Source organism: Somniosus microcephalus, chromosome 26 (genome assembly GCF_052327205.1).
Source record: "Somniosus microcephalus isolate GS21.2 chromosome 26, FLI_Smic_1.0, whole genome shotgun sequence".
NCBI classification, from domain to species: domain Eukaryota; kingdom Metazoa; phylum Chordata; class Chondrichthyes; order Squaliformes; family Somniosidae; genus Somniosus; species Somniosus microcephalus.
This window is the reverse complement of record NC_141012.1, coordinates 1,748,183-1,807,145: the sequence shown is the minus strand read 5'-3', so window position 1 is coordinate 1,807,145 and position 58,963 is coordinate 1,748,183. Positions and strand designations below refer to the sequence as shown.

Here is a 58,963-nt window from a genome sequence, read left to right as displayed (position 1 = left end):
CCTTGTGCTGACAGCAGCCTGCTGTTAATGTTGTTCTCATACCCGGGTAGGACTCGGAGCAGATTCATGTGCATCTATTGAACAGCACAAAAATAAAAGCTTTACACACCGTACTGCATTCCATGTCCCCTACCTTCCAGGCACTCGCTGTATTACTTGTGCACTCTATTCTCCCAGTGACTCTGTACATATCTTAGTAGTGACTGAATTATACAGAGCACAAGATTCCCAGTTTGTGTATCTCAGCCCTGGAGCAGGGTGTGGGGCCCTACCTGGGCGAGGGAAGGGGATCAATCAGTTTAGATTCCTACCGCTGATTGCTCGCCTCTATCCCTCCCTGGAAAGTGCACGTATCGTATGGATGTTGGGTGCAACACCTTTCCACAGTCGAATAACCGGCTGACACTCCCCGAAAGAATGGACATTGGGTGAGCTGGCATCTGTAGAACCGTTACCCAGGAGAGGAGAGAGAAACATAATCTACATTGTGATTCTCTGTCCACAGACACAATAGAGATGGGCAGTAAATCCGGCCTTGCCAACGTCACCCGAAACCTCAGAACAGATAAAACAGCAGAGGTCACCAGGTCAGAATGGATTATAAACATCAACTTACATTTATACAGCGGCTTTAACATAGTAAAACATCCCAAGGTGCTTCACAGGAGCGATTATCAAACAAAAATTGACCGAGCCCCATAAGGAGATATTAGGGCATGTGGCCAAAAACTTGGTCAGAGGTCGGTTTTAAGGAGCCTCTTAAAAGGAGAAAAGAGAGGTGGAGAGGTTTAGGGAGTTCCAGAGCTTGGGGCCCAGGCAACTTAAGGCACGGCCGCCAATGGTGGAGCGATTAAAATCGGGGGATACGCAAGAGGCCAGAATTGGAGGAGCGCAGAGATCTCCGAGGGTTGTAGGGCTGGAGGAGTTAGAGATAGGGAGGGGGCGAGGCCACAGAGAGATTTGAAAACAAAGATAAGTTTTAAAATTGAGGCGTTTGCACTTGAATGAATCAATACTAACTGCTTCCACCGTCTCCCGAGGGAGCCTGTTCCGTAGATTGACCACTCGCTCACTGAAATAGTGTTTCCGCAGATTAGTTTTGAATTTACCCTCCAACAACACCAACGTGTATTTATATAGCACCTTTAACATAGTAAAACTTCCCAAGGTGCTGCACAGGAGTATTTTAAAACAAAAAATTTGACACCGATCCACATAAGGATAAATTAGGGCAGGTGACCAAAAGCTTGGTCAAAGAGGTAGGTTTTAAGGAGCGTCTTAAAGGAGGAAAGAGAGGTGGCGAGGCGGAGAGGTTTAGGGAGGGAATTCCAGAGCTTAGGGCCCAGGCAGCTGAAGGCACGGCCACCAAAGGTTGAGCGATTATAATCAGGGATCCTCAAGAGGGCAGAATTAGAGGAGCGCAGATACTCAGGGGGTTGTGGGGCTGGAGGAGGTTACAGAGATAGGAAGGGGCGAGGCCATGGAGGGATTTGAACACAAGGATGAGAATTTTGAAATCAAGGCGCTGCTTAACCGGGAGCCAATGTAGGTCAGCAAGCACAGGGGTGATGGGCGAACGGGACTTGGTGCAAGTTAGGACACGGGCAGCCGAGTTCTGGATGACCTCAAGTTTACGTAGGGTGGAATGTGGGAGGCCAGCCAGGAGTGCGTTGGAATAGTCAAGTCTAGAGGTAACAAAGGCATGGATGAGGATTTCAGCAGCAGATGAGCTGAGGCGGGGCGGAGACGGGCGATGTTACGGAGGTGGAAGTAGGCGGTCTTTGTTATGCTGCAGAAATTTGGTCGGAAGCTCATTTCAGGGTCAAATATGACACCAAGGTTGCGAACAGTGTGGTTCAGCCTCAGACAGATGTTGGGGAGAGGGATGGAGTCAGCGGCTAGGGAACGGAGTTTGTGGCGGGGACCGAAAACAATGGCTTCGGTTTTCCCAATATTTAATTGGATAAAATGTTTGCTCATCCAGAACTGTATGTCGGACAAGCAGTCTGACAATTTAGACACCGTGGAGGGGTTGAGAGAAGTGGTAGTGAGGTAGAGCTGGGCGTCGTCAGCGTACATGTGCAAACTGACGCTGTGTTTTCGGATGATGTCGCCAAGGGGCAACATGTAGATGAGAAATAGGAGGGGCCAAGGATAGATCCTTGGGGGACACCAGAGGTAACGATGGGGGAGCGGGAAGAGAAGCCGATGCAGGTGATTCTCTGGTTACGATTAGATAGATAAGAATGGAACCAGGCGAGTGCAGTCCCACCCTTCAAGTACAGGCTGTTAAAAGAGAAGTTACAAAAAGGAAACAGAATTTCAAAAATCAATTCTTTACTTATGCTGTTTATTCTGACATTACTGCAAGGGCAAGAGGCGTAATACCAGACACTGACACTCCACAACCCACTGTGCCAGACCATATGGTCTACAGCATCCAGGACACAGCAGGAAAAAATTCACATCATAAAACATTACCTTGGTGCAAGGCTGTCCTAGACTAGCAGTTTTATTTGTTATTCCTTTTGGAAAGCCCTTTGCCATTAGTTAAAAAATAAACTTTATTACATAACGGTGTTCTAGGAACTCTTGTTTGATGACAGGGGATTCCGGCCCTGGAGTCATACTCAACAGTATTTCTGCCTCGGATTCACAGAGCACTTTGGGTTACTGTGTTTAAGAACGGAGACCTGTTTTAATAAGGCTTTCACACACAATCCTACACATGGTACATGGGCAATGCCAGTGTATGTGTGAATTGTGGATACCAACAACGGGAATATCTGTGTCGATATCGACCCTATTCCTGGCTGCGTTTAGAATATTTCCTTTGCTCAAATCTGAGACAAACGGATCCAACTGTTGTACTGGGTCAATCTTTCAGCTCAAAATCCATCACAAGTTCGACCCCACAGGACAATCACTGAAGGATCAAATCATGCAAAGGTCAGGCACATTTTAATAAAGAAAACATGCAAACATGTGCCAGAGGATGAAATCCCATGGAATCAGATGGAACGCTAGACCGGGGATTGGGGGGTGGAAATCCCACGGGATCGGGTGGAACGCTGGACCGGGGATTGGGGGGTGGAAATCCCACGGGATCGGGTGGAACGCTGGACCGGGGATTGGAAATCCCACGGGATCGGGTGGAACGCTGGACCGGGGATATGGGGGGGGGGGGGGGGGGGTGCAAATCCCATGGGATCGGGTGGAACACTGGTTTTACACCTGTCCAATATTACTCTGCATTGACTTCAATCGAGTGTTAAATCGGGCAGGGTGTTAAACCAGCGTCGCTTCCGATCCCGTCAGTTTCCCAGCGGGTGGATTAGGTTAAAATTGCCCTGTTTATCTTCGTATCAGACAACTTCCTATTCAATACAGAAACGGACCGTTACCACCGGACCCAACAGTCCCGTTAAGCTGCACACCTGCGCTGCGGCCTGGAGCTCCCGCTCACCGGCCTTTACATGGGAGAAACCGTGCAGCCAAAGGGACGAGCAAAAGAAAATCAGAGGGAACATTGACCGGACCCCCAGAGATTCCTTCAAACTGAACTCAGCAGCAGAGATGCAGGAGTCATCATCACAACTCCATTCGTGTCTGCTCCAGCTGGAGCCAGTATCTTACTCGTGGGTCTCGTGAAGTGTTAACACTGTTGTCCTGCAGAGTGGAACTGGTTGTTATCCAGTCCTGGGTTAGTGCATCTCAGGCATTCCTCGATTTGACCTGACTCTCTTTACTAAGCATGCTGCACTTTCACACACCATAATTAAATGGAACTGAGAAATGAGTTTGTGTGTTGATTAGGTTTACTTTTTAAAGTTTTAAAGTTTAAATTAAAAGTCTCAGCCCACTGTGCTACTGAACTACAGCATTACTGGTAAACAGAATATACTGTGCTATTACAGAAGCAGAGTGTGAACACGCCATGATTTACAATCATTCACTACTGAGGAGAGATGCCACTTGCTTTACCTTCTAACTCCAGAAAGACACCTGATGATTAAGGACATTGTGACCGAGCAGCTCAAATTCCACTTTCATTACGTGGGATACCTGGATTTTTAAACATGTTTTGGGGATCATATTCTGAAATTCCACCTGTTTCCCGACTCCTGCCTCCCCCCCCCCACCCACCATGTAAAATTAACAATGCCCTTATTGCAGCTGGGTGCTGTCTGCAACAACTCACACCCCAACGACTAACTTCAGATTCTCCGCTGACCTACTTTTAAAAAGCTTTGCCACACCTTATTTGTAAGAATATAATTTATATAATCCAGCAAGCCTCTGAATCAGAAACACTGGCATTAAGGAACTGATTTTGACTTGTACATTTTCAGACAGTATCCCTTGTGATTGGCTAACAGAACATTCGGTAGAATATGTTTACAGTAACATGTGTCTGCTGCACATGGACAGTGCAGGCGCAAGTAATAAAGAAATACTTTATACAGCACTTTTCACAACCTCAGGATGTCCCAAAGCGCTTCACAGCCAATGAAGTACTTTTGAAGTGTAGTCACTGTTGTAATGTAGGAAACGCGGCAACCAATTTGCGCACAGCAAGCTCCCACAAACAGCAGTGAGATATTGACCAGATAATCTGTTTGAGTGATGTTTGTTGAGGGATAAATATTGACCAGGACACCGGGGAGAATTCCCCTGCTCCTCTTCAAAATAGTGCAGTGGAATCTTTTACGTCCACCCGAGAGAGCAGACAGGGCCACAGTTGAACAGATCATCTGAAAGACGGCACCTCTGACAGTGCAGCACTCCCTCAGTAGTGCAGCACTCCCTCAGTACTGCAATGGGAGTGTCAACCTAGATTACGGGCTCAAGTCTCTGAGTGTGACTTGAACCCATGACCTTCTGACTCAGAGGTGAGAGAGCTACCCACCGAGTCACAGCTGATGCATAATTCAGAATGCCCCAAAATCTGAGTGGGTAAAGGCACCATAATGTTTGGTACCGAGGAAGGAGGTTGCAGTGTCTATCCCCGGTCTATGCCGAGTTAGCCAGAGCTACATTAGGAGCAGTACAATTGGCCTCACTAGCCCTTGACTGTGGAGGGTGCGGAGCAGCTGGGAAATCAGTGAAAGTTTCTGCTCCCGAGCACTGTCCAGTAACCTGTTAGGGAGTCCAAGTGCATGGATATCAAGCGAGGACAAAAATCAAGTTCAGCTGCAATGCCATCCATAGCCAAATAGCTAATAGATTGTACTATATGAATGATCTTCAGAAAAGGGTTTTGTTGAGATCAAAAGTCTCTCCATACATTTACAGGGTTAAAACATTCAGCAAAAGCTTCTACTTTAAAAAAAAATACAGCTGAAGTCTAATTTAATTTGCCAATTTCTCAGTCAGTCTGGAGTTTAGTGCGAGCAGGGCCAGACATTAGCTGCCCTCTGGGGCTGCCTCGCCTCCCACACTCTGCGTTGCTGGGCCTGACTCTTTGTGGGGGGGTCTCACAAACTTCCTCAATCATACAGGCAACTTTAAAGGCACGGCACGTGTGCACCGAGAGAGCCACAATCTGCAGGGCAGCTGAACCTGCGTCACAGGGATCGCTGGAATGTGTGCAGAGAAAGGGGAAAATTCAATGCTTCTCTTGTGCAGTATTTCCATTTAAAGGTCTTGTTGCTGCACCAACACCAGCAACGAGCACAATATGGGGCTGTCTGAAGAACAGCAAGAGCAACAGGAATCAATATTGGGCCAGGGAAGCTCAGGAAGTACTCCTCTCTACCCACCCTCATCCGGGGGAGGGGGGAGAAAACGTTAACATTGGTCCCATAGGAATTTCACTAACTGCGGTGGGTTAGAACAGAGAGGAAAAGGGACTAAACTCCCAAACAGGTGGTGCTGGAGTACCACAGTGAAGGGAATCTGGGAATGGTTTGATTCCAGATCCACTCGCTCCTGTTCATTCAAAGTGGTTTTTAGCTCAAAAAAAAATTCAACTTATTCAGTAATACAAATGAAATAAAACAGCACAAGAGGCTTTGTTTAAAAACATGATTTCAATTTGAATTAAGACAATTCAAAATAAGCAACTTCGAATTGTACCCTTCAGATAAGCTGTTCTATGTTACAGCCGCTAGTTTGGTTAAAACGCCCTGTCCTCAGCACGGAGCGAGACACGAAGATGAGGATTATACGCCAGATCGTATACTGGAGCGCTCTCCAAATGTCACAGGATACCAGCTGTTTGATGAAGTTCAGTGAATGTAAGAACACACTGTGTTTAGAAGGCAGTTTAGAAGCAGCTCAGAGTAGAATAAAATGGGGAACGTTTTACATTAGCTACGGGTAAGGGATACTGTCTGTTATCTTTGGTTACTGTGTATTTATAACATTATGAACAGCTAAATAACGACATAATGTTCACTGATGTTCAGTTTAAAAACTGCATTATCTTGCATCATTCAGCTGCCTAGCAACAGTCAGGATCTCCTTGGCGCCTTTGCTAAGCAGTAGATTGGCCAAGTCCATCCCTAGTTTTTCAGCTGCTGCCTGGGAACGGTGCGGAATTCTCTTTGCCGTGATCCCAACATGCTGAGCATCATCATCGCTGCATTCTTCACCCTGAGAGGGAGACAAACATCAGCCATTTTACTCTAACTAGCTTCACGGCTTGCAATTTCTCCACAACATTTTTAGAACTGAATTCGAGTCACAGTCACGAGCAGGATAAAACTGCAGTAACATTAAATTGACAAAACCAGTTTAAGTGCCAGTGAGGTTCAGTTGGTGGCACTCTCCCCCTCGGAGCCACAGGTTCAGGCCCTACTCCAGGACTTGAGCCCATATCCCAGACCGGCACTCCAGTGCTGCACTGGTGAAGATGCCACCTTTTGGATGAGAAGTTAAACCGAGGTTCCGTTGACCTGTCCAGACGGCGGGTCCAAGTGACCTGACCAACATTTCTCTTTCAACCGACATCACCAAAAACAGATTACCTGCTCACCCAGCTCTGCTGATTGTGGGACCTTGCGGTGTACAAATGGCAGCCATGCCTACACACAAAATAACACTGACTGTTCTTCACAATAATTGGAAAGTGCTTTGTGACATCCTGAGGACGTGATAAGGTGCTACATAAATGCAAGAGATGGGTATGTAGGACCTGGAAATGTCACACTGGGGCAGTAGGTGGCCCTCCTGTGGGGTTAAGGCACCTTTCCAGAGCAGTAAAGAGCCAGATTTACATTGCACCTAATCCCTATTATACAGAACGTGACAGTGCTTAATGCAACATTGCATGGGAGCTTATCCTGCATCTAACCCATGCTAAGCCTAACCTGGGAATGCTAGATACCAATACTGGAGGCAAAAAGCATAGTCATCCATTCTCCAACACTGACAGTCACTGGGACGCTGCTGCATATATTCCCCCTTTAAAGGGAACCTTAGTTGAGGCGAGCAGCAGAGGTGGGAAGCACCTACCTTGGGACAATCTGTGAATTAGTTGTTTTTTTTTTTTTTTTTTTAAAACATGCATCATTGATGGTGCTATTGTAGGGTTTCCCCATTCAGCTGCTGAGCTGAGCAGTGGGACTTGAGGATCCCTCAGAGTGCACATCAGCCCAACTCCGCCTCAGTGATCGCACCTTTTACAGCAGGTCTGCTTTCCCCTTTCAGCACTCAGTTTGCTGAAATACCTCACGTCAGCTGCAGTAGGACATTCGATCTCATCCGTTCAGAAGACCAGCCCCACGGCCCTGCCCAGAGAAACAGCCACTGCAACAGGTAGAGAGGGCTCCACTGGAGGACTGCCCAACCCATCGTACTGCCCGAGCTCAGATCAGCTAACTCAAAGACCGTCTGCAGTACGGCTCATCTCCACCCCAGGCAACGAGCGAACCACCCGGAGAAATCGTGGGCACCCCTGGGGACTCTGGCACATTCCTAGATGTCAAAAGAAAGAAAAGACTCGTTTTCCCCAGCGCCTTTCACCACCTCAGGACGTCTCAAAGCGCTTTACAGCCAATGAAATGCTTTTGAAGTATAGTCACTGTTGCAATGTAGCGAAAAGCTGCAGCCAATTTGCACACAGCAAGCTCCCACAAACAATGAAATAAATGACCAGATAATCTGTTTTTAGGATAAATATTGGCCCCAGGAATCCGGGGACAACTCCCCTTTCCTTCGAAATAGTGCCATGGGGTCGTTTACATCCATCCGAGAGCGCAGAAGGGGCCTTGGTTTAACGTCTCATCTGAAAGACAGCACCTCCGACAGTGCGGCGTTCCCTCAGTACTGTCCCTCCGACAGTGCGGCGCTCCCTCAGTACTGCCCCTCCGACAGCGCGGCGCTCCCTCAGTACTGCCCCTCCGACAGTGCGGCGCTCCCTCAGTACCGCCCCTCCGACAGTGCGGCGCTCCCTCAGTACTGCCCCTCCGACAGTGCGGCGCTCCCTCAGTACCGCCCCTCCGACAGTGCGGCGCTCCCTCAGTACCGCCCCTCCGACAGTGCGGCGCTCCCTCAGTACCGCCCCTCCGACAGTGCGGCGCTCCCTCAGTACCGCCCCTCCGACAGTGCGGCGCTCCCTCAGTACCGCCCCTCCGACAGTGCGGCGCTCCCTCAGTACCGCCCCTCCGACAGTGCGGCGCTCCCTCAGTACCGCCCCTCCGACAGTGCGGCGCTCCCTCAGTACCGCCCCTCCGACAGTGCGGCGCTCCCTCAGTACCGCCCCTCCGACAGTGCGGCGCTCCCTCAGTACCGCCCCTCCGACACTCCCTCAGTACCGCCCCTCCGACAGTGCGGCGCTCCCTCAGTACTGCCCCTCCGACAGTGCGGCGCTCCCTCAGTACTGCCCCTCCGACAGTGCGGCGCTCCCTCAGTACTGCCCCTCCGACAGTGCGGCGCTCCCTCAGTACTGCCCCTCCGACAGTGCGGCGCTCCCTCAGTACTGCCCCTCCGACAGTGCGGCGCTCCCTCAGTACTGCCCCTCCGACAGTGCTGTGCTCCCTCAGTTCCGCACTCGAGTGTCGGCCTGGATTGTGGGTGTACCTCTGTTTGAGTAGATACGCTTGTTTGCATTGTATCTTTCAAGCTGTCGGATCCATCGAGACTGTACACAGCCCCTGTGAGGTAGAGCTGCAATTGAAAGATTCAGAGAATTAAAATATAGATTTGGAAAAGCAAAAATGCAAAAAGAGGTGAGAAACACACGATAAGCAGCGTCACCTGATTTCCATTAATGACAGTGTGTACGGCAACAGGTACACTGCAGCCTCCCTCCTGCAGAAAACATGCAACAAAGAGCCAGTTAGTTTCTTTACACCTCCTCATCTCACAACGGAGACTAGACCAAGCATCACGGGGGAGTGAGAACAAACACAGAATCCTGAACTGTTCCCAGCTTCAATCCCCACTCCGTACTGTCAGCTGATGTCAGAAGGGAAAACAGCATCAATGCACCGGGGGCAGAGTGGGGAAACCAGCCAGGCGTCCGATCGCTACGCCGTAACTCCCACTAGAATGTGAATGGACACATGAGGATAGGATCGGGTTCGACTGTAATGTCCCCTCAGTGGCCAATACCTGTGGGCATGGGAGTGTCGGGTTCTGTTACTGGACTCGTAACCCAGGGGACGGGAGGTCAAATCCCACTAGGGCAGTTTGAGAATTGGAATTTGTTTTAAAAATCTGGAAATAAAAAGCTGGCATCAGTAAAAGTGACCATGGAGCTGTCCGATTGTCCTAAAAAGGTCCTTGAGAGCTTGAGCTTGGAGACAGAGTTGGGTAAATCGCAAACGGAGTGGATCGCTAGCAGAGTGGAGGAATTTGGTGAGCGCAGGAATTCGGTAGCGAGGAGGAAGGCGGGTGAGACGTCTAACTGAAAAGGAGGAGTGGAGCCACAGAACCCAAGGTCTCTAAGTTAATAACGAGAGCAGACCTGCGGGAGAGCGAGAGGAGCGGCCGCAGGTATAGGTAGGCCCGAGAGCACAGAGCCCGAAGGGAGCGCGAGCATCATGGAGCGAGGTAAGTGACATCAGCACAAGGGAAGGAGCTGATTGGTGAGTAGCTGGTCCCCTGGAATGCACATCCTGTGCCATGTGGGCACTCCAGGACGCTTCCCGTGCCCTGGGCAACCACGTGTGCAGGAAGTGTCATCGGCTAGAGGAGCTCGAGCTCCGGGTTTCGGAGCTTGAGCAACAGCTGGTGTCACTGCGGTGCATCCGTGAGGCTGAGAGCTTCATGGATAGCACGTTTCAGGAGCTGGTCACTCCGCAGTGCAAGAGTGTGCAGGCGGAGAGGGAATGGGTGACTGTCAGGCAGACAAGGAGGACCAGGCAGGTAGTGCAGGAGTCCCCAGAGTGCATCTCACTCTTTAACCAGTATTTAGGATTGAATACTGGTGAGGGTGAAGGTTCCTCTGGGGAGTTCAGCCAGAGCCAAGTCCACGGCACTACGGGTGGCTCAGCTGTACAGGGGGGGAAGGAGGAAGAGTGGGAAAGCAATAGTGGTAGGAGATTCGATAGTTAGGGGAACAGACAGGCGTTTCTGCGGCCACAGACGTGACTCCAGGATGGTATGTTGCCTCCTTGGTGCCAGGGTCAAGGATGTCACTGAGCAGATGCAGAGCATTCTAAGGGAGGAGGGTGAACAGCCAGAGGTCATGGTCCTTATCAGTACCAACAATTTAGGTAGAAAGAGGGATGAGGTCCTGCAGGCAGATTTAAGGGAGCTAGGAAAGAGATTAAAAAGCAGGACCTCAAAGGTAGCAATCTCTGAATTAAAGGGGAAGAATTTCTGAAGTCAGTTCAGGAGAACTTTCTTGATCAGTATGTTTCCGACTCAACGAGGAAGGAGGCATTGCTGGATCTGGTTCTGGCGAATGAGGTAGGTCAAGTGGAGCAAGTGTCAGTAGGGGAACATTTAGGGAACAGTGATCACAGTATTACAAGGTTTAGATTAGCTATGGAAAAGGACAGGCAGCAATCTAGAGTAAAAAAACTTAATTGGAGGGAGGCCAATTTCAATGGGTTCAAAATGGATCTGGCCCGGGTAAATTGGAATCAAAGATTGGCAGGCAAAACTGTAATTGAACAATGGGCTGCCTTTAAAGAGGAAATGACTCGGGTACAGGCGAGGTACATTCCCACGAGGGGGAAAGGTAGGGCAACCAAAGCCAGAGCTCCCTGGATGATGAAAGAGATAGAGAGTAAGATGAAGCAGAAAAGGGGGCATATGACAGATGTCAGGTTGAGAATACAAGCGAGAACCACGCTGAATATGGAAAGTTCAGAGGGGAAGTGAAAAAGGAAATAAGAGGGGCAAAGAGAGAGTATGAGAATAGATTGGCACCTAACATAAAAAGGAATCTAAAAGTCTTCTATAGGCATATAAATAGTAAATGGGTAGTAAGAGGAGGGGTGGGGCCGATTAGGGACCAAAATGGAGACCTACACATAGAGGCAGAGGGCATGGCTGAGGTACTAAATGAGTTCTTTGCATCTGTCTTTACTAAGGAAGAACATAAGAAATAGGAGCAGGAGTCGGCCATTCGGCCCTTCGAGCCTGCTCCGCCATTCAATGAGATCATGGTTGATCTTCTGCCTCAACTCCATTCACCGGCCCTATCGCCATATCCCTTGATGCCCTTACTAGTCAGAAATCTATCGACTTCTGTTTTGAATATACCCAATGACTGAGCCTCCACAGCCCTCTGGGGTAGAGAATTCCAAAGATTCACCACCCTCTGAGAAGAAATTTCTTCTTATCTCAGTCCTGAATGGCCTACCCTTTATCCTGAGGCTGTGACCCCTGGTTCTAGACTCCCCAGCCAAGGGAAACATTCTCTCAGCATCCATCCTATCAAGCCCTGTAATAATTTTGTATGCTTCAATGAGATCCCCTCTCATTCTTCTGAATTCAAGAGAATACAGGCCTAGTTTACTCAATCTCTTCTCATATGACAGTCCCGCCATCCCAGGGATCAATCTCGTGAACCTTCGTTGCACTCCCTCTATGGCAAGTATATCCTTCCTTAGGTAAGGAGACAAAAATTGTACACAGTACTCCAGATGTGGTCTCACCAAGGCCCTATATAATTGGAGTGAGACTTCTTTACTCCTGTACTCAAATCCTCTTGTAATGAAGGCCAGCATACCATTTACCTTCCTAATGGCTTGCTGCACCTGCACATTCACTTTCAGTGACTCATGTACAAGGACACCCAGGTCCCTTTGAGCATCTGCATTCCCCAATCTTTCACCATTTAGGAAATACTCTTCCTTCCTGTTTTTTCTACCAAAGTGGATAACTTCACATTTATCCACATTATATTCCATCTGCCATGTTCTTGCCCACTCACTGAGCCTGTCGAGCTCCCCTTGAAGCCTCTTCACATCCTCTTCACAACTGACAATGCCACCTAGCTTTGTATCATCAGCAAATTTGGAAATGTTACATTTAGTCCCCTCATCCAAATCATTGATATAGATTGTGAACAGCTGGGGCTCAAGCACCGATCCTTGCGGTACCCCACTAGTCACAGCCTGCCATCCTGAAAAAGACCCGTTTATCCCTACTCTTTGTTTTCTGTCTGAAGAAGATGCTGCCATAGTCATAGTGAACAAGGAGACAGTTGAGATGCTGGATGGGATAAAAATTGATAAAGAGGAGGTACTAGAAAGGCTGGCTGTACTTAACGTAGATAAGTCAGCAGGACCTGATGGGATGCATCCTAGGGCGCTGAAGGAAGTAAAGGTGGAAATTGCAGAGGTACTGGCCATAATCTTCCAATCCTCCTTAGATACAGAGCTGGTGCCAGAGGACTGAAGAATTGCAAATGTTACACCCTTGTTCAATAAAGGGTGTAAGGATAAATCCAGCAACTATAGGCCAGTCAGTTTAACCTCGGTAGTGGGGAAGCTTTTAGAAACAATAATCCGGGACAAAATTAACAGTCACTTGAACAAGTGTGGTTTAATTAAAGAAAACCAGCATGGATTTGTTAAAGGCAAATCGTGTTTAACTAACTTGATTGAGTTTTTTGATGAGGTAACAGAGAGGGTTGATGAGGGCAATGCAGTTGATGTGGTGTACATGGACTTCCAAAAGGCATTTGATAAAGTGCCACATAATAGGCTTGCCAGCAAAATTGAAGCCCATGGAATAAAAGTGACAGTGGCAGCATGGATATGGAATTGGCTAAGTGACAGGAAACAGAGAGTAGTGGTGAACGGTTGTTTATCAGACTGGGAGAATGTACAGAGTGGGGTTCCCCAGGGATCGGTACTAGGATCACTGCTTTTCTTGGTATATATTAATGAATTTGCAGATTTACACAAAACTTGGAAGTCTAGTGAACAGCAAGGAGGATAGTGACGGACTACAAGAGGAAATATACAGGATGATAGAATGGGTGGACACATGGCAGATGAAATTTAACACACAAAAGTGTGAAGTGATACATTTTGGTAGGAAAAATGGAGAGGCAATATAAACTGAAGGGTACAATTCTAAAGGGGGTGCATGAAGAGAGAGACCTGGGGGTATATGTTGAAGGTGGCAGGGCAGGTTGAGAAAGCAGTTAAAAAAGCATACGGAATACTGGGCTTCATAACAGAGGCATGGAGTACAAAAGCAAGGAAGTTATGATGAACCTTTATAAAACATTGGTTCGGCCTCAACTGGAGTATTGTGTCCAATTCTGGGCACCGCACTTTAGGAAGGATGTGAAGGCCTTGGAGAGGGTGCAGAAAAGATTTACTAGAATGGTTCCAGGGATGAGGGACTTCAGTTACGTGAATAGACTGGAGAAGCTGGAGTTGTTCTCCTTGGAGCAGAGAAGGTTGAGAGGAGATTTGATAGAGATGTTCAAAATCATGAAGGGTCTAGACAGAGTAGATAGAGAGAAACTGTTCCCATTGGTGGAAGGGTCGAGAACCAGAGGACACAGATTTAAGGTGATTGGCAGAAGAACCAAAGGCGACATGAGGGCTCTGGAATTCACGGGCTGAAAGGGTGGTGGAGGCGGACTCAATCATAGCTTTCAAAAGGGAATTGGAGAAGTACCTGAAGGAAAGAAATTTGCAGGGCTTTGGGGAAAGGGCGGGGGAGTGGGACTAGCTGAAGTGCTCTTAGAGAGCCGGCATGGGCTCAATGGCCTCCTCCTGTGCTGTAACCATTCTAGGATTCTAAAACTCATCTGGTTCACTAATGTCCTTTAAGGAAGGGAATCTGCCATCCTTACCCAGTCTGGCCTATATATGACTCTAGTCCCACATCAATGTGGTTGACTCTTAACTAAAGTAGCCTAGCAAGCCACTCAGTTATATCAAACCACTACAAAAAGTACCACACGGACTGCAGCAGTTCAAGAAGGCAGCACGCCACCAGTGACGACCACATGTGTATGGAGAGTCAAAGGATACAGCAAGAACGGCACCACAGACTCGCAAAGCAAACAGAAATGCTGGAAACGCACAGGGGCAGGTTAGCATTTTGGGTACAAGGGCCAGGTTATGCTAACCTGCCTTTCTCTTTCAGACGCTGACTGACCTCCTGCGTGTTTCCAGCATTTTGTGATTGGATGTCCGACTGCCAGCAGCCACCTCACGCACGGCCAAATGGACAGTGCAACGCTGCAGGTTTCTAAGCTGGAAGCTGCCAAGAACCAGCTGATAACTGGAGTACGGCGGCAGAGTTCAATTTATTTTAAACTGTACCAGGTGCTTCATGAAGGAACGCTCAGTGATGCAGCGCAGGACTGTTTCCGTGTCGTTGAGAGTAGATACCATGTCCAGGACATCAGAGTCATTCATTCTCACTTCTACACCCAGGGCACCCTGGAACCAAATAGCAACACATCATTTAACAACGGTAGAAAACGCCTTGCACGCAGTATGGGTAAATGGACTGCAATTGTCTATATTTACCAAACATCCACCACCGTTCAGTAATCAAGGAAGTGAAGCGCTCACAATGATCAAAAAACACTCGCACTCTGCTTTCCGTCTTATTTTACCAAACACACAAAAGGTTAAAGTTCATAAACATACACCATGTGAATACGAGTATTGTGATCACAGGCCCGACAACAGCGCCTACAAAATTTTTAATGGTTTCCGAACAATTTCTAGAAATGTAGAGAAAATGCTGGAAATAAACGGGTCAGTCTGCTTCTGCTGCAGATTCTTTATCTCAAGTTCAAATTCGGCTGTTCCAATTTCTGCTAAAGACACAACTCCTGAACATGAACCTGTTTTTTCTCTTCCCAGATGCTGGTGCCCCTGCTGTGCATGTTCAGCATTGTATTTGGAACTCCAATTGGCCACAGGTAGGATGCGCGAGTTTGTATCATGACTGCAGTGCGTGTTGGTAGGGCAAAAATCACCAGATTTCACAAACACTAATTGTACAGCAGTGCTGTATAATTCACACTTACCTGGCCCACAGCGTACATACAATCTTCAGGCTCCAGAATCTATGAGGAAAAAAAATCAATTTTACTGCCACTTTGTGCAAATAGCATTCTGACAACCCGAGTATCTGATTTCCCTGCGTGTGTGTGTGTGTGTGTGTGTGTGTGTGTGTGTGTGTGTGTGTGTGTGTGTGAACAGAAGGAAAATGGGCAGCATTCCGCTTTGGAAAATAAAACAACGACAACAGAAACCTCTCATGGCTGCCTCTCCAAACTGCAAGCATCGTTCCAGCATTAGGGCTGATCAGGACAAAGGAATCAGGCATTAATCTTTGCTCTGTCAATGGGAAATAGAAAGGACCAGCAATCTGAGAATGGAAACTGCCCTTGCATAGTGTAGGTGTGTGTGGACAGAACTGGCCGCTCATTAAGGCCACTCAGCCCATCACAGGTCACCTACCCAGAACGAAAACCTACAATTTCTCCATTGCAGAATCCAGCTGTTTCTCAAATGATTTCACCGCTCTCCCCAGAGTCCAGATTACAGCTCAATCTCGCTGCGTGGAGATAATCCGGACATTTCAGCAGATAGTGCCCCTTGTTCACAGTACGATGACGTGATGTTTGGGTTTGCCCTGTTGATATTGCTTACTATCTTATACTTTGTATTAGCGTGTTTCAGTATGGTGGGTTACTCTGGCTCCAAGGGAGACGGACTAATGCGTTACTGAGCGAACATCATCCACTGTGCTTCAGAGAGATCTGCTGGTTTGGAAGCAGGAAAGAAGAAGGGAGACGACCCTCCGCCTGATCACAAGCTTTTCTCAGCAGCATAGTCCCTTGGGTTATGAAAACACACAACAGGTTAGTAAAAGCCATACCTGGCTGATGCGATTCTCCCAGCCCATTCTCCGCAGACCTGCTGCTGCCAGTACAATGGCGCTGTAATCATCTTTCTCGTCCAGCTTTTTTAACCTCGTGTTCAAATTGCCTCGCTGCGATCAAAATTGTTAAAGAAACAGACGGGCACCAATAATAAAAGCACACTCGACACTCCTGGCAATATTCAATCAGCACCAGACACAGCTCCCAACACCCCTTCAAAGCCCAGCTTTCACACACCGCCACCTTCATCAAACTCCAGCTGACACTATCAGCCCACAAAAGGTGGAGAGTTTGCTTCAGGAAACAACTCACCTTCACAGTAGCGATGAAGAGCAGCACAGTCCTAGTAACATGCCCACAGGAGCCCAGGCTAAACATGGTTTAGTGTCAAGCAAATCCAACAGAAAACAGTACAGTAAACTCTTTGGTATCCGCACCAATGGGACCAGGATGGTTCCAGTTGATTAAAAATTCAGGATAAGGAAGAAGGGACATGGAGTGACAATGGCCCAAGCTATGAGAATCCCGCAGCACAGCCAGAAATGCTGGAGCCCCGTAACACAGCCAGAAATGCTGGAGCCCCGTAACACAGCCAGAAGTGCTGGAGCCCCGTAACACAGCCAGAAGCACTGGAGCCCCGTAACACAGCCAGAAGTGCTGGAGCCCCGTAACACAGCCAGAAGTGCTGGAGCCCCGTAACACAGCCAGAAGCGCTGGAGCCCCGTAACACAGCCAGAAGCGCTGGAGCACCGTAACACAGCCAGAAGCGCTGGAGCACCGTAACACAGCCAGAAGTGCTGGAGCCCCGTAACACAGGTACAGGGGACCCGGTTACACAACCAGAGGTGCAGGAGCCATGGCAACACGGCAAAAGGTACGAGATCCCCGGTTACACAGCCGCAATTATACAGTATACGGAAGCCTCAAAATCTACTCCTGAATTTTGCCGGTTATTAGAGAATTCCGGATAATTAGGTGCCGTTTAAACAAGAGTTTCCTGTACCTCTTAATTTTCAAAGACTTAGGGGATTTTTTTCTGCTAATCAAGGTCACTGGCTATCCTAGAAGCACTTCCAGTGTAGGTACAGAATTACAGAGGATTTTATACTGTGGGCATGCTCACTGTGCCGAGACTGCCCTAAACTCATAGGCTGGGCTCAAAGCAGAGCTTCCGGTGCGAACCCATTGTATCTCATCAACCCCAAACAACATTTATGCGTTCTGGCAGAGTCGGGCTAATTTTGCCACATTTTGAAGACTGAATATTGTACAAAGAATTAATAGGATTTAAAAATTAACTTAGGAATTACCGAGTTAGTTATTGATGTAGGATCCTGGTCAGGCCGTAAGAGTGCTGTGCACAGTTCTGGTCTACATATTATTAAAAATGACATAGAAGCACTGCAGAAAATGCTAAAAACATCGACAAGGGTGGTACCAGAACTGAGAGATTACAACCATCAGGAAAGACTGAACAGGTTGGGGATTTTTTCTTCAGGAAAGAGAAGACTTAAAGGTGACCTGATAGAGGTCTTTAAAATTAGCAATGGGTTGGGCAGGGTAGATGTGGAGAGAATGTTTCCACTTGTGGGAGAATCCAAAACTAGGGGCCATCAATACAAGATAGTTACTAATAAATCCAATAGGGAAATGAGGAGAAATTTCTTTACTCAGAGAGTGGTTAGAATGTGGAACTCGCTACCATCGGGAGTGATTGAGGCAAATAGGGTGTTTTCAAAAGGAAACTAGACAAGTACATGAGAGTAAAGGGAATAGAAAGATAGGCTGAAAGACTGAGATGAGGCAGATGGAATGGGAGGAGACTCGTGTGGAGAATAAACACCAGTCCAGACTAGATGGGCCGAATGTCCTGATTCTGTGCTGTATATTCTGTAGTTTGATGTAATAATTCCTTAATATCCTAGTCTAAACATTTCAAAAAGAAAAATTTCAAAGGGTTTGTGGATAGACAGAGGAATAGGACTAAGTGGAGAGCTTTCAGAGAGCTGGCACAGGCACGATGGGCCGAATGGTTTTGTGATTCTGTGTACGTGGTTTTGAGCAGCAATAAAAGGATACAATATCCTTGAATTCCAGGTGAGGAAATCTCCTTTTGAGCTGCGCTGCTCGTCGTAAAGAACTAGTTCCCACTATGCTGTAGACAAGAGAGAGATGAAAACATCGCACAGAACAAGCCTCCCTCGACTCAAAGTAATCTTGTACAACAATCCAACACGAGAGCTTGTTTCCCTTCCTATCCTGAAAGCCCTGACGCTACACAGTAAAGCGTGCGCCTGTATCATTGCCTCACCTCCGCTCCGCCAGTGTACCCAGGGATTTCCCTGCATGGCTCGGGTGCAGAACGACAGCATCAAAAGGAATCTCGCGCCTGTAACAAGACAACAGTGGTCATCAATCAGAGCTCACCTCTGCATACTGTCTGCAGTTTATTTGCAATGAAAACCAGTAATTTCACTGCTTGTGGAGAGTTCCCAGTCAGGGCTCACTGTTTACATTGAAGGGGGCAGTGAAAATGGAACAATATGCCCACACAGAATTGTGGCTGGGGGGGGCGGGGAAGACGATTAAATGTAAAATAGTGTACAGGTGCCCACACAGCTTTTGCATCATTCCATTAGCTGTATAAACTGCAGGAGATGGAACATCCTTCCCAATTTCCTTGAGATTTAGACACAGAGTAAAGCTCCCTCTACACTGTCCCATCAAACACGCCCAGGGCAGGAACAGCACGGGTTAGATACAGAGGAAAGCTCCCTCTACACTGTCCCATCAAACACTCCCAGGGCAGGTACAGCATGGGTTAGATACAGAGTAAAGCTCAGCTGGAATGTAGGTACATGCTTCGTTGAGGAATTTGAACCACGCTGAACCTTCATTGAGATTCTCGACCTGAAAACACTCACTTGCATATGGCTCCAATTGTAAACCCAGGGGGGAGTGTGGTTGGCAGGTCCTTCAGAGAGTGAACTACCAGGTCAACCCTGCATCAGAGGAACAGGATGTGAGATGCCAGCAGAAAGAATCCACAGTGTAGCAGATAACGTTACAGAATAAAGACATTTACAACAAAGAATACACTCCATTACCTAGGCCAATAGGACAACACACCACCAAGGTTGAAAAACAGAGAACATAAGAAATAGGAGCAGGAGTCGGCCATTCGGCCCCTCGAGCCTGCTCCGCCATTCGGCCCCTCGAGCCTGCTCCGCCATTCGGCCCCTCGAGCCTGCTCCGCCATTCGGCCCCTCACGCCTGCTCCGCCATTCGGCCCCTCAAGTCTGCTCTGCCATTCAATAAGATCATGGCTGATCTGATCTTGGCCTCAACTCCACTTTTCTGCCTGTTCCCCATAACCCTCGACTCTCCTGTAGCTCAAATATCTGTCTATCGCAGCCTTGAATATATTCAATGACTCCGCCGCCACAGATCTCTAGGGTAGAGAATTCCAAAGATTCACGACCCTCAGAAGAAATTCCTCCTCATCTCCGTCTTAAATGGGCGACCCACTTATTCTGAAACTATACCCCCTAGTTCTAGATTCCCCCACGAGGGGAAACATCCTCTCAGCATCCACCCTGTTCAGCCCCCTCAGAATCTTATATGTTTCAATAAGATCACCTCTCATTCTTCTAAACTCCAGTGAGTATAGGCCCAACCTGCTCAACCTTTCCTCATAAGACAGCCCCTTCATCCCAGGAATCAACCTAGTGAACCTTCTCTGAACTGTCTCCAATGCAAATATATCCCTCCTTAAATAAGACGACCAAAACTGTACGCAGTACTCCAGGTGTGGTCTCACCAACGCCCCGTACAGTTGTAGCAAGACTTCCCTACATTTATACTCCATCCCCCTTTGTAATAAAGGCCAACATTCCATTTGCCTTCCTAATTACTTGCTGCACCTGCATGTTAACTTTTTGTGTTTGATGTACGAGGACCCCCAGATCCCTCTGTACCGCAGCATTCTGTAGTCTCTCTCCATTTAAATACTATTTTGCTTTTCTATTCTTCCTAACAAAGTGGATAACCTCACATTTTCCCACATTATATTCCATCTGCCAAATGTTTTCCCACTCACTGAACCTGTCTATATCCCATTGCAGACTCTGTGTCCTCCTCACAACTTACTTTCCCACCTATCTTTGTATCGTCAGCAAATTTGGCTACAGTACACTCGGTCCCTTCACCCAAGTCATTAATATAGATTGTAAATAGTTGAGGCCCCAGCACGGAGCCCTGTGGCACCCCACTAGTTACAGTTTGCCAACCTGAAAATGACCCATTTATCCCGACGCTCTGCTTTCTGTTAGTTAGCCAATCCTCTATCCATGCTAATATATTACCCCTAACCCCATGAGCTCTTATCTTGCGCAGTAACCTTTTATGTGTCACCTTATCGAATGACTTTTCGAAATCCTAACACACTACATCTACTGTTTATTCTTTATCCACCCTGCTCGTTACATCATCAAAGAACTCTAATAAATGTCAAACACGATTTCCCCTTCATAAAACCATACTGACTCTGCTTGATTGTATTATGATTCTCTAAATGTCCTGCTATTACTCCCTTAATAATGGATTCCAGCATTTTCCCCAATGACAGATGTTAGGCTAACTGGCCGATAGTTTCCGGCTTTCTGTCTCCCTCCTTTCTTGAAAAGGGGAGTTACATTTGCGGTTTTCTAATCCACTGGGACCTTTCCAGAATCCAGGGAATTTTGGAAGATTACAGCCAAAGCATCCACTATCTCTGCAGCCACTTCTTTTAAGACCCTAGGATGAAGGTCATCAGGTCCAGGGGACTTGTCAGCCTTTAGTCCCATTAGTTTGCCTAGTACTTTTCCTCTAATGTTAGTGGTTGTTTTAAGTTCCTCCCTCCCTTTTGCCCCTTGATTTTCCACTATTATTGGGTTGCTTTTAGTGTCTTCTACCGTGAAGGCAAATACAAAAGATTTGTTCAAAGTCTCTGCCGTTTCCTTGTTTCCCATTATTAATTCCCCAGTCTCATCCTCTAAGGGACCAACGTTTACTTTAGCTACTCTCTTCCTTTTTATATACTTGCAGAAGCTCTTACTGTCTGTTTTTACATTCCTTGCTAGTTTACACTTGTTGTGTACTTTGAATGTGTATTAGAATTGTCCCACATGGGATACCGTAGTGGTGATTTGCAATGCACCATGGGAAATGTAGTGCATTGAGTGAAGAAGCACATTGTAAATAAAATGGCCGTTAACTAAACTCTCCACCCCGAAGTCCTTCTTAATTGTTATATAGGTAAGGGTATAAAACCCCTTGAGACACAACAAAACTGGCGACGAGGACGACGGACTTGCGCATCACTTTGCGCTGGAATCGGCGATGTTTAAAGTAAGAAGTTCCTGTCTTTTCTTAATGGCGCGCCCGCAGTTTAGTGCTGATGCAATCGCCTCGTAAAGGTGGCGGTTCGTGTGTTACACAAATAAGAAGGGGGAGAGTAACGATACAGTGAAACGAAGTGGAGGAAAAGGACTGTAAAAATTTTTTTTTTTTTTTTTTTTTTTTTTTTAAAAAGTGGAGGAAAAGGACTGCAAAGATAAAAAAAAAAAAAAAAAATGGCTATGCGTTTGGACCATTTGATGAAACGGCAGAGCAATGGAGTGCTTAGACAGAGTGTTTCGGATTTTTCGTGACTGCAAATGGCATTAAAGATGACGTGAAAGTGGTGACGTTCCTCAGTGTGATCGGAGCAAAAACATTTGGCTTGTTACGGAGTTTAAGAACATAAGAAATAGGAGCAGGAGTAGGCCAATTGGCCCCTCGAGCCTGCTCCGCCATTCAATAAGATCATGGCTGATCTGATCCTAACCGCCAATCTACTATCACAGAACCATCTCCTGAATCTAACAGAATTAGACACATGAAATAGGAGCAGGATCAGGCTACACGGCCCCTGGGCCCACTCCGCTACCCACAGGGCCATGTCCAATCCGAACCTAGACTCATGTCCAAATTCCTGCCCGCTCCCCGTAGCCCTTAATTCCCTTTACTTCTAGGAAACTGTCTATTTCTGTTTTAAATTTATGTAATGATGTAGCTTCTACAGCTTTTTGGGGCAGCATATTCCATGGACCTACCACCCTGAGTGAAGTAGTTCCTCCTCATCTCAGTTTTGAAAGAGCAGCCCCTTATTCGAAGACTATGCCCCCTAGTTCTAGTTTCACCCATCATCGGGAACATCCTCCCCGCATCCACCCGATCCAACCCCTTCACAATCTTATATGTTTCAATAAGATCGCCTCTCATTCTTCTGAACTCCAATGAGTAGAGTCCCAATCTACTCAACCTCTCCTCATATGTCCATCCCCTCATCCCCGGGATTAACCGAGTGAACCTTCTTTGTACTGACTCGAGAGCAAGTATGTCCTTTCTTAAGTATGGACACCAAAACTGTATGCAGTATTCCAGGTGCGGTCTCACCAATACCTTGTACAACTGAAGCAATACCTCCCTATTTTTATATTCTATCCCCCTAGCAATGAAAGCCAACATTCCATTGGCCTAGTTAATCACTTGCTGCACCTGCATACTAACCTTTTGAGTTTCGTGCACCAAGACCCCCAGATCCCTTTGTATTTCAGTACTTTCCAGTTTCTTGCCATTAAGATAATAACTTGCTCTACGATTTTTCCTGCCAAAGTGCATAACCTCACACTTTCCAGTATTGTATTCCATCTGCCAAATCTCTGCCCACTTACTTAGCCTGTCTATGTCCCCTTGCAGGTTTTTTATGTCCTCCTCACTCACTACTTTCCCTCCCATCTTTGTATCATCTGCAAACTTTGATATGTTACACTCGGTCCCCTCCTCCAAATCGTTAATATAGATTGTAAAGAGTTGGGGACCCAGCACTGACCCCTGCGGAACACCACTAGTTACGGATTGCCAGTCTGAGAATGAACCATTTATCCCAACTCTCTGCCTTCTGTTAGATAGCCAATCCTCTATCCATGCCAGAATATTACCCCCAATCCCGTGATTTTTTATCTTAAGTAATAATCTTTTGTGTGGCACCTTGTCAAATGCCTTTTGGAAGTCTAAATACACTACGTCCACTGGTTCCCCTTTATCCACCCTATATGTTACTTCCTCAAAGAGCTCCAGCAAATTTGTCAAACATGACTTCCCCTTCATAAAACCATGCTGACTTTGTCCTATTAAATTATGATTATCCAAATGTCCTGTTACTGTCTCCTTAATAATGGACTCCAAAATTTTACCTACCACAGATGTTAGGCTAACCGGTCTATAGTTTCCAGCCTTCTGTCTACTGCCCTTTTTAAATAAGGGTGTTACATTAGCAGTTTTCCAGTCTGCCGGGACCTTTGCTGAGTCCAGGGAGTTTTGGAAAATTACCAATGCATCCACAATCCCTACCGCCACTTCCCTCAAGGCCCTAGGATGTAAGCCATCAGGTCCAGGTGATTTATCCGCCTAGAGTCCCATTATTTTACCGAGTACCACTTCCTTAGTGATTTTGATCGTGTTTAGCTCCTCCCCCCCTATAGCCCCCTGTTTGTCCAGTGTTGGGATATTCTTAGTGTCCTCTACTGTAAAGACGGATACAAAATATTCATTCAGTGTTTTTGCCATCTCCATATTTCCCACCATTAATTTCCCGGTCTCATCCTCTAAGGGACCAACATTTACTTTAGCCACCCTTTTTCTTTTTATATAACTATAAAAACTCTTACCATCTGTTTTTATATTTTTTGCTAATTTACTTTCATAATCTATCTTCCCTTTCTTAAATCAATCTTTTTGTTATTTTTTGCTGTCTTTTAAAGTTTTCCCAATCCTCTATCCTCCCACTAGATTTGGCTACCTTATATGCCCTTGTTTTTAGTCGAATATTATCCTTAATTTCTTTACTTAGCCACGGATGGCTGTCTTTTCTTTTACACCCTTTTCTTCTCAGTGGAATATATTTTTTTTGGAAGTTGTAAAATAACTCATGTATCGTCTTACCCTTTAATCTATTTTCCCAATCCACTCTACTCAATTCCGCTCTCATACCTTCATAGTCTCCTTTATTCAAGCTTAGCACGCTTGTTTGAGATCCAACCTTCTCACCCTCTAATTGAATATGGAATTCAACCATGTTATGGTCACTCATTCCAAGGGGATCCTTTACTAGGACATTTTTAATTAATCCTGTCTCGTTACACAGGACCAGATCTAAGGTTGCTTGCCCCCTGGTCGGTTCAGTTACATACTGCTCAAGAAACCCATCCCTAATACACTCAATGAACTCATCCTCAAGGCAGCCCTGCCCAATTTGATTTGTCCAATTAATATGATCGTTAAAATCCCCCATAATTATAGATGTTCCCTTATTACAAGCCTCAACTATTTCCTGATTGATACTCCGTCCAACAGAGTTGCAACTGTTCGGAGGCCTATAGACTACGCCCACTAGTGTTTTTTCCCCCTTATTATTCCTTAACTCCACCCAAACTGTTTCATTATCCTGATCTTTTGACCCAATATCATTTCTCTGTATTACAGTGATTCCTTCCTTTATTAACATAGCCACCCCACCTCCCCTTCCTTCCTGCCTGATCGTTAAATAACCTGGTATGTTTAATTCCCAGGCATTGTCACCCTGCAGCCATGTTTCTGTAATGGCCACAAGATCATACCCATATGTAGTTATTTGTGCCATTAACTCGTCTACTTTGTTACGAATGCTACGTGCATTCAGATAGAGAACTTTCAAATATGTTTTGTGACACTTAGTTCCTGCTTTTGCACCCGGATAAGCCCGGCGCTAAGACATATGATCAGATTGTGGAAGTTTTGGAAACACATTTCGCACCCAAGCCGCTGCTGATTGCCGAGAGGTTCAGGTTTCACAAACGAAACCAAGGGGAGGGTGAGTCCATAGCCGAATATGTTGCAGTGCTAAAGAAGCTAACTGAGCATTGTGAGTTTGGTGAAACTCTAAATGACACTGTCCGTGATAGGTTTGTGTGTGGATTAAGATGTGAAGCAACACAGAAGCGCTTGCTCACGACTGACAAACTGACGCTTAAATCAGCAGTGGCGCTCGCTGTGTCTATGGAGTTAGCAGCTAAAGATGCACAGCTGTTGGGGGCTGCAACAAGAGTGCACAGGGTAGCAGCTACACCGGATAAGCACGCAAGGGGCGCCAGAGTGTTACAGATGTGGAAGGTCAGGTCATCAGCCATCTGACTGCTGGTGTAAAGACCTGACCTGTCGGAAATGTGAAAAGAAAGGACACATTGAACGTGTGTGTAAAGGGCAAAGCAAACAATCCTACACAGAGACACACAAAAACAAACAAGGAAACACATCCAACTGGCGTTCTAAAAAGAAAAACCTACACATGGTGAAACAAGAACAGGAAGACAGTGACACAGACTCTGATGGGGAGCTGAATCTCCATGTGTTAACGGTGAATGGAGGCTCATCAGGCTATGGAGTCACTCCACTACTAGAGGGAATGCCGTTCAAAATGGAGCTGGATACGGGGGCCGCTGTCTCCTTGATTTCAGAGAAGCTATTCAAAGAAAAACTGAACCACCTATCACTGACGCCGGCCAAGCTCATCTTAAAGACCTACACTGGGGAAACAGTCCCAATGCTGGGTAAGACAGAGGTCAAGGTGGAGCTTAATGGACAAACCGTGATGCTGCCAGTTTACGTGGTCAAGGGTGACTATCCATCCCTGATGGGCAGGCCATGGTTGGAGAAAATTCATCTGGATTGGAAAAAAGTGAATGCGGTGTCAGTCGAAGAGGCGGGGCTAACGGCAATGTTGACAAAGCATGCGGCTGTCTTTGGCGGAGAATTGGGGAGTATGAAGGGGATTACGGTCAAACTCGAGGTGAAGCCTGACAGCCAGCCATGATTCCTGAAGGCCAGGAACGTTCCCTGCACCCTCAGACCAAAGGTGGAGGCTGACCTGGAGCGTCTGGTCAAGATAGGGGTCCTGGTGCCGGTTTCGCACAGTGAGTGGGCCACGCCCGTGGTACCAGTGATGAAGAGTGACGGCGCAGTTCGCTTATGTGGAGATTTCAAAGTAACAGTGAATCCTGTGCTCTCAGCTGAACAGTACCCCCTCCCCATCATTGAAGATCTTTTCGCGGGTCTAGCAGGCGGTCAGAAGTTTAGCAAGATTGATCTATGCCAAGCCTACTTACAGATGCATGTAGAAGAGGACTCACAGAAGTACCTCACCATCACCACCCACAAGGGCCTCTACAGGTACTGCCGCCTACCCTTTGGTATAACGTCAGCACCAGCATTGTTTCAGTGGGCTATGGACCAGATCTTAAGCGGCATTCCAGGGGTACAATGTTATCTCGACAATATCCTTGTCACAGGAAAGGACGACAACGAGCATCTGCAGAACCTGACGAAGACACTGGGAAGACTTGAAGAATATGGCTTACACGTTCGCAAGGACAAATGCGAATTTTTCAAGCCATCAGTGGAGTACCTAGGCCATGTCATCGACGCGGACGGCCTACACACAGCACCGTCGAAAGTGAAAGCCATTGCCGACGCTCCTGCACCTACAAATGTCGGCCAGCTGCGGTCATTCTTAGGTCTCCTGAACTATTACGGAAAGTTTATTCCACAGCTGGCATCACTGTTGAAGCCATTACATGAGTTGCTGTGTCAGGGCAAGGCCTGGGCATGGACGAAGGAGTGCGAAGCTGCATTCCAGAAAGCCAAAGCAGCTTTGACTGACCCCAGAGTGTTGACGCACTTTGACCCGTCGTTGCAGATTCAGCTGGCCTGTGACGCGTCGCCTTATGGCGTCGGCACGGTCGTGTCCCACATATTTCCCTCAGGCGAAGAGAAGCCGATTGCATTCGCGTCAAGGTCCCTGAGCAAGGCGGAGGTGAAATACCCGCAAATCGAAAAAGAGGCTTTGGGCATCATCTTTGGAATCAAAAAGTTCCATCACTACTTGTTCGGAAGGAAATTCACCTTGCTGATGGATCATCGTCTTCTTGACATCGATCTTTGGTCCACACACAGGAATACCCTCCCTGGCAGCGTGCAGGATGCAGCGCTGGGCGCTGATGTTAAGCGCTCACAATTACAACATCAAATACCGGAGGTCAGCAGCACATGGCAATGCGGACAGATTGTCAAGACTTCCGCTGCCTGTGCCCTCTGAAGGCTGCGAGCAGAAGATTTTCTACTTTGACATGGTGAGCAATGCCCCTGTCACGGCCCAGCAGGTCAAGAATGAGGCCAGAGTGGAGCCTACGCTATCCAAGGTGCTGGATCGGGTGATGCGAGGAGACGGATCACGGGTGTCAGACACACCACCTGAGCTCCTACCTTACCTGTCAAGAGGGAAGGAGTTGTCTGTCACATCAGGATGCCTCCTTTGGGGCATGCGAGTGATCATACCACCAAAGCTGCGGAAAGATGTCCTCAACGAGCTGCACTCAGGACATTGTGGTATTGTCCGGATGAAGGAGCTGGCACGAAGCTACTTCTGGTGGCCCGGTCTCGATCATGAAATTGAAGTTGAAGCGAAATCATGCCCATTATGCGAGACAACCAGGGATACGCCAAGAGCAGCGCCACTGCATCCATGGGAATGGCCGGCGACACCGTGGCAACGGATCCATCTGGACTTCGCGGGACCAGTGGAAGGAACGATGTTCCTGGTCGCAGTGGACTCCCATTCCAAATGGCCGGAGGTTGCAGTAATGTCCACTACCACTACGGAGAAAACCATCGAGACTCAGAGATGTTCGGGCGATTTGGTCTGCCGGAGCAGATCATAACCGACAATGTAACACAGTTCACATCCCAGGATATGGAGGAGTTCCTCAAGAGCAATGGAATCCAGCACACGTTCTCCGCGCCTTATCATCCATCCACGAATGGATTGGCGGAGAGATTTGTCAGAACACTGAAACACGCGTTGAAAGCGGCAAGAAGTGATGCTCCTCCAAAGCAGCGCCTGAATGCTTTCTTGCTGAAATACCGAAACACGCCTCATGCTACGACTGGAGCATCTCCTGCTTACCTACTCATGGGAAGGCAGCTACGGACACGCCTTGACCTGCTGAGGCCAACGTCCACAGAAGCAGTGGTGCACGCCAATCAGCAGACGAGCTCAGAGGTCCAAAGAACGACACCTTGCGGTGGGGGGCAAAGTCCTCGCGCGTAACTACACCACCCCGGAGCGGTGGGTCCCGGCTACGGTCATTCAAAAGACGGGCCCCGTTTCATACCGAGTCCGCACCGGAGACGACCGAACATGGAGACGGCACGTAGACCAGTTACTGCCAAGACAGTCGCCACAGGTAACCCAAGAAACAGAGGATCAAGGACCTGCTGGGGGCTCCAGCAGGAACTGGTCGTCCGACCCTGAGACGGTGGCACCATCCACTCTTGTGCCATCGAGGGAGGAAGCCATGCCTGCAGGGTCACGGGAGAGCCAGCCAGAGCCTGCTCCTGAGACCGTTACCCCCAAAGAGAAAGGCAGCCTCCAGAGCGCCTTAGTTACAGTTAGTGCTAACCGGTGTGCATGGGGCAGAATAATCCCCAGGGTTAGCGGAATGTAGAGGCAGTCTACCCTCTCTTCCAAAGTTATAGTCATTTTCAGTTATTCTGTTTTGTGGACATTCTATTTTAAGGGGGAGGAAATATGTTGTGTATTTTGAATGTGAATTAGAATTGTCCCACATGGGATACTGTAGTGGTGATTTGCAATGCGCTATGGGAAATGTAGTGTATTGAGTGAAGAAGCACATTGTAAATAAAATGGTCATTAACTAAACTCTCCACCCCGGAGTCCTTCTTAATTGTTATATAGGTAAGAGTATAAAACCCCTTGAGACACAACAACACTCTCAATCTATTTTCTCCCTTTTTTTTTAAGTCATCCTTTGCAAGTTTCTAAAAATTTCCCAATCTTCTGGCCTACCGCTAATCTTCGCAACATTGTGTGCCTTTTCTTTCAATTTGATACCATCCTTAACTTCCTTTGTTAGCCACGGATGGTTAATCCTTCTCGTAGAGTCTTTCTTTCTCACTGGAATATATCTTTGTTGAAAGTTATGAAATATCTCCTTAAATGTCTGCCACTGCTTATCTACCGTCTTACCTTTCAATCTATTTTCCCAGTTCACTTTAGCCAACTCGGTCTTCATATTCTTGTAATTGCCTTTATTTAAGTTTAAGACACTAGTTTCAGACCCAAGCTTCTCACCCTCAAACTGAATGTGAAATTCTAGCATGTTATGATCACTCTTCCCCAGAGGATCCTTTACTATGAGATCATTAATTAATCCGGTCTTATTACACATTACCACATCTAAAAAAGCCTGTTCCTTAGCTGGTCCCACAACGTATTGTTCTAAGAAACTGTCCTGAATACACACTATGAACTCATCCTCAAGGCTACCTTTGCCAATTTGATTTGTCCAATCTATATGAAGATTAAAATCACCCACGATTATTGCAGTACCTTTCTTACAAGCTCCCATTATTTCTTGATTTATACTCTGTCCTAGTGTAGCTACTGTTAGGGGGCCTATAGACTACTCCCACCAGTGACTTCTTTCCCTTATTATTTCTCATCTCCACCCAAACTTGATTCTACATCTTGATCTTCCGAACCAGTATCATTTCTCACTACTGTACTGATCTCATCCTTTATTAACAGAGCTACCCCATCTCCTTTTCCTTTCTGCCTATCCTTCCGAAATGTCAAATACCCCTGAATATTCAGTTCCCAGCCTTGGTCACCTTGCAACCACATCTCTGTAATGGCTATGAGATCATACCCATTTATTTCTACTTGTGCTATTAATTCATCTATCTTGTTACGAATGCCGCGTGCATTCAGATAAAGAGCCTTTAATTTGGTCTTTTTACCATTTTTCCCTCCTCTGACCCTATTAGCTGGTGCACTCTTAAGGCTGTACACTCTGCCCCTTCCTGTCACACTCTGGTTATCATTACCCCTATCGCTACCCTGCACTATTGCCTTCTCCTTTCTCTTTAACTTTCTAAATTTACCCTCACCCTCCCCTATTTAGTTTGAAGCCCTATCTACAGCCATAGTTATTCGATTTGCCAGGACACTGGTCCCAGCATGGTTCAAGTGACGCCTGTCCCAACAGAACAGCTCCCTCTTTCCCTAGTACTGGTGCCAGTGCCCCATGAATCGAAACCCATTTCTCCCACACCAATCTTTGAACCACGCATTCATCTCTCTGATCTTATTAACCCTATGCCCATTTGTTCCCGGCTGAGGTAGTAATCCAGAGATTACCACCTTTGTGGTTCTGCTTTTTAATTTAGCCCCTAGCTGCTCATACTCCCTCAGCAGAACCTCTTTCCAAGTCCTACCTATGTCGTTGCTACCTACTTGGACCACGAAAACTGGATCCTTCCCCTCCCACTCCAGGTTCCTCTCCAGCCCCGAGGAGACGTCCTTAACCCTGGCACCGGGCAGGCAACAGCCATCGGGACTCAAGCTCTCGGCTGCAGAGAACAGTATCTATCCTCCTAACTATACTGTCCCCTACCACTACTACATTGCTTCTTACTCCCCCAACTTGAATGACCCCCTGTACCATGGCGCTGTGGTCAGTTTGCTCATCCTCCCTGCGGTCCCTGCTCTCATCCACACAGGCTGCAAGAACCTCATACCTGTTGGACAAGTGCAAGGGCTGAGGCACCTCCAATGCTACCTCCTGGATCCCCATACCTGTCTCAGAAGACAAAGTAAGTCAGGAGATATCTTCCTGCCCACTACAGAGATTGAGCACATAATCCAGGCCGACACCCCAGTGCAGTACCGAGGGAGCGCTGCACTGTTAGAGGAGCAGTACTGAGGGAGCGCTGCACTGTCGGAGGAGCAGTACTGAGGGAGCGCTGCACTGTCGGAGGAGCAGTACTGAGGGAGCGCTGCACTGTCGGAGGTGCAGTACTGAGGGAGCAATGCGCTGTCGGAGGTGCAATACTGAGGGAGCAATGCACTGTTGGAGGGGCTGTGTGGGAGCAAAAGTTCGTATTACCCGAGTACCTCGCTATTCTTTCTGCGGATTCTGTGAGACCAGCACATGCTGGGTTAAAAGTTAAAACAGCTTTCTGCTGAACCTGGGTTGCAAGAGGATTTTGGGGAAGATGTCTTCAGGGGAAAGATGTGTAAGAGTCATTCAACCATATTTGAATGTCAACTTGATAACTCTGTCTCCGGAAGGGAAGGTTAATTGCGGCAATAAAACAATTAGAAGAGTTGAGAGCCTGGATGTTTAGTTTATGTAGTTATTCTGTGGCATTTGGACATACCTTGATTTATTGATAGTATGCATGGCATGTAGTAATCAAAATGGAAAATTAGTATAAGAAATGTAAGGGTACAAGGTTTAATAGCAAACACTGGAATTGGAGCATGCGTGTCTCAAAAGCAGCTAGCTCACACTGGAATCATGGAAAGTGTGTGTCTCAGCAGCACTCACACTGGTTTGTGTAGTATGAGGTTTCAATAAAGACCTGATCCTGCATTACTACAACTGTGTGTGTTGTGTGTGTCTGTGTCTGTGTGTGTATAATCTGACGTTTAAAGCAACAAAACGAATAAGAACAAGAAAGCAGACCAACAGGCTGTCTGAGGGAGTGCGGCGCTGCTGAGCGCCGCGCTGCCGGAGGGGCGGCGCCGCGGGAGCGCCGGGGCGGCGCCGAGGGAGCGCCGCGGCCGCCGGAGGGGCGGCGCCGAGGGAGCGCCGCGGCCGCCGGAGGGGCGGCGCCGAGGGAGCGCCGCGGCCGCCGGAGGGGCGGCGCCGAGGGAGCGCCGCGGCCGCCGGAGGGGCGGCGCCGAGGGAGCGCCGCGGCCGCCGCCGAGGGAGCGCCGCGGCCGCCGCCGAGGGAGCGCCGCGGCCGCCGGAGGGGCGGCGCCGAGGGAGCGCCGCGGCCGCCGGAGGGGCGGCGCCGAGGGAGCGCCGCGGCCGCCGGAGGGGCGGCGCCGAGGGAGCGCCGCGGCCGCCGGAGGGGCGGCGCCGAGGGAGCGCCGCGGCCGCCGGAGGGGCGGCGCCGAGGGAGCGCCGCGGCCGCCGGAGGGGCGGCGCCGAGGGAGCGCCGCGGCCGCCGGAGGGGCGGCGCCGAGGGAGCGCCGCGGCCGCCGGAGGGGCGGCGCCGAGGGAGCGCCGCGGCCGCCGGAGGGGCGGCGCCGAGGGAGCGCCGCGGCCGCCGGAGGGGCGGCGCCGAGGGAGCGCCGCGGCCGCCGGAGGGGCGGCGCCGAGGGAGCGCCGCGGCCGCCGGAGGGGCGGCGCCGAGGGAGCGCCGCGGCCGCCGGAGGGGCGGCGCCGAGGGAGCGCCGCGGCCGCCGGAGGGGCGGCGCCGAGGGAGCGCCGCGGCCGCCGGAGGGGCGGCGCCGAGGGAGCGCCGCGGCCGCCGGAGGGGCGGCGCCGAGGGAGCGCCGCGCTGCCGGAGGGGCGGCGCCGAGGGAGCGCCTCGCTGCCGGAGGGGCGGCGCCGAGGGAGCGCCGCGCTGCCGGAGGGGCGGCGCCGAGGGAGCGCCGCGCTGCCGGAGGGGCGGCGCCGAGGGAGCGCCGCGCTGCCGGAGGGGCGGCGCCGAGGGAGCGCCTCGCTGCCGGAGGGGCGGCGCCGAGGGAGCGCCGCGCTGCCGGAGGGGCGGCGCCGAGGGAGCGCCGCGCTGCCGGAGGGGCGGCGCCGAGGGAGCGCCGCGCTGCCGGAGGGGCGGCGCCGAGGGAGCGCCGCGCTGCCGGAGGGGCGGCGCCGAGGGAGCGCCGCGCTGTCGGAGGGGCTGTACCGAGGGAGCGCTGCACTGTTGGAGGTGGCATATTTCAGATAAGACGATAAACCGAGACCACGTCTGCCCTCTCAGGAAGACATAAAAGATCCAATGTGTTATTTTGAAGAGCAGGGGTGTTTTCCCCTGTGTCCTGGCCAATATTTATCCCTCAATCAACATCACTAAACAGATTATCTGGTCATTATCACATTGCTGTTTGTGGGATCCTGTTGCGTGCAAATTGGTTGGCACGTTTCCTGCATTACAACAGTGACCACACTTCAAAAAGTACTTCATTGACTGTAAAACGCTTTGGGATGTCCCGAGGTCGTGAAAGGTGTTATATCTTCCCTTTCTCTTATTCCTTATTGACACTGGGGAAAACTCCCCTGCTGCTCTTCAAAATAATGCCATGGGATATTTTACATCCACCCGAGAGCACTCGCTCAGTCCTGCACTGGACTGTCAGCCTATATTTTGTGCTCAAGTCTCTCTGGTGGGTGGGATTTGAACCCACAAACTTCTGACTCAGGGGCACGCGTGCTGAGCCATGGTTGACACATTTATAATAGCTGACAAACAATCATATTAATTAATGTGAAGAGGAGTTTTTTTTAAAAAGATGGCTATTTCAACGGTAAGTTAGAGTTGACTGAATGACAGGTAGACAGACACCCTGGAATTCTTACTCGTTCTTCTCTAATGCAGTTTCCAGCTCCTTCGTGAACAGACTCTTCTCACCAATCTAACAGACAGAAATTAAACCGGGGTTAAGTGTCAGTGGCTTCAACCTGGGGCAAGTGTTTCCTCACGCACCCCCTCCCCACCCTCACCACAGAGCAGGGACAGCTGGTGCAGACAGCTGGTGAAACTGTCGGAGAGGCCACAATAGTCACACCCAACCCTACCACCATTAGCTACTGTGAGCAGCAATGGAATGGGGCTGCTTTAAAACAATAGGCAGATATTTTACATCTTTGGTATGGAGGTGAGCTCATTTCAAAATCTTTTACTCTACCCACATTTTTTGGGTTAATTTTTAAGGAATATTCATCTTAAGAAATGGAAAAATATCCCATTTGTACGAAAGGCTGATATTTAGTAGACGAGAATCATACACATATAAATTCAAGTGTAGCCATTGACCAAGTAATATTACCCATAATTACTCCTGGGTAACTAAAAAGCTAAGACTTGTTCAGAATGCAGCTGCAAGAACAGTCAAAAGTAGCTTTGACTAAGTTTTGATAACAAACAGTCACAGACTGCGAGTGAAGGTTAAATTGCTAAAAAAACATATGATGCTAAGTAGAAATTACAATTCGCTTACCAAAACTAATTGCAACAATATTTGAAGGATAATTAGTATAAGGACATAAAATGAGAGAGATCATGGAAGTTAAGTTATTTATCTGGTAGATTAAAGTGAGATAGTCCGGATACCTCACGACCACTGAAACAGCGTTGATATGGGCCCTTGGTATAAAGGCCTTGTACCAGGGAGGCAGGAAATGAAAGATATGGTAAATTCTAATGGGGTGAAAAACTATAAACAAGATAACAAGACAGCGGAATAGGGTTGATGGAAAAATACTGGAAAGGCGGGATAGAAACAAAGAAGATAGGAGGAGTAGGCCATTCGGCCCTTCGAGCCTACTCCGCCATTCAACGAGATCATGGCTGATCATCCAAACCCTAGCACCCGGTCCCTACACTGACATCCAAACCCTAGCACCCGGTCCCTACACTGACAGCCATCCCACCCAAGCCCTATCCCCGTAACCCCACGTATTTAATCCCCCCTAACACTAAGGGCCAATTTTTTTTTTTAATCATGGCCAATCAACCTAACCCGCACATCTTTGGACTGTGGGAGGAAACCGGAGCACCCGGAGAAAACCCACGCAAACACGGGGAGAATGTGCAAACTCCACACAGACAGTCACCCGAGGCCGGATTTGAACCCGGGTCCCTGGCGCTGTGAGGCAACAGTGCTAACCACTATGCTACCTTAGTCTGAGTGACAATGGTATTTTGACCATTAGAACCAATTAAAGAAGGTGATTTTGTTAAAGACCATATATGGACACTGACCAAATGAACTGTTGATAAGAAAAGGGTTAAAACCTCAATACTCAAAGAACAGCTTCACACAGACTTACTGCAAGAACAAAGGAACAGACTTAAAATGATGTCAGCTGTGTCCGAGAGGTTCCAGAGACCGAGGGCTGCGAGCTACTCGTTAAAACTGTCGCCTAATATTAAGTATATTACGCTGTAAGCTTAATAAATCTTGATCTATTGCTCAAACATACAGGCCGCTGCCTATTGGTGTCTTGTCCAAGAACTCAGATCATTAAGATCTTACACATTACACTATCAAGCATTACTACACCAGAGACAGCACAGGGTTAGATACAGAGTGACGCTCCCTCTACACTGTCCCATCAAACACTCCCAGGGCAGGTACAGCACAGGTTAGATACAGAGTAAAGCTCCCTCTACACTGTCCCATCAAACACTCCCAGGGCAGGTACAGCACAGGTTAGATAGAGTAAAGCTCCCTCTACACTGTCCCATCAAACACTCCCAGGGCAGGTACAGCACAGGTTAGATACAGAGTAAAGCTCCCTCTACACTGTCCCATCAAACACTCCCAGGGTAGGTACAGCACGGGTTAGATACAGAGTAAAGCTCCCTCTACACTGTCCCATCAAACACTCCCAGGGTAGGTACAGCACGGGTTAGATACAGAGTAAAGCTCCCTCTACACTGTCCCATCAAACACTCCCAGGGCAGGTACAGCACGGGTTAGATACAGAGTAAAGCTCCCTCTACACTGTCCCATCAAACACTCCCAGGGCAGGTACAGCACGGGTTAGATACAGAGTAAAGCTCCCTCTACAAACACTCCCAGGGCAGGTACAGCACGGGTTAGATACAAAGAAAATCTCCCTCTACACTGTCCCATCAAACACTCCCAGGGCAGGTACAGCACAGGTTAGATACAGAGTAAAGCTCCCTCTACACTGTCCCATCAAACACTCCCAGGGCAGGTACAGCACAGGTTAGATAGAGTAAAGCTCCCTCTACACTGTCCCATCAAACACTCCCAGGGCAGGTACAGCACAGGTTAGATACAGAGTAAAGCTCCCTCTACACTGTCCCATCAAACACTCCCAGGGCAGGTACAGCACGGGTTAGATATAGAGTAAAACTCCCTCTACGCCGTCCCATCAAACACTCCCAGGGCAGGTACAGCACAGGTTAGATACAGAGTAAAGCTCCCTCTACACTGTCCCATCAAACACTCCCAGGGCAGGTACAGCACAGGTTAGATACAGAGTAACGCTCCCTCTACACTGCTCCATTTAAAGGTGTTAATTCAAGGACCATTTCATGATGTGTACCTCGGAAATGTAGAAAATGGGAAATCAAAACAGACGATACCTTTGAGAGAGCTGTATCCAGAATTTTGTCCCCGGTGGTTGTCATAGCAACTACAGTGATAGAAAACAGCATTAACCCAGGGTGTGTAATCCAGTGGAGTATGTAGCATCTGTACGCAAACTTACAATGAGGGGAAGAAAAAGCTCTCAGGTTCAGCAATGCTCACCCTATCCGTTAGGCCGCACAACCTCATGCTCCCCAAGCACCGGTAATCCAAACTCCTGGGGGAGGTCAAAAATAACCAGTGGCCAATTTCAGAAAAAAATTGGGAAATTCCTCCCCGACTCCCTAAGGCAAAACTCCAGGTGATCAGGGCCACTCACGAAGCATCAGTAGATATACTAAACTAACCTTCCTCCCATCACCGACATTCAGGTGCACAGGACCGGAAATGTTTGCTTCTGTCCATCGGACTGGTCCCCAGGTCACACACACCCTGCCCCTTCCTACCCAACACACTCCAGTACACCCACTGTCAAAACTTCATCCATTAGCCTCTTAAAATTTATAACACCCTCCATTTGCACTGGCTCCCTGGCTTGACTATTCTGCACATTTACCATCCTGTGTGAGGCAGAATTATGTCTTAGCTGTGCATTCTCCCTTTATTCATCTGAGCTTGAATACATTTTTTTTAATTCGTTTATGGGATGTGGTCGTCGCTGGCAAGCCCGGCATTTATTGCCCATCCCTAATTGCCCCTTGAGAAGGTGGTGGTGAGCCGCCGCCTTCTTGAACCGCTGCAGTCCGTGTGGTGAAGGTGCTCCCACAGTGCTGTTAGGGAGGGAGTTCCAGGATTTTGACCCAGCGACGATGAAGGATCGGTGATATACTTCTAAGTCAGAATGGTGTGTGACTTGGAGGGGAACTTGGAGGTGGTGGTGTTCCCATGCGCCTGCTGCCCTTGTCCTTCTAGGTGGAGAGCTCGCAGGTTTGGGAGATGCTGCCGAAGCCTTGGCGAGTTGCTGCAGTGCATCTTGTAGATGGTACACACTGCAGCCATGGTACGCCGGTGGTGGAGGGAGTGAATGTTTAAGGTGGCGGATGGGGTGCCAATCAAGTGGGCAATTTTGTGCTGTATGCCCCTGCCCTAGAGAGGGGTACAGCACAAATTCACCAGGTAGATACCGGGGCTTAAAGGGTTAACGTACGAGGACAGGTTGCACAGACTGGGCTTGTATTCCCTCGAGTTTAGGAGGTTCAGGGGTGACTTAATCGAGGTGTTTAAGATGATTAAAGGAGTCGATAGGGGAGAGAGAGAGAAACTCTTTTCTCTGGTCGGGGAGTCCAGAACAAGGGGGCAAAATCTTAAAATTATAGCTGGGCCGTTCAGGGGTGATGTCAGGAAGCACTTATTTCACAAAGTAGTGGAAATCTGGAACTCTACCGCAACCCCCCCCCCCCCCCCACCCCCCCACCCCCCCAAAAAAGCTGTGAACTCTGGGAGTCAATTGGATCTTTCAAGGCAATCATTGAATGGCGGAACAGGCTCGAGGGGCTGAATGGCCTACTCCTGTTCCTATGTTTTCTATGTTAAGTTTATGCTTTGGGGTCTAGTTTATCTATTCCCTAAATACCTCAATAAGATCACCTCTAAGCTGCCTTTTTTACAATGTTAATATCTCAGGTACCCACAGTCTTTCCTCACAGTTCAGGTGCCCATCCCCATTTCTCAACATAACCAGAGGGATTCCCCCACCCCCATTCCCCAAGCAGCCTGTACTTACCGATTTCAAGTTGTACGTTTGGATAATGTTCTTTCAGCATGTCTGCCACAACACCAGTCTGAGTTCGAGCAAGCTGGGAGAAGCAAAACAAGATTAATCAGATTTCACACACACAGTGTACACACTCCCAGGTCAGGTAATAGCACAATAAAGCCACCACCACCTTCTCAGGGTAACTAGGGGTGGGCAATAAATGCCGGCCTTGCCAGCGACGCCCATATCCAATAAAATGAAGCAACAGGCCTGCTGCTAAGAGAAAAGTTATACTTATTTCTGGTAAGGACCATATCGAAAACTGTGGTCCTTTGAGTATAAACTTGGCTTGTATTCCTTGAGTTTAGAAGGTTGAGGGGTGATCTGATCAAGGTGTTCAATAGGGTAGATACGGAGAAACTATTTCCTCTGGAGAATGAACAACAAATTTAATGATGTCTGCCATTGTGATGACACTAAATTCAAGTAATAACAAATCCTTGGGCACATATCTTTAATATTGATTCTAATGTTTGCAGCTGCTTCCGCGCGGAGTTGCTACTCTGCCCGGCCCAGAGCTTTCAGTGAAACAAGAGTGGAGACGGGAGATGCAGTGGCAGATCACTAGTGCCAGGATATTCTGGGTCTACTCTGTTCAGAGCATTGGAGATGGGTCACTTGTACTTTGCGTGCAGCTGGCAGGGAGAGAAGTGTACGTCTGATGCCGGCTATACACAGGCAAAGTTAAAGTGCCTGTTGTGCTGCTGTAGAGATCTCTAGTGAAACCCTTAACGTAGCATTTCAGGGGAGAACTTTATCATAATTAATGGGAAACAATCAGTTGGAGAATTCTCAGAACAAAGACACTTATCTGGACTGTCCACCTGCCCCTCCCTTTGGTTTTATCGTGCAAACGCCCTATCCCACAATTCTTTCCCCAGTGACTCAGCCACAAACCGACACAACTCTGCAGATGTGGATAAGTGACAGGCTGCATGGGAACAGCCAGCCCCCTCACACACTGGGTACTGGTCACACCGATTACATGGTCATCCCATACTGGGTCTCAGCTGTGGCACTGCACACAGGCAACGCCTGGAGCTAAACCCTCTGACCATAAAAACATGCCCATGCACTGAACGAATGATTGCTCCAGAGGTTGAGATGCCCATGCACTGAACGAATGATTGCCCCAGGGGTTGAGATGCCCATGCACTGAGCGAATGATTGCTCCAGAGGTTGAGATGCCCATGCACTGAACGAATGATTGCCCCAGGGGTTGAGATGCCCATGCACTGAACGAATGATTGCCCCAGGGGTTGAGATGCCCATGCACTGAACGAATGATTGCCCCAGAGGTTGAGATGCCCATGCACTGAACGAATGATTGCTCCAGAGGTTGAGATGCCCATGCACTGAACGAATGATTGCCCCAGAGGTTGAGATGCCCATGCACTGAACGAATGATTGCCCCAGAGGTTGAGATGCCCATGCACTGAACGAATGATTGCTCCAGAGGTTGAGATGCCCATGCACTGAACGAATGATTGCCCCAGAGGTTGAGATGCCCATGCACTGAACGAATGATTGCTCCAGAGGTTGAGATGCCCATGCACTGAACGAATGATTGCTCCAGAGGTTGAGATGCCCATGCACTGAACGAATGATTGCTCCAGAGGTTGAGATGCCCATGCACTGAACGAATGATTGCCCCAGAGGTTGAGATGCACAAAGGATTGATGGGAAAAACCTTTTTCAAAAAAAATAGCACAAGACGTGGAATCAAGTACATTTAATGTTCAGGTTGGTGGAGAATACTTGGAAACAAAAAGAAAACAACTCACTTGGCTCTTTCTTGTTCCAACTCGGATGATTCTAGAAGAATTCTCATTCTCATTGTGAGGAGCCAAGTCCTAGAAGGGACAATGTGACAGAAATGGGATAAACGTACTGGCAACCAAAATAACCCAATAGCTCAGAGTGTGCAGGTGTGATGGGGACGTTATACAGTGACTAGCCATTCAACGTTAAAACATGCACTTCGATTATATTAACACACAAAAACAAAAGTTTGGAACAAACTGATTTTGTCCGACATCTCAAATGCATTCCTGTATTTTAGATTCTCTGTCAACTATGAAGCTAATTTTCTATATTATCGATTGTTAAAATGTTCCTTTTTGTCAAAGATCTTTTTCAGGGGACTCAAACAAGACAGGCTGAACACGTTTCCAGGCCAGGACTCAGGATAGTTGAGATTTTGTGACAATCCATTCTGCTGTTTATTTCAAACTGTCAATGTAATATTAAAGCTTGGTTTCAGCTGTGACTCAGCAGGCAGCACTCATCTCAGAGTCAGAAGGTAGTGGGTTCAAGTCCCACTCCAGAGACATGAACACATAATCCAGATTGACACTTCCAGTGCAGCACTGAGGGAGCGCCGCACTGTCGGAGGGGCGGCGCCGAGGGAGCGCCGCACTGTCGGAGGGGCGGCGCCGAGGGAGCGCCGCACTGTCGGAGGGGCGGCGCCGAGGGAGCGCCGCACTGTCGGAGGGGCGGCGCCGAGGGAGCGCCGCACTGTCGGAGGGGCGGCGCCGAGGGAGCGCCGCACTGTCGGAGGGGCGGCGCCGAGGGAGCGCCGCACTGTCGGAGGGGCGGCGCCGAGGGAGCGCCGCACTGTCGGAGGGGCGGCGCCGAGGGAGCGCCGCACTGTCGGAGGGGCGGCGCCGAGGGAGCGCCGCACTGTCGGAGGGGCGGCGCCGAGGGAGCGCCGCACTGTCGGAGGGGCGGCGCCGAGGGAGCGCCGCACTGTCGGAGGGGCGGCGCCGAGGGAGCGCCGCACTGTCGGAGGGGCGGCGCCGAGGGAGCGCCGCACTGTCGGAGGGGCGGCGCCGAGGGAGCGCCGCACTGTCGGAGGGGCGGCGCCGAGGGAGCGCCGCACTGTCGGAGGGGCGGCGCCGAGGGAGCGCCGCACTGTCGGAGGGGCGGCGCCGAGGGAGCGCCGCACTGTCGGAGGGGCGGCGCCGAGGGAGCGCCGCACTGTCGGAGGGGCGGCGCCGAGGGAGCGCCGCACTGTCGGAGGGGCGGCGCCGAGGGAGCGCCGCACTGTCGGAGGGGCGGCGCCGAGGGAGCGCCGCACTGTCGGAGGGGCGGCGCCGAGGGAGCGCCGCACTGTCGGAGGGGCGGCGCCGAGGGAGCGCCGCACTGTCGGAGGGGCGGCGCCGAGGGAGCGCGCCGCACTGTCGGAGGGGCGGCGCCGAGGGAGCGCGCCGCACTGTCGGAGCCGAGGGAGCGCGCCGCACTGTCGGCGGGGCAGTACCGAGGGAGCGCCACACTGGCGGAGGGGCAGTCTTTTGGATGAGATATTAAACCAAGGTCCCGTCTGCCTTCTCAAGTGGACGTAAAAGATCCCAGGGCACTATTTTGAAGAGGAGCAGGGAGTTCTCCCCTGTGTCCTGGCCAATATTTACCCATCAACCAACATCACTAAAACAGATATCTGGTCATTATCACATTACTGTTTGTGGGAGCTTGCTGTGTGCAAATTGGCTGTCGAATTTCCTACATTACAACAGTGACTATACTTCTAAAGTACTTCATTGGCTGTAAAGTGCTTTGGTAGATCCTGAGGTCATGAAAGGCGCTACAGAAATGCAAGTCTTTCTATATCAGAGAGAATTCTAGGATAGGAATTGCTGCAGTTTTCAGGGTGTTATTTTGCTGGGTTTTGTGTCCAAGACACAGCAGAGTTATCTGCAAGCACTTACAATTGTAACCCTGAAAATATTGTGGAAGATGATTCTATGACCTGGTGTCAGGTCACACTGAGTCATTCAATTTTAACAGGGAATCTGTATATTTTGCCACAAAATGTATGCGGCGTGAAGCAGAAATTGTAACTTTGGAGCGGTGACAGGCCCGGGAATACAACTGATCACACGGGGAGGAACCTAATCCTGTGGTGTTTCTGTATTGACCATCAGCGCAAACATTTGGAATAATCATCTCATTATTTTATTTAATTCACTGTGCATTACTTTACCTCAGTATTCCTCTGTTTAATATAGGGGTTAAAACCCGTGTTAAATGCACTGAGGTTCCTGGGGGCAGGATTCCGTCCATGTTAGCAGTAAAAGCAAAATAGAGTTTGGATAATTACAAATAAAATTTACACTCAAAACTATTGTCATCGCAGTAAGTTACCATCAAGCTGTTACAGGGTATAATCCTATTACCAGTCTCAGTGTGCCTTTAACGTAGTTAAAACCATCATTCCCCACGTTCTACAGCTTATCTTTACTGACTTCCTACCTGCAAATACTCTACGCAGTAAATGACTCACCAAGATAAGTACGGTCGAGGGACACCACCTAGCTCATCTTCCATAGAAACCCACGACCCTCCATCACAGTATCGCACTGGCTCTTGAATGACTCCACTACCAACGGAGAGCCATTCCAGCTTTTCGCTGCTCCGGGAAGTTCTTTCTGACCTTTCCTGAACTTGCTGCGTGTCAGCTTGAATCAGTTAGCACTCTCGGCTCCGAGTCATAAGGTTGTGGGTTCAAACCCCACTACAGACTGGAACACACAATCTATGCTGGCACTTCAGTTCAGTGCTGAGGGAGTGCTACATTGTCAGAGGCGCAGTCTTTCAGATCAGACATTAAACCGAGACCTTGTCTCTCGGCTCGGGCGCAAGTGAAAGATCACACGGCACTATTCATCCCTTAATCACCACCACCAAAACACATCAACTGCACATTCATCTCATTTTCTGTTTGGGGGATCTTACTATGCGCAACTTGGCTGCCACTTTTAACTAAAAAACTGCAATCCAAAAGTAATCCATTGGTTAAATGTCATGAGAACCACAGGTGTATACAGCACAGAAGGAGGCCATTCTCCCGCATAATCCCATTGTCCCGCTCACCCTGCCCACAGCCCTGTACCTTTCTCTGCTTCAGATGCTCATCTACTTTCTCCTTACAAGTTGCAATGGTCTCTGCCTCAACTGCCCCCTGTGGTAAAGCATTTCACGCTTCTACTCTGCATCGAGTCATTTCTCCTAACCTCTCGCCTCACTCTCCCAACAACAATTTTAAATTGATGCTCATCGCTGACTCCACAGCCAGGTGAAATAGTCTTTCCCTGTTCACTATCAAAACCCTTTTAACATGGCTTAATTCTTATCTCGGCCTTCTCTGCTCCAGTGGAAATAATCAGATGGTCTCCTCATAACTACAGTTTGCCATCCCTGGCATCATCCCGATGAATCTGTGCTGTACATTCTCTAGACTTTAATCCTTTCGATAATTGGGTGCCGAACCTGCACAAAGTACAACTACATAAATACAAGTTTGTTTTCTGTGGCCTAAACGCTGCCTTGCACTAACTTTTTATTATCCTTTCGGTCTCATACTATATGCCTCTATTTATAAAACTCAAAATGCCAATGGCCTTTTTTAATAACATTGTCTACTTGCAAAGAATTGAATATTTGTAGCCCTCACTCAGTCCCTGTTCCTCCCCATCCTCCAGCGCCTCCCATTCCTCCGTCTACTTCCTGTGAAATGAACTGATAATGCCCTGGCTGTAAAATTCTTCCTTGTATTCAGCTTCTTGGTCAAGGAATAAGCTCCTTAAAAAAATCTGAAAATTACTTTCAGAAATTTCAGGCTGGATTTGGAAACAGTCAACCATTTTCTTGTAAAAATTATCTGCAAATTTTTATTGCAGAAAACATAAAAGCAGATTTTTTTATAAAACTGTACAGCACAGTGCTCAGCACGCAGCATTCCAGGAATAAATACATGTTACAAGTTGGTTATACTGTTCATTCTTGTATCACAATACTATTCCAATCTCCAAATGGGTAAGACACTATTATGTTCCGGCTGCACTTGTGCCATGTTGCAAAGCTCACCGAGTCGTTCGCCATCATCCTGCACGCCTTTCTTTCCCCCAAAGTCTCCACCGAGATCACCAACTCCGCTCTCAGAAAGTGCCGGCAAAACTCGTGTATTTATCCTGGTGCTGCCCTGAAGAGCCTCTCCCCACAGTGACTCAACCCGTTCTCAGCTCCAATGTGGCTCGAAAGATAACGGTCGACGAAGCACCAGACCTGGCACACGGGAACGAGAGAGAGACAATAGCCGAGCTGCAGCGGGGGGAGGGGGGCAGGTCACACGGCCATTGCAAACCTCAAAATGCAGCAAAGCTGGTAAAAATGTCCCCCTATGCAATGACTGAGTATTCTCTGCATAAGGAGGCATTTACTGGCCACTATATGCAAGATAGGTTTCACAGTATTGGAATATGCAGAAAATTTAAAAAGGACATTGTACAACGTTATCTTATTTTGAAAATAGTTACAAAAATCTACCCGGCAATGTGGAAAATTGCCCAAGTATGTCCTGTCTACAAAAAGCAGGACAAATCCGACCCGGCCAATTACCGTCCCATCAGTCTACTCTCAATCATCAGCAAAGTGATGGAAGGTGTCGTCCACAGTGCTATCAAGCGGCACTTACTCAGCAATAACCTGCTAACTGACGCCTAGTTTGGGTTCCGCCAGGGCCACTCAGCTCCCGACCTCATTGCAGCCTTGGTCCAAACATGGACAAAAGAGCTGAACGCAAGAGGGGAGGTGAGAGTGACTGCCCTTGACATCAAGGCAGCATTTGATTGAGTGTGGCATCAAGGAGCCCGAGCAAAACTGAAGTCAATGGGAATCAAGGGGAAAACTCTCCATTGGTTGGAATCATACCTAGCACAAAGGAAGTTGGCTGTGGTTGTTGGAGGTAATTCATCTCAATCACATGACATCACTGCAGGAGTTCCTCAGGGCAGTGTCCTAGGCCCAACCATCTTCAGCTGTTTCATCAATGACCTTCCCTCCATCATAAGGTCAGAAGTGGGGATGTTCGCTGATGATTGCACACTGTTCAGCACCATTCGAGACTCGTCAGATACTGACGCAGTCCGAGTCCATATGCAGCAAGACCTGGACAACATTCAGACTTGGGCTGACAAGTGGCAAGTAACATTCACACCACACAAGTGCCAGGCAATGACCATCTCCAACAAGCAAGACTCTAACCATCTCCCCTTGACATTCAATGGCATTACCATCACTGAATCCCCCACTATCAACATCCAGGGGGTTACCATTGATCAGAAACTGAACTGAACCAGCTATATAAATACTGTGGCTCCAAGAGCAGGCCAGAGGCTGGGAATTCTGCGGCGAGTGTCTCACCTCCTGACTCCCCAAAGCCTTTCCACCATCTACAAGGCACAAGTCAGGAGTGTGATGGAATACTCTCCACTTGCCTGGATGAGTGCAGCTCCAACAACACTCAAGAAGCTCAACACCATTCAGGATAAAGCAGCCCGCTTGATTGGCACTCCATCCACCACCTTCAACATTCACTCCCTCCACCACCGGCGCACTGTGGCTGCAGTGTGTACCATCTACAAGATGCACTGCAGCAACTCGCCAAAGCTCCTTCAACAGCACCTTCCAAACCCGTGACCTCTACCACTTAGAAGGACAAGGGCAGCAGACGCATGGGAACATCACCACCTACAAGTTCCCCTCCAAGCCACACACCATCCTGACTTGGACCTGTATCGCCGATCCTTCACTGTCGCTGGGCCAAAATCCTGGAACTCCCTTCCTAACAGCATTGTGGGTGTACCTACACCATATGGACTGCAGCGGTTCAAGGCGGCGGCTCACCACCATCTTCTCAAGGGCAATTAGGGATGGGCACTAAATGCAGGCCTAGCCAGCAATGCCCACATCCCATCAATGAATTAAAAAAAAAAAATCCAATAATAAAACGTTCCTGTTAAAGGATGAAGGCCTCCAACCACTTAACACTCTCTAATTCACATTGCTGTCGCTAGACTTATTTAGCATATTGGCACCAATAGCCCAAAAGGAAATTTTCAATTCATTCATTAAGGTTCTTGTGTGTGATTCTTCTCATTCATCAGTTCAAATTGCTCTCACCACCAACACCACCAGTGACACTCCCCGATGACCGGAGAGGATCCCCATGCAAAACAACATTATCAGACCTGCACCACTCCTGTCCCACAGGGGAATAGGACCGCTACCAGCCAGACAGAGGGAGAGATGCACAGGACGTACGCAATACCTCAGACAGAAACAATCCATTAAGAGACAATAAGCAGATGTGCAGCAGCATCTACTTCCGCCTTATGGATCAAGGACTAATTAATAGAAAGAACTGTAACCAAATTGTATTAACTTTTGTAGACAACTGGGGTGATCTTTTTTTTCCCCACACTTAGACACGACAAACACGTACCACTCTTTAACCTATCATAGAAAAAGATAAAACTTAACATGAAATCCTTATATATTTCGACCTGGAATATCCAAGGTCTACGCTCTTCACTGCGAGAAGTGAAGAGTAGGACCCCAGAGTTCATAGAGGAAACTAAAGATCTAGATATTATCATTTTACAGGAAACTTGGTATAAAGGAAAAGGACACACCGGCTGTCCCCAAGGGTACACTGAGCTAGTGGTCCCCTCCAATAAATTACCAAGTGTAACCCAAGGCAGAGACTCCGGAGGCATACTGATCTGGTTTAAAACAGAACTTAAGAATTACATCAAATTTATAAAAAAGGGCGAAAACCATATGTGGCTCAAACTTGAGAGGGAGATTATCTCAAACACCCAAGATGTTTACATTTGCGCACTCTATATCCCTCCAATCGATTCCCCGTACTACAAAGAGGACACCTTCTCCAACATGGAGGGGGAAATTATCCAATACCAGGCCCAGGGGAACGTGTTGATCTGTGGGGACCTCAATTCAAGAACGGGCGAAGAACCAGACTTCACCAATAATCAGGGAAACAATTACGTATTCGGGAATAACCACTTTGACATCCCTTCCCTTCCATACAGGCATAACTGCGACAAGCAGTCAAATACCAACGGTAAACAGCTACTACAGCTCTGTCGAAACCTGGGTCTGTACATTGTCAATGGTAGGTTCATAGGAGACCTCCTAGGAAGATCGACCTACTGCTCACCTCTTGGCTGCAGCACAGTAGACTATATGATTACAGACTTGGACCCATCCTCTTTCAGAGCATTCACAGTCAAACCACAAACAACACTGTCAGATCACAGTCAAATTACTATGTTTCTCAAAAAGACAGAAACAAACAACATAGAAACACAACCCAGTAAACTGTACAACACCAAAAAATCGTACAGATGGGCCAAAAACGACACGGAAAAATACCAGAAAACAATTAGCAATGCATCAACTCAAGCTCTCTTAGACACCTTTCTGGATAACATATACACTCACAATAAAGAAGGCGTAAACCGGGCAGTTAGTAAACTAAACAATATTTTTGATAATTTGGCAACAAATGCAAACTTGAAAGCTCGCAAGAACAAACCCAAAACAAAAAACTATGAAAAATGGTTTGACCATGATTGCCATAACATGAGGAAAAAACTTAGAAAACTATCAAACCAAAAACACAGACATCCAGAAAACGAGGAATTACGCCTTACTTATTGTCAGACGCTAACACAATACAGAAACACACTCAGGACCAAAAAAGAGCAATTTATTAAGAATACACTCAGCTCCATGGAGGAATCCATTGAGTCGAATTGTTTCTGGGACAACTTGAAAACACTACACAAAAAACAACACGACGATTTGTCCATTCAAAATGGGGACACATGGGTAAACCACTTTGAAAAATTATACCAGAAAAACACACTAGGACCAGAGCAACACCAAATATGCAAAAAACTTGAAAAGCTTGAAATGGCCATAAAAGATAACCAAAACCCGCTAGACGCCATAATAACAGAAAAAGAACTTCTTGAAAAACTCAAGGACCTGCGACCAGGAAAAGCTTGCGGGACAGACGGCATACTAAACGAGATGATTAAACACGCAGACGACAAACTGAAACTGGCTATCCTAAAACTCTTCAACTTGGTTCTGAGTGTCGGTTATTTCCCTGACATCTGGAACAAAGGACTCATAACACCCATATACAAAAGTGGGGACAAAATCGACCCAAACAACTATCGAGGCATCTGTGTAAACAGTAACCTGGGGAAGGTATTCTGTAGCATCATAAACAAAAGACTTATAAACTTCCTTGAAGAGCACAATGTCTTGAGTAAAAGCCAAATTGGATTCCTGCCAAACTATAGAACATCCGATCATATCTTCACCCTACAGACCCTAATTGACAAACACGTTCACCATAACAAAAGCAAAATCTACGCATGCTTTGTAGATTTCCAGAAGGCTTTCGACTCCATCTGGCATGACGGTTTATTCCTGAAACTTATCGAAAGCGGGGTAGGAGGGAAAACATATGATGTAATTAAATCAATGTATACAAACAACAAATGTGCAGTTAAAATTGGAGACAAACAAACAAAATACTTCCCACAGGGGCGGGGGGTGACGCAGGGCTCGCCAATCTCACCGACACTCTTTAATATTTACATTAATGGATTGGCAAAACTACTTGAACAATCTACAGCACCCGGCCTCACCCTATATGAATCCAAGGTTAAATTCCTCCTCTATGCCGACGACCTGGTTCTGCTGTCACCAACTAAGGAGGGTCTACAGCAGAACCTGGACCTGCTGGAGTCGTACTGCCAGACTTGGGCCCTGACAATAAATCCCCAAAAAACCAAAGTCCTTGTGTTCCAGCAAAGATCCAAACAACATGGACCCACAATAAATTTCACAGTAGGAACAACCAAAATTGAACAAACCACTCACTACACATACTTGGGCTTAAAAATCAGTTCTACGGGAAACTTCAAACTGGCTGTGAATGAACTGAAAGAGAAAGCAAGAAGGGCTTTCTATGCCATCAAAAAATCAATCCAAATAGAAATCCCAATTAGCATTTGGCTCAAAATTTTCAAATCAGTAATTGAACCAATTGCACTCTATGGCAGTGAGGTCTGGGGACCACTAACACAACAAGATTTTGCAAAATGGGACAAACACCCAATTGAGATCCTACATGCGGAATTCTGTAAAAGTATCCTCCGGACTCAAAGGAAAACAGTAAACAATGCATGCAGGGCGGAACTAGGCCAATACCCATTAATAATCACTATCCAAAAAAGAGCCACCAAATTTTGGAATCACCTACAAATGAGCAACCCCCTATGCTATCACTACGACGCCCTGAAATGCCAAGAGCTGACCATAAAGAAGAATACCCTCAGTCAACTAGTCCTGGGACTCAGTGAAGTAACTACTAACAATACTAACAATAACCAGCCCCAGGACAGTGACAGGGTAACACAAAGAATTCGACCCAACACAATCGTCGCTAAGCATAAGGAAAAATATCTGACATATTGGGCAGAAACAACAAAAACCCAAAGCAAACTCAATTGCTACTTGGCCCTAAACAGACAATACAACATAGCTGATTACCTGACCATGGTAAAGGATAACAAACTGAGAAGAACCTTGACAAGGTACAGACTTAGCGAACATAGCCTAGCGATCGAAAAAGGCAGACACAGGCTGCCAAGAGAAGACAGGATATGCTCTCACTGCAGTCAGGGAGTAGTTGAGACAGAGATGCACTTCCTCACAGCCTGTGGAAAATATCAGGGCATCAGAGAGAATTTCTATCAAAAATTCTCACAAATATGCCCTGAATTCAGAAATCTGACTGACAACCAAAAACTCCCATTCCTACTGGGGGAGGAGAGAAGCTGTGTAACACTGGCGGCACACTATGTTACAGCTTGCCATTAACAGAGGGACAACCAGTAAACTAAGACAAGAGTATATATAAACAAGGCGAAAATATATTTATAAACTCAGGGATATACCTGTTTATACACTGTATGAATGGAACCGCGTTTATGTGTTCAACCATAAATGTATTTTGATGCTTTGGCAACATAAGATGTACCTTATCATGCCAATAAAGCGATTTGTATTGTATTGTATTGTATTGAGTGAGAGAAGGAATGGGGGGTCTCCGGGGCCGGGAGGGGGTCTCCGGGGCCGGGAGGGGGTCTCCGGGGCCGGGAGGGGGTCTCCGGGGCCGGGAGGGGGGTCTCCGGGGCCGGGAGGGGGTCTCCGGGGCCGGGAGGGGGTCTCCGGGGCCGGGAGGGGGTCTCCGGGGCCGGGAGGGGGTCTCCGGGGCCGGGAGGGGGTCTCCGGGGCCGGGAGGGGGTCTCCGGGGCCGGGAGGGGGTCTCCGGGGCCGGGAGGGGGTCTCCGGGGCCGGGAGGGGGGGGGGGGTCTCCGGGGCCGGGAGGGGGGGGGGGGGGGTCTCCGGGGCCGGGAGGTCTCCGGGGCCGGGAGGGGGGGGGGGTCTCCGGGGCCGGGAGGGGGGAGGGGGTCTCCGGGGCCGGGAGGAGGGGGGGGGGGTCTCCGGGGCCGGGAGGGGGGGGGGGTGGGGTCTCCGGGGCCGGGAGGGGGGGGTCTCCGGGGCCGGGAGGGGGGGGTCTCCGGGGCCGGGAGGGGGGGGGTCTCCGGGGCCGGGAGGGGGGGGGTCTCCGGGGCCGGGAGGGGGGGGTCTCCGGGGCCGGGAGGGGGGGGGGTCTCCGGGGCCGGGAGGGGGGGGGTCTCCGGGGCCGGGAGTCTCCGGGGCCGGGAGGGGGGGGGGGGTCTCCGGGGCCGGGAGGGGGGGGGGGGGGCCAGGGAAAGGCCAGAGGAGCCAGGCCGAGACAGAGGCACAGAGACCTCTGAGGGGGAGGGGAACAGCCCGAAGGCACCGGGAAACAGCGGCTCACAGACCCAGGCCTGAGAAGGGTGAACCCAGAAGCCGAGGCCCAGGGACCACGGGGTCGGAGAGGGGGACCGGGAAAGTTCGCGAACAGGGAGAGGGAAACACCAAACCCGGGGCCCCAGAAAAGCTTATTCTAAGATCAACAATACTTTACCAAAAATGAGCGAATCAGAAGATCCACAACAGCTCCGCTTCCAGATTCCCCCCAACACCGCAAAAAAAATATAAAAGCGATCAAGCATGAGCAGATGAGAGAAAAACCAGAAACACTTTTTGCTGACTGTTACAACAATGGGACAAAAAGTAACCTCATTTTCTACTCAGATCAGCCAGTGGCTTGGATCACAGCAATAAAATCACACTATACCAATGTTAAGCTAGAAAATACCGCAAATGGGTCCATAATGAAAATTAACACACCAGGAGACAGTTCAACTACGACGGTCAACGCGTACAATACCGGAACAATATTAGTGCAAGGCAACCTCGACAAATTTGCAACAGCCTTCAGGACACTGAAAAAATTAACTAAGGGGGGAAGGAACAGCCCCAGAGTGGCCCGCACTCCCCCCAACATTGACAACTTACCAGGAGAAAATCTGCCTGGTCAGGAGGTGAACGAGCCACACAGTTCAAACCAGACACCAACCCCGGGGAACCACAGCCACACGATACAACTGACAAACCCCAGCATAACTACCAGGGAGGAAGCCACACATAGTCCCCCCTACCATTCCCAGCTCACCAAGAGAAGAGCAGCATAGCCAGGAAGTGAGTGAGCCCTCCAGGGCCGACCAGCCTAGCCAGGAAGTGAGTGAGCCTTCCAGGGCCGACCAGGCACATACCCCGGGATCACACAGCCAGATACAACCAAAAGATAAATTTAATCAATTAGAGATAGAGGTGGTTAAACTTAGAGAGGACTTCCTCAAAATGAATGACTATCAAAATCAGGAGAGGGAGAGACACAAGAGAGAGCTGAAGCTACTTGAGAACCAGGTGAATCTACTTAGGAATCAGGTGAAAGAGCTGCAGGAAAAAGAAGAGAGCCATAGAGGAGAGATAACACCATTAGACCAGCAACCAGAGGCTAGAGATAAGACAAGACAGAGCCGGACGGAACGGCTGCACTCCCACACGGAACAAAAGCAACAGACACACAATACAAGGGGTGCCACACAGACCGACCAGCATACTGATTCGCAATCTTCCCCCACCACCGTGGAACCACAAGCGGGCCGCTCACAAGAGGTACGCACACACCAGACACCCCAGCCCAGCACACACACTATGAGTCCAAGCGAAAGCCACCAGACAGTAAACACAAACAAGGCTGACGTCGTAATACTCATAGACTCAAATGGGAAATTTCTATGGGAGAAAAAGCTATTCCCTAGAAGTAAAGTAGAAAAGATCTGGTGCCCAACAACAAACAGAGCCATGGGATGGCTGACCAAAGCCAGATTAGGCTCCCCCCAACACATAATAATACACACGGGCACAAATGACCTAAAGACCCAACAGAAAGAAGTAGCAACATCGCTCAGAGCAATGATTAGGAAAGCAAGCAGTACATTTCCAAACACTAGAATCACTGTTTCCACAATATTGCCGAGAACAGACTTCAACAACAACACAATTCATGAGATAAATGCCAGCATAGCAAGAGACTGCGAATCAAACCACAACGTACACCTGGCCCAACACCCCACCCTCGATGAGGAATGTCTTTACGACCACGTCCACATCCAAAGGCAAAGAATATCGATCTTTGCTAAAGCCCTGAAGGACGTCGCTTTTAACCGGGTCCATACCCAGACTCCAAGAGGACCCCCCCCCCGACCACCAGAGATCAGCGGGGTACATATCAGGAACACTACAAGGACCACCAACACACCAACCGAGACCAGAGAGGATCCCCATGCAAAACAACAATATCAGACCTGCACCACTCCTGTCCCACAGGGGAATAGGACTGCTCCCAGCCAGACAGAGGGAGAGATGCACAGGACGTACGCAATACCTCAGACAGAAACAATCCATTAAGAGACAATAAGCAGATGTGCAGCAGCATCTACTTCCGCCTTATGGATCAAGGACTAATTAATAGAAAGAACTGTAACCAAATTGTATTAACTTTTATAGACAACTGATGTGATCTTTTTTTTTCCCACACTTAGACACGACAAACACGTACCACTCTTTAACCTATCATAGTAAAAGATCAAACTTAACATGAAATCCTTATATATTTCGACCTGGAATATCCAAGGTCTACGCTCTTCACTGCGAGAAGTGAAAAGTAGGACCCCAGAGTTCATAGATGAAACTAAAGACCTAGATATTATCATTTTACAGGAAACTTGGTATAAAGGAAAAGGACACACTGGCTGTCCCCAAGGGTACACTGAGCTGGTGGTCCCCTCCAATAAATTACCAAGTGTAACCCAAGGCAGAGACTCCGGAGGCATACTGATCTGGTTTAAAACAGAACTTAAGAATTACATCAAATTTATAAAAAAGGGCGAAAACCATATGTGGCTCAAACTTGAGAGGGAGATTATCTCAAACACCCAAGATGTTTACATTTGCGCACTTTATATCCCTCCAATCGATTCCCCGTACTTTAAAGAGGACACCTTCTCCAACATGGAGGGGGAAATTATCCAATACCAGGCCCAGGGGAACGTGTTGATCTGTGGGGACCTCAATTCAAGAACGGGCGAAGAACCAGACTTCACCAATAATCAGGGAAACAATTACGTTTTCGGGAATAACCACTTTGACATCCCTTCCCTTCCATACAGGCATAACTGTGACAAGCAGTCAAATACCAATGGAAAACAGCTACTACAGCTCTGTCGAAACCTGGGTCTGTACATTGTCAATGGTAGGTTCATAGGAGACCTCCTAGGAAGATCGACCTATTGCTCACCTCTTGGCTGCAGCACAGTAGACTATATGATTACAGACTTAGACCCATCCTCTTTCAGAGCATTCACAGTCAAACCACAAACAACACTGTCAGATCACAGTCAAATTACTATGTTCCTCAAAAAGACAGAAACAAACAACATAGAAACACAACCCAGTAAACTGTACAACACCAAAAAATCGTACAGATGGGCCAAAAACGACACGGAAAAATACCAGAAAACAATTAGCAATGCATCAACTCAAGCTCTCTTAGACACCTTTCTGGATAACATATACACTCACAATAAAGAAGGTGTAAACCGGGCAGTTAGTAAACTAAACAATATTTTTGATAATTTGGCAACAAATGCAAACTTGAAAGCTCGCAAGAACAAACCCAAAACAAAAAACTATGAAAAATGGTTTGACCATGATTGCCATAACATGAGGAAAAAACTTAGAAAAATATCAAACCAAAAACACAGACATCCAGAAAACGAGGAACTACGCCTTACTTATTGTCAGACACTAACACAATACAGAAACACACTCAGAACCAAAAAAGAGCAATATATTAAGAATACACTCAGCTCCATGGAGGAATCCATAGATTCCAATTGTTTCTGGGAAAACTTGAAAACACTACACAAAAAACAACACGACGATTTGGCCATTCAAAATGGGGACACATGGGTAAACCACTTTGAAAAATTATACCAGAAAAACACACTAGGACCAGAGCAACACCAAATATGCAAAAAACTGGAAAAGCTAGAAATGGCCATAAAAGATAACCAAAACCCTCTAGACGCCATAATAACAGAAAAAGAACTTCTTGAAAAACTCAAGGACCTGCGACCAGGAAAAGCCTGCGGGACAGACGGCATACTAAACGAGATGATTAAACACACAGACAACAAAATGAAACTGGCTATCCTAAAACTCTTCAACTTGGTTCTGAGTGTCGGTTATTTCCCTGATATCTGGAACAAAGGACTCATAACGCCCATATACAAAAGTGGGGACAAAATCGACCCAAACAACTATCGAGGCATCTGTGTAAACAGTAACCTGGGGAAGGTTTTCTGTAGCATCATAAACAAAAGACTTATAAACTTCCTTGAGGAGCACAATGTCTTGAGTAAAAGCCAAATTGGATTCCTGCCAAACTATAGAACATCCGATCATATCTTCACCCTACAGACCCTAATTGACAAACACGTTCACCATAACAAAAGCAAAATCTACGCATGCTTTGTAGATTTCCAGAAGGCTTTCGACTCCATCTGGCATGACGGTTTATTCCTGAAACTTATCGAAAGTGGGGTAGGAGGGAAAACATATGATGTAATTAAATCAATGTATACAAACAACAAATGTGCAGTTAAAATTGGAGACAAACAAACAAAATACTTCCCACAGGGGCGGGGGGTGACGCAGGGCTCGCCAATCTCACCGACACTCTTTAATATTTACATTAATGGATTGGCAAAACTACTTGAACAATCTACAGCACCCGGCCTCACCCTATATGAATCCAAGGTTAAATTCCTCCTCTATGCAGACGACCTGGTTCTGCTGTCACCTACTAAAGAGGAGCTACAGCAAAACCTGGACCTGCTGGAGTTGTACTGCCAGACTTGGGCCCTGACAATAAATCCCCAAAAAACCAAAGTCCTTGTGTTCCAGCAAAGATCCAAACATCAGGGACCCAAAATAAATTTCACAGTAGGAACAACCAAAATTGAACAAACCACTAACTACACATACTTGGGCTTAAAAATCAGTTCTACGGGAAACTTCAAACTGGCTGTGAATGAACTGAAAGAGAAAGCAAGAAGGGCTTTCTATGCCATCAAAAAATCAATCCAAATAGAAATCCCAATTAGCATTTGGCTCAAAATTTTCAAATCAGTAATTGAACCAATTGCACTCTATGGCAGTGAGGTATGGGGACCGCTAACTCAACAAGAATTTGCAAAATGGGACAAACACCCAATTGAGATCCTACATGCAGAATTCTGTAAAAGTATCCTCCGGACTCAAAGGAAAACAGTAAACAATGCATGCAGGGCGGAACTAGGCCAATATCCATTAATAATCACTATCCAAAAAAGAGCCACCAAATTTTGGAATCACCTACAAATGAGCAATCCCCAATGCTATCACTACGACGCCCTGAAATGCCAAGAGCTGACCATAAAGAAGAATACCCTCAGTCAACTAGTCCTGGGACTCAGTGAAGTAACTACTAACAATACTAACAATAACCAGCCCAGGACAGTGACAGGGTAACACAAAGAATTCGACCCAACACAATCGTCGCTAAGCAAAAGGAAAAATATCTGACATATTGGGCAGAAACAACAAAAACCCAAAGCAAACTCAATTGCTACTTGGCCCTAAACAGACAATACAACATAGCTGATTACCTGACCATGGTAAAGGATAACAAACTGAGAAGAACCTTGACAAGGTACAGACTTAGCGAACATAGCCTAGCGATCGAAAAAGGCAGACACAGGCAGACCAGGCTGCCAAGAGAGGACAGGATATGCTCGCACTGCAGTCAGGGAGTGGTGGAGACAGAGATGCACTTCCTCACAGCTTGTGGAAATATCAGGGCATCAGGGAGAATTTCTACCAAAAATTCTCACAAATATGCCCTGATTTCAGAAATCTGAATGACAACCAAAAACTCCCATTCCTACTGGGAGAGGAGAGAAGCTGTATAACACTGGCGGCACGCTATGTTACAGCTTGCCATGAACAGAGAGCCAACCAGTAAACTAAGAAAAGAATATATATAAACAATGCGAATGTATATTTATACACTCAGGGATATACCTGTTTATACACTGTATGAATAGAAACTGCGTTTATGTGGTAAACCATAAATGTATTTTGATGCTTTGGCAACATAAGATGTAACTTATCATGCCAATAAAGCGATTTGAATTGTGAATTGGGTCTCCGGGGCCGGGAGGGGGGGGGGGGGTCTCCGGGGCCGGGAGGGGGTCTCCGGGGCCGGGAGGGGGGGGGGGGTCTCCGGGGCCGGGAGGGGGGGGGGGTCTCCGGGGCCGGGAGGGGGGGGGGGTCTCCGGGGCCGGGAGGGGGGGGGGGGGTCTCCGGGGCCGGGAGGGGGGGGGGGTCTCCGGGGCCGGGAGGGGGGGGGGGTCTCCGGGGCCGGGAGGGGGGGGGGGTCTCCGGGGCCGGGAGGGGGGGGGGGTCTCCGGGGCCGGGATGGGGGGGGGGGTCTCCGGGGCCGGGAGGGGGGGGGGGGTCTCCGGGGCCGGGAGGGGGGGGGGGTCTCCGGGGCCGGGAGGGGGGGGGGGGTCTCCGGGGCCGGGAGGGGGGGGGGGTCTCCGGGGCCGGGAGGGGGGGGGGGTCTCCGGGGCCGGGAGGGGGGGGGGGTCTCCGGGGCCGGGAGGGGGGGGGGGGGTCTCCGGGGCCGGGAGGGGGGGGGGGGTCTCCGGGGCCGGGAGGGGGGGGGGGGGGGTCTCCGGGGCGGGAGGGGGGGGGGGGGGTGGGTCTCCGAGGCGGGAGGGGGGGGGGGGTCTCCGAGGCCGGAGGGGGGGGGGGGGGGGTCTCCGAGGCCGGGAGGGGGGGGGGGGGTCTCCGAGGCCGGGAGGGGGGTCTCCGAGGCCGGGAGGGGGGGGGGGGGGGTCTCGAGGCCGGGAGGGGGGGGGGGGTCTCTGAGGCCGGGAGGGGGGGGGGGGGTCTCCGGGGTCGGGAGGGGGGGGGTCTCCGGGGCCGGGAGGGGGGGGGGGGTCTCCGGGGCCGGGAGGGGGGGGGGGGGGGGGTCTCCGGGGCCGGGAGGGGGGGGTCTCCGGGGCCGGGAGGGTCTCCGGGGCCGGGAGGGGGGGGGGGTCTCCGGGGCCGGGAGGGGGGGGGTCTCCGGGGCCGGGAGGGGGGGGGGGGTCTCCGGGGCCGGGAGGGGGGGGGGGGTCTCCGTGGCCGGGAGGGGGGGGGGGTCTCCGGGGCCGGGGAGGGGGGGGTCTCGGGGTCGCGGTGGTGGCTGCGCCAATTAGCGGTCCGGGGCGGGACTGGCGGCGCTGACTCACCCGCGCTCCGGCCGCCGCCTCCCGGGACATCACCCCCGAACAGCGGCGGGAGCCCCGGCGCCGCCCGGCCGGGGAAGGTGTGCAGGATTTCGCGGCGCCGTCTCCTCACTGCCGCCACACTCGCCCCAGCAGCACCATCTTGCGGAGCGTCACTTCCGGCTTGGTACTATGCGCAGGCGCACACAAGGGGGCGGGGTAGTGGCCTGTCCGTCAAACCGTCTGCCCCGCCCCTCCGCCCATTCATAAAATGCTGGAGACGCTCAGCAGGTCAGGACAGCATCTGTGGAGAGAGAAACAGAGTTAACGTTTCAGGTCGATGACCTTTCGTCAGAACCGAAAAAAAGCAGGGAAATGGAACAGATTTTTAAGCAAGTGTAGGGGTCGAAAATTTCCAGCACTTCATGTTTGCCTTCCTACTGTCATGGTGTGGAGATGCCGGAGTTGGACTGGGGTGGACAAATGTAAGAAGTCACACAACACCAGGTTATAGTCCAACAGCTTTATTTGAAATCACAAGCGTTCGGAGCGCTGCTCCTTCTTCAGGTGAAGTGAAGAAATGCATAAAGACACAGCTTATATAGTCAGTGAATCATGTCAGATGTTTACAGGTAACCTTTCCAACTGCCATTTATCACACCTCGGCAGAGAGATAATCACAGCAGTCAAAGGTGTGAATGGTGTCCAAACAGGTCAGTCAGGGAAACATTACATCAAAGAACAATGGGGTGGGGTCACAAGGGGTCAAATATTGCAGATGCTGGGGTCTGTATGAAAAACAAAAAAACAGACAAAAAACATTTTTTTTGGCTGGAAATCACAGCAGGTCCGGCGCATCTGTGTAGAGAGAACAAGCCAATGTCGACTCGAGTCCGGATGACCCCTGCGTCAGGTGGGGTTTACATGTAGCGTGACATGAACCCAAGATCTCGGTT

At 48.8% G+C, this 58,963-nt stretch overlaps 1 protein-coding gene across 3 annotated transcripts; it reads right to left on the bottom strand.

Moving 5' to 3' along the window:
• Positions 1-2,329: 2,329 nt before the first annotated feature.
• On the bottom strand, positions 2,330-58,199 carry hmbsb (hydroxymethylbilane synthase, b). 3 transcript variants are annotated; one of them, XM_085967643.1, is made up of 14 exons: positions 58,032-58,199; positions 40,089-40,157; positions 38,272-38,344; positions 36,545-36,594; positions 33,784-33,839; positions 19,198-19,275; positions 18,585-18,662; positions 18,353-18,428; positions 16,270-16,383; positions 15,413-15,451; positions 14,694-14,813; positions 9,202-9,255; positions 9,025-9,111; positions 2,330-6,597 (listed from the first exon to the last, which is right to left on the bottom strand). In XM_085967643.1, the coding sequence occupies exons 1-14, from the start codon at positions 58,059-58,061 to the stop codon at positions 6,424-6,426; spliced, it is 1,098 nt and encodes a 365-aa protein (XP_085823769.1). In that variant the 5' UTR covers positions 58,062-58,199; the 3' UTR covers positions 2,330-6,423. The 3 variants fall into 3 exon arrangements, with proteins under 3 accessions (XP_085823769.1, XP_085823770.1, XP_085823771.1); XM_085967644.1 differs by lacking the exon at positions 58,032-58,199 and adding an exon at positions 44,170-44,256; XM_085967645.1 differs by lacking the exons at positions 40,089-40,157; positions 58,032-58,199 and adding an exon at positions 36,711-36,765 and having other exon boundaries at positions 38,272-38,348.
• Positions 58,200-58,963: the final 764 nt, after the last annotated feature.

Coding starts and splice junctions, on each gene's coding strand:
- hmbsb (XM_085967643.1), bottom strand. CDS start 58,061: ATGTCCCGGGAGGCGGCGGCCGGAGCGCGG. Junction 36,595..38,271: donor AAACGTACAACTTGAAATCG/GTAAGTACAGGC, acceptor CTATCACTGTAG/TTGCTATGACAACCACCGGG. Junction 16,384..18,352: donor ACCTGGAATTCAAGGATATT/GTATCCTTTTAT, acceptor TTTTGATCGCAG/CGAGGCAATTTGAACACGAG.